The sequence below is a fragment of the Papaver somniferum genome, unplaced genomic scaffold (assembly GCF_003573695.1).
Source record: "Papaver somniferum cultivar HN1 unplaced genomic scaffold, ASM357369v1 unplaced-scaffold_81, whole genome shotgun sequence".
Taxonomy (NCBI): Eukaryota; Viridiplantae; Streptophyta; class Magnoliopsida; order Ranunculales; family Papaveraceae; genus Papaver; species Papaver somniferum.
Genome location: NW_020651082.1, coordinates 2,001,988 through 2,074,076, shown reverse-complemented (window position 1 = coordinate 2,074,076; position 72,089 = coordinate 2,001,988). Strand labels below are relative to the sequence as shown.

The window sequence follows — 72,089 nt, the reverse complement described above, 5'->3', positions numbered from 1 at the left end:
ATGTTGAAGATGCCAAGGAGATCAATCATGTGGATGAGAAACTACAATTTTTATTTATTTTGTAATCCATATGTATTGATAGTTTTGTCACTAAAATTGAAAAATGGGGAGATTATTAGAGCATTGCTCGGTCGAACTCGCATGCATTGCTATCTCAAGCATGTTTGTCAATGTTAGTGATCAAAACTATGAGTCTTTATTTCTAGCCTATTTAGAAGTCTCGGACTAGGACATAGATTGTGTAGTTGAGCTTTAGACTTCACAGAGTTCATCTCTTGAAGATGAAGAACTACTAAGGAGAGATTGTGGAACTTCATCGACAAAAGATATGCGGAGACTGAAACTTATCTATCACTTGGAAAGTATATTTCTAGTCTATCTCCTATATTGAGACATAAGTCGTGTTATGATATAGTTTTATATTATACACATTTGAGATTTCGAGCTGAGATTATTTCGCTTATATATTTCACGGAATATGTGTTGGCAAGCTTTCGATGCGGCCGAATTCATCTTACATTCGAGACGAAAGTCCGAATAAGATCATATGAAAATTGTCGAGTCACATCTTACATGGTTTGTGTGATACAATCATTTGGTGTTGTCTTGAAATGTTTCATTATTATAATTCTAATAACTTGAAAATCGCTTTGACGAAAAATAGTTTGTGAACAATGACTATATAACGTTTTCTAAGAAAGTTTCAATGATTGAAATAAAGAGTTTAGAATCATATAACCATGTTTGGATATAAGCATACTGTGTTAATCACATTAGTGTACAAGTCCAAAACCGGGAACCTGAAGTATGCGTACCCGTACGCATACTGGTGGTTACTGATGTCTGGGCAAGTATCCGTACCCATACGCATACCAGCGGAGAGTTCACGTCCGTGAAAATCTGCTGGAGTTTGGAATGTGTTGTAGTATGCGCACCCGTACGCGTACTGGCGTAACCAAACTCAAGTCCGGCTACTAAAGTATGCGTACCCGTTTGCATACTTGAGTGGGTTACTTTCTAAAATCGGTTGTGTACATGAAATTAAATATTTATGTAATAAGGAATGCAATCTTTGCAAACCGTCGCTATAATGTTCATGAATTGATCGAGTGAATCAAGCCGATTTTGTTTCGATTGTATTCTTATATACTTCTATGAGAATATAGCAATTGAACGACTCTTTAGATAGTTTCATTTGAGTCATTTGAACTAGTTATGGATAAGATTAATATGGTTGATATGAGATTTATCATATGGATAACTTCGGTTGACCATTGTTGAGCCAACATGGGTGTACACGTTTGGGTACGGTTACATAAACCTAAATGAGGGTACATTTCATTTATGTCTAACAAGCTAAGTTCGATCTAACGGTTGAAAGATATTATCTTGGTTGAATCAGATTTTTCATCTAACGGTAAATATTGAATGCTTTGTTACTTAGATAACATGGATTGCAAACCCTGATTTGAAAACTATATAAAGGAGAACTCTAGCAACTGGGAAACCTAATCCCCACACCTCCTGTGTGTTACTAGTTGCATAAACTAGAGTCGATTCTCCTTTAACATTAGGTTTTCCTAAACTAGGTTAACGACTTGAAAGACTTCATTGGGATTGTGAAGCCAGACCCAACTATTTCTCTTGTAGTTGCGTGTTCTGATCTTGCCCGATTCTATCGTTTGAGTACTATCTTCTCGAAGATTTTATCGAGATTAATTTATCTGATAGGCAAGATAAAACGTGATCACAAACGTCTTCTTCTCATCGTTTGTGATTCCACAATATCTAGTTTCGCCATCATATGATTTAGATTATTGTGAGGTGATTGATAATACAAAGCTGTTCTTCGGGAATATAAGTCTGGTTTATCAATTGGTTCCTGTTCACCTTGATTTATCAAGAGACAGAATAAAAACTCTTGGGTATTTCTGTAGGAGACAGATTTATTCAATCCTATAGACTTTTTCTTGTTAGACAGATTTGTTTATCAAGTCTTCGACTTTGGGTCGTAGCAAATCTTGGTTGTGGGTGATATCTGAATCAAATGCGTAGTATCCTGTTGGGATAAGAGACGTAAGGAGCATAACTGCACCTTGAATCAGTGTGAGATTGATTAGGGTTCAACTACAATCCAGTCCGAAATTCATTGGTATTAGGCTAGTGTCTGTATCGGCTTAATACAATGTGGTGTTCAATCTGGACTAGGTCTCGGGGTTTTTCCGCATTTGCGATTTCCTCGTTAACAAAATTCTGGTGTTTGTGTTATTTTTTTTCCGCATTATTTTTTGTTATATAATTAAAATATCACAGGTTGTGCATTAAGATCAGTCAATTAGAATATCCAACCTTTGGTTGTTGATTTACATTGATTGACACTTGAACATTGGTCTTTGGTACCATTCAAGTTAACTCATCTTATATTCAATCGGGATCACAGATTTCTATTTGTTGATTGCAGATTGAATTAAGAGTTAGAGATATTAAACTCTTTGATATACTTTTATCTAGATTGAGTCTGACTGTCTAATTGATTCTCTAGAAAGTGTATTGGAGTAAGTCCTCTCATGTTTCCAAACGAATTGTTGGGTGTGGTTGTTAGACCCCCGCATTTTCATTTAGATCTGAAGAAAACTTGTGATCATCCATTGTTAACAGAACCCGTTCTGTGCGTAATCGATCATAAGTGGAATCAAGTTTGTATTATGCAGGTACAATAAAAGGCAATTAAATATTTGGAGACAAGAAGATTTTTCTGATTGGTTTTCACATCTCGTAATTTTCCACACATCTTGATCGGTTGGGATCCAACTAAGATATAATTTATCTTTGATAGATTTGATCATATAGTTGTTTATATCGGCAACTATCATTTGGTGTTATTCTTCAATATTTGAATTTGATATTTGTGAATCTGGATCTGATTATTTCGGATTTAGATTGGTCTTACCCGATAAAAGAATTTACTACTTTAAAAGGAAGAGCCTTTGTCAAAACTCAACGAATATTTTATTAAAAGATTATTGAACTAGTTACCAAATAACTTTGTTCCTTTTCTGTTTGGAAAACGATCAAAAGGAGTTGAGTGTTTAAGACTTTACATCGGTAAAGCAACTCAATATAGTGATTTCTCTCTTGGGATCCACGTGCGTTGACCAAAAGGTTGTAGGCGCAGGGATACTGAAGGAACTAAGTAACTATGGGTAGATTACTTGGGATCAACTATACGAAATTGACTTTTTCCTTTGTATAGCGGCTTAATTATGAAAGTATCCAAAACTGGACTAGGTCCCTGGATTTTTTTATATTTGTGATTTCATTGTTAAAAAAATATTATTATGTCATTTGCTTTACTTCCGCATTATAATAGTTTATTATAATAGAGTATATAACACTTGTATGTTAATCCTAATCACTCGACATTGATCTTATAGTCAATAGGTCTTGTATCGTAACCATGAAGTTGTATCGTCTCAACTTTGTCCATAGACAATCACTCAAGGTATTAGACTTATAGGTTGAAGCGAAAAGATTGATTTGTACTTGGGTACCCTCGTCATTTCATTTGGTATCATAATAGGGAATCACGAAAAGATCTTTTGTGTGATCCAACCTATAAGGAATGAATTTGAAATCACATGAATCGATTTCAGTTAATGTACCGCCAATATTTGACCGAACTAACTATCCGTGGTGGAAATCTTATATGAAATACTTTCTTCAATCACGCGTTTTTAATACTTGGTTATTAGTCGTTGATGAATATAATCTTCTGAAAATAGAATGATCGGAAACTGAGTTTAAACACTTAGTTGATTATAAAAGTGAAGAAAAGACTCTTGCAAAGAAGAACTCATATGGTTGCTATCATACATGTTGTAAGCCGAGATCTACAACATCCCGTCTCTACATGTCAAACTTCTGAGGAAACATTAATAATCTTCAGACCGTACTCGAAGGAAATACATCATAAAAAAAATCTATACTTCAAACCCTCACTTTTGATTGGTAAAACCTTCGTATGGATGATAACGATATGTTTGAATAATTTCATGTAAATCTCTCTGAGATTGTCAATGCTTCTTTCTCTCTCGGAAAGATTATTTCTGAAAAAAGATATAGTATATAAGAGTGTATCTTTACCATCTGGATATGAGTCTAAGAAACATGCAATCATAGAAGCAAATGATATTTCAACTCTTTCACATAGCACACTTGTTGGAAAGTTAAATATCTTTGACCATGAATCCCAATCTACTCTGGCTAAGGGAATCGCTTTTAAAGTTGAAAAAATTTCAAAAGTTCTAGTTGAAAAAGATAGATTGGCAGATAATTCAAATGAATTGATTGCAAAAGACTTATATGGTGATATTGAGATAACATTGTCACTTATTACCAGAAAATTTAGAGATCTTTTAAAGAAAAGACATAATAGATTTATAAAGGATAATCATCATCCTTATAGCCCCCATGATCGAGTTCCGGCCAAAAACAGAAAATATCAAAAGAAAGATAATGAATATCATCCACAGTGCTTCAAGCGAAAAGTTTTTGGTCATTTGGCTAAATATTGTCTCAATCTAAGGAAATATACTAGAAGTAAGGCATTAGATGTAACTCTTGATAACACCTCAGACTCGTACAATTCTAAAGAAGGTGAAACATCTAATATTGGACTAATTGTTAATTTAATTTCTTTTTGTTCCATTAACGATTCAACCATTTTGAAAATGGATATATCTTCCGATGTTTAAAATTATACCACTGGTATAAGGGAAGGAATAACAAAATGCATGCGCAACTGTCATGAATTCAATAATTGCAAAGATAATATTATGCTATTCCGAGAATCATCAAGGTGATCAATATCGTCTTAACTAATCTCCAGAAACTTCGGTTTACCAAGGTAACAAGAGAAGATCTAAAAAACATACTTCACAAGATGAAAAATAATTTGTGTATTTTAAAACCCATAATGAGATAAAATCTCATGCTAATACCACTTAATAGGTATTAGATTGCATCCTTAACTGAGTGTGCCAATCATGTGTGAGGAAGCAAAAATAAGACACGTGTTATGTAGATCATGGGAATAAATCTAGTAATTGAAAATATATCTTAAAAATATACTCTTATTTTTAGGAATATTGTATTTTCAGTAGTATGATATATTCAAAATATCTTTTTCGGGATTTATAAAGGATCCGTATGACTCACTGTTCATTCATTGTTCGTACTATGAATCAGGATCCGATGTCTTCTCTTGCAAAAAAAATTCTTTTTGGATAAATCTGCATCATCACTTGATGCTAAGAAACTGAAGATAAATATCAAAAGAGAGATTGTGTTAGAAAAAAAAGAAATAAAAAATATACTGAAGAAAAATCATTGTATTGTATGTTGACACAAATTTGTGTTCAATTTAAAACAGAATTGCATGCTCTTGCAAAGTCTTTCACCAAAACTTGCCAGCTTCAAGAGATTCTTGTCAAGCAACAAGGTTATCTTCTTGAGGAAATTCACAAGCTCAAGATTGGGAAAATTCCACCTTTATTAAGTTCTGAAGATATGAAGGACTAATTTGCTCATAAAGATATATATGATTCAGTTCTTATTAGAATAGACTAATCAATTGTTAATTTATTTCAATGTTTGTTTAAAGTCTATTCAAAACTATCAATAATATGGATGATTAATCTCTTATTTAAATCTTTTGCATTATTCTTTGTGATAGTTCATATTGCATAGCATATGTGAACAAATATCCTTTATGCTTTGCTTTGGGTTTATGGGATGTTATTTTGGTTTTCAATAACCATAATTTCCGATCTCATATTGTGATGATCTCTTATGATTTGTGTGACTTTTTGATTTAGCGAGATTAAGTTCTAACCTTTTTTTAGGTAGGCTTTATCAAAGGATCATGAAGAGATACTGTTTAAAACTCATGTGTGAAAGTCACAATGATGCTATTATCGATTTATGTTTACATAAGTTGTGTATTTAGCATAAGATATGAGTTTCATTTTAAGCTTTTACCATTGGAACGTATTAACTAAAACCGGTTTCAACTTTTCTCTGGTAAAGGTTGTTTTGGTTGTTGTTCTTTGGTTTTTTACAGAGGAAAACAACTCACACGGGGAGAGTTCTTATTGAATTGGTGCTTAATGATAAATCTTTGTGGGGATAGTGGTTGTGGAAAACAAGGGAAGAATTATCCTTATAATCTTTCCTGATATGAAAACTAAGTTATTCTGATCTTAGTTTGTTATGTCGAAGCGTAAGGTACGATTTTTGTGTTAGTTAAAAAATTTCATATGAAGAAAAGCTGATTTAATTGCCCATTCTTTGCTTTTGGTTAACGAAATACGGTGTAATTGATATTTCCATTATGTTGTATGGATTGTTGTGTTTCCATTGTTTCCGGTTAACAAAAACTTTGTCAATTCTGATTTTTGTCGTTGCTTAACAAAAAAGGGATCATTTGTTTTAGTCCCTTTGATTCCTGATAAGTAAAACTGAGTTAATCCTGATCTTAGTTTAAACTTGTCGAAATTTAGGATTCGATGATTCAAATCTACACGATTCCTTGATAATAAAATAACTAGTTAACTAACCTAATTTTTGTCTTGTCTAAAAGAAGGTACAATTTTCTTAAGAATAATTGGAACCTGATAAGAGAAATGAGTTAATTATGATCTCTTTTGAGTCTTATTGTATAATGCATAATTGGTCCAGTTTTGTAACTATGTTTTCTTAGTTAACTAATCGGACTAAGGGAATATTTCTTCAAGCAATTGTTTCCTTGATGACATACTAGAACAAGACTATTTGGTAAGTTTTGGTTTTGGTATTGGTTATCTAAAATGGTATGTGAAACCTTCTTGCTTAACTCTTATAGGTTGTACAAGTTCTTATGGATTTGTAAGATCCTTTCGGTTCTCTCTTATGTTATTCGTTTCTTTGTCATTTTTGTGACAAAAAAGGAGGAGAAATATATGGAGCAAACAAGTGATTTATGATTACTAGGAAAAGATATATATGCTTAAGTCATTATATCTAACAAAAGAGTAAAGCATAGACTAAGGGGGAGAAACATATCATCATGTTATGTAGTTTTTCATATTACAAAAGGGGAATAACAAAGATGTTTGGATTTTATATATACCTGGATTTCCTTTAAGGAGAGTAAAGCTTTTTTATTCAAATGTCAACATCGGCATTTATTTTTTTAATATGTGCAAGATATTGTGTTGTTGAAATTTGGAATTAAGGGTATGGAGAATGAGTTATTTTGTAATTCGTTTATCTCCATATGTATTAGGGTCTTGTCACTAAAATTGACAAAGGAGGAGATTGTTAGAGCATGCTCAGTTGAATCCACCAAGCGCTGGTATGTCAAGTGTGGTTGTCATATTTTAGTATTAAAACTCAATTAGGCTCGCCCGTGTAAATATACTAGAGCCAACTTCGTTTAGGTTAGACTAAAAAGTCTATGAATGTTGATACTTACAAGTATTACTGTGAAAACCTGAAGGACGTGAAGATGTATCGACTACAACGAAGACATCATCCTTCCACCTGAGGTTAGTGATACTGACTTGACTTACTTTCATTCCTATCGTTTCTTTTAAGTCGTTCAAGATTGAAAACATAACATGCGAGGTTATATTTAAATAATCTAGTATTAGACTTGGTCATTTTATTATGATCAAAATGTCAAGGAAGAATATTTAGTTACGAAGTATAACGTTTATCTTTTGAACTTCGTAAATGTGACATCGACATAATCTATGTAACTTATTACTTGATTGTGTATTGGATATAGTTGTGATTTAATCCCAGGAAACTATGTTTTATTACACATTTTTAAAGGAAGTACAAATTCGGAACTTGTTTTGTAATAAAAAAGAAATCAATAGGCGTTTTGGTCCGGTTTTCTATGAAGACCTATTGGATGGCCAATTCGAACCTAAAGTGGGAATTCGGGTAGAAAGTTTTTTAACTTATGTTGAGAGTCAAGGTAGAACCCATCCCTACCTATTTTCGGATATATGGTTGAGCCGATCCTAACTTTTATTGGGATTTTTGGTAGAACCGATCCTCACTTATATTGGGATACATGGTAGAACCTATCCTAGCTTATGTTGCGAGTCATGGTAGAATCAATCCTACCTATATATGGAGAATTGGTAGAACCGATCTTAACCTATGTTAGGAGTCATGGTAGAATCGCCCCCAAGAACAAAAGCGATTTTCAACATTCACATATTACTTACGGTTTTGTGTGAGTTTTGAATTAGGGTTCTCTAAATATGAAAGTTCTAGATATCGACATAATATGAACATATACAATTCTTTTCTTTAATTGTTAAAATATATTCTGTGATACTCAAGGTGATCCAAAACCAAAATATTAAGAATCTTTTAATTGAATAATGTGTTTTTGATTTTTTAGCAATCAAAGCATTTCTCTTGAAAATATACATTAAGTGTTAAACTAATATTAGATATTATATAAAGAGAGATTTCGGAATTACATGTTGGATATTAATTGGAAATATAAAAACCAAAATTAGGTACTTATTGCATATCTTGAGAATTTATTCGGTTTTGTAATTTCCTTATTGTCCAAACAACCTTGGTCTAGAAATAGTTAAGTTTGCATTTCAAGCAAACTATCCTAAGAGCCAGGAAAACTTCATTCATGTTGTTTCTGGTGGAGCCAACTATCCGGAGAGGAAAATACCCTAATTAGGCGAAATCTCTTACGTATGCTCATTTAAAAACTTCTGTGGGATCAAGAAGCTCCACGAGTAACGTTGCTGGTAAACTAGATAATTGCATTAGTATTTTAGTTTTCATTTATTAGTTTGATTGACTAACGGTTATTGAAACTTTGATTTCACCTAGTTTGATTATTCTTGAGAGCCTTCTCTTTTGACATAAGGTCACTCAAACTAGATCAAAATATTGACGGGATCTTCAGAACATTTTTTATATCTGAAGATAACTTGTAATCATCCATTATTAACATGCTCTATTATGTAGTTTGTGTTGTATAGGTACCATAGAAGGCAATTAAAGATTTGAAGACAAGAAGATTTTTCTGATTGGTTTTCACATCTCGTGATTGTGCACACATATTGATCGGCTGAGATCCAACTAAGATCTAATTTATCTTTTATTTTGATCATATAATTGTTTAGAACGACAGCTATCATTTGGTGGTATTCTTCAATATCCGAATTTGATAGTTGTGAATCTAGATCTGATTATTTCGAATTTGGATTGATCTTACCCGGAGAAGGAGTTTATAGTTTAAATGGAAGAGCCTTTGTCAAAAATCAACGAATCATTTCTTAAAAGATAATATTAGAGTAATTACCAAACAACTTTGTTAGGGCATATCTCAGTTGAACTCACCAAGCGTTGGTATGTCAAGTTTGGTTGTCATATTTTATTATCAAAACTCATTTAGAGTCAACTTCGTTTAGGTTAGACTAGAAAGCCTATGAATATTGAGACATATAAGTATTACTCTGAATACCTAAGAATGAGAAGAAGTAACGACTACAACGACGACATCATCCTTCCACTTGAGGTTAGTAATATTGACTTGAACTTGTTTCAATTCCTGACGTAGCTTTCAAGTCGTGCTATATTATAACATGCGAAGCTGTATATACTGTATATATATTGTATATTATACTCAATTGGAAAGACATAATCATAATATCATGATCATAGTATTAAGGAATTATACTACGAAGTATAACGCTTATCTTTTGGACTTCATAGATATGATATTGACATCATCTTGTATATAGTTTTATGATTATGTGTATGGGTTTATGGTGAATATTTCATCCTAGGAAACAATATTTTACATTTTCTTAAAGGAAGTACATTTATGAACTTGTTTCATGAATCGAAAGGGAAATCAATAGGTTTATTGGTCTTGCTATTCATTGCATATTCTTTGATGACCAATATGTGTGAGTTGGTAGAAGTGATCTTAACTCAGGTTATGTATCTTGGTATAACTGATCACAATACCTAGAATTATGATTTGGTATGACCGGTGTTGGTAATTGGTGTAACCGATCCTAAGTAATCACCATGAGATGGTATTATCGATCCTTGTAATTGGTGTGACCGATTACGGTAATTGGTGTGACCGATCATAAATAGTGTGTGACCGATACGTGTAATTGGTATGAACGATCCTAGTGACTGGTATGACCGATCACAAGTAGATACCATATATAGGTAGAACCGATCTGAACCCATGTATGTGACTTGGTAGGACCGATCAAAACTAACCATTATGATTTGGTATGACCGATCACATGGTAGTCTTAGAAGTCTGGTAGAACCATTTCTAAAATTATTTAGAAGTGTGGTAGAACCGATTCCAAGATGCAAATCCATGTAAATATGAGATAAGGATTTGTAGTGTAAAGATGTCAACATACTTTGAACACGAGTTTAATCCATATCAATTTATCCAATAACTCGACAAAGGAGTTTTATTAGATTAAACAGAAAAGCCTTTGTCAAACTCAAATCACAAGTTTGAATAGAGTTGATACCAAACAGATTTTCATCCTTTACTGTTTGGAATACAATCCAAAGGAAATTGTGATTCACGTGCATGACTTTATAAGTCGAAAGCGCAGGGATACTGACGGAACTAAGTGGCTAAGGCTAGTCTGCTTGTTCTCAACTATACAAAGTTGGTATTAGATTTTGTATAGCGGCTTAATTATGAGAGTATTCAAAACTGGACTAGGTCCCAGGGTTTTTCTCCATTCGCGGTTTCCTTGTTAAAAAAAACTTGTTGTGTCTTTTACTTTGTTTTCCGCATTATAATTGTTATTTTAATTAAATAAAATACACAAGTGCGTTAACTCTATAACACTTGATATTGATCCTATAGAGTTTCATTTATTACCGAACCTATTATCAAGTGCACACTTTGTTGTTGTATTGTCTCGATATCGTATCCATAGACAATCACACAAGGTGTGGAATCGAATTGTCATATTGTCTCGACTCTGTCCATAGACGATCACGTTCGGTAGAGGACTTATAGGTTTAAAAATAAAAGATTGTGGTGTATTTGGGTACCCTCGACTTTTCAAGATTTATTCCTTTTCTGTTTGGAAAATAATCAAAATGAGTTGAGTGCTTAAGACTTTACATCGGTAAAGCAACTCAAGATAGTGATTTCTGTCTTGGGATTTACGTGCGTTGACCAGACGGTTGTAGGTGCATGGATACTTAAGGAACTAAGTAACTAGGTGTAGATTACTTGGTCTCGACTATATGAAGTTGGTTTTGTTAATTGTATAGCGTCTTAAATATGAGACTATTCAAAATTGGACTAGGTCCCTGGGTTTTTCTGTATTTACAGTTTCCTCGTTAACAAAATCTTTATGTGTCATTTACTTTACTTCTGCATCCTAATCACTTGACATTGATCCTATAGTCAATCGGTCTTGTACTATAACTATTGTCAAGTGAATATCTTGAAGTTGTACTGTCTCGACTTTGTCCATAGACAATCACTTAAGGTATCAGACTTACAGGTTGAAACAAAAAGATCGTGGCGTACTTGGGTACCCTCGTCATTTCATACATGAAATACCAAAAGAAAGTTAAATTTATCAACAAACTCTAAAGGAGTAAGGCTAGAATGTTAAATGTGTTTCAACTCTTTCAAAAGCATTCAAAAACTCAAGAGATTGATAAATCTGAGAAGAAATCAAGTGTTGATCAAATAAATACTGCTCACCTCAACACAACCTAATTGTGTTGAAAAGTGTATCCAAATCTCATGTGCCTATTATAGGAGAAAAAACAATAAGGGCTTGCGCAAACTTCTCTTGTTTTATATTTTAACTATATTACATTGATCGCTTCTGTAATAGGGTAAAATTGATTCTGCTGAAAATTGTAAATTGGGTGTGTTGATGAGAAACGAATTCAAACCCTAAACAAATATAGTGCACATGAGTACTTTAGATTCGAGAGATCAATCGGTAGGACTCTGGACTAAACCAAGAAATGGTCGTTCCAGATTCAATTCGGTTACAAAGAAAGGAGAATGCTTGATCATAGGGAGGGAAGCAGAGAAGGTGTTGAGATCAGAGTGATACTCTCTGTAAGGTGTGGTTGTTTACGACTTATATCAGAATGTGGAACCTAGTTGCAGAGTGTAAGATGTTGTTTGAGGGTGAAAACGGTTTCTGCTGATTTTGGTAATTTTGCGTATGGGTGAGAAACGAGTCTAAACCCTAAACAATGTACTGCACGGGAGTACTTTAGATTCGAGAGATCAATCTGTACAAATCCGGTCTAAACCAAGAAATGGTCGTTCCATACTTGCTTCGGTCACAAAGTGAAGGAGAAGGGTTGGTCTTGGGGAGGGAAGCGAAGAGAGTGTTGAGACCAGAATAGTTGATTCTGGAAGAGTGGTTGTTTTACGACTTGTATCAGAAAGTGAAATCCTAGCAATGTGGAAAGCTAACAGGTGGTTTCTGAGTGTTGTATTCTTCTGAACAAAAACGTTGTTTGGTGGAAATAGGTGAGACCTATTTATACAAATCGCAACAAAACGTACCCTGGCCTCGTAAGAAGTGGAAACGGTTGAGTAATGGAAGAGAATAGTAACGGGTAACGCCTGGAATTGATGTTTCCATAATGAAGGATACGTTTCACCATTATTTCATGTCATTACTAACCGCCTTACTCTTATGACACTTTCTTGTAACGGGTGTATTGCACGCCGCATGTTGTAAACCGCCAGACCAATACCCTGATGACAATCCCCCAGTTTGTTACATGTCTTGATGTATCGAATGTTTTTGTGGAAAACGTGTAACATGTTGCTATTGTTTGGCAAGTTAAAATTGAGAGGCTTGCCGGTTCGGTGGAGACCTTCGACGACCGAGATTTTGCATCTTGAGAGGAAGGGTAGTCGTTGATTGCGGCTACCTTCCGTTGGTAGCCAGTGTCGTGGCCACGGTACTTGCATGGCTTGCGCATTCTCTTGGTGTGGCCAATTAGGGTGTCGTGACCAAAGAGTTGGCAGCGTAGCCAAAGGGTTGCCATAAGTCGTGTGGTTTGGCGACAATCTTGTACGGCTGAGATCTGTGTCTCAGGAGGAGGGGTAGTCGTTGATTGTTGCAACCATCTGTTTGATAGCCAACGACATGGAGGCATGGCCGGCATGGCTCGTGCATGCTCTTGGCGCGACCAAATTAGGGTTTGGCGCAAACCGCAGAATTTTGGCATCGCAGCCAAGAGGTTGCCAAAAATCGTTTGGTTTGGTGGCAAGCTTGTACGGCTGAGATTTGCATCTCAGAAGGAGAGGTAGTCGTTGATTGTTGCAACTCTCCGTTTGGCAGACCAATACCCTGATGAGCATCCCCCATTTAGTGAAATGTCTTGATGTCTCGAGTGTTTTCATGGAAAACGTGTAGCATGTTTCTATTGTTTGGTAAGTTAAAATTGAGAGGCTTGCCGGTTCGGTGGCGACCTTCGACGGCCGAGATTTTGCATCTTGAGAGGAATGGTATCCGTTGATTGCGGCTACCCTTCCGTTGGTAGCAAGTGTCGTGGCCACGGTGCTGGCATGGCTTGCGCATGCACTTGGCGTGGCCAATTAAGGTGCCGTGACCAAAGAGTTGGCAGCGTAGCCAAAGGGTTTACACAAGTCGTGTGGTTTGGCGGCAAGCTTGTATGGCTGATATATGTGTCTCAAGAGGAGGGGTAGCCGTTGATTGTTGCAACCCTCCGTTTGACAGCCAGATGCATGGAGGCATGGCCGACATGGCTCTTGCATGCTCTTGGCACGGCCAAATTAGGGTTTGGCGCAAACCGCGGAATTTTGGCATCGCAACCAAGAGGTTGCCACAAATCGTTCGGTTTGGTGGCAAGCTTGTACGACTGAGATTTGCATCTCTGAAGGAGGGGTATCCGTTGATTGTTGCAACCTTCCGTTTGGCATCCAGCGGAAGGAGGCATGACCGGCATGGCTTTGGCATTTTTTAGGCGCGGCCAAATTAGGGTTTCGCATAAACCGTGGAATTTGGCATTGGGACAGAAGTTTCCATGCGTTTAGTGGCGAACTTGTACGGCTGAGATCTGCATCTCATAAGGAGGGGTAGCCGTTGATTGTTGCAACCCTCCGTTTGGCAGCCAGTGGCATGGAGACATGGCCGGCATGACTTTGGCATGTTTTAGGCCCGGCCAAATTAGGGTTTGGCATAAACCGTGGAATTTGGCATTGGGCCAGAAGTTGCCATGCGTCTGGTGGCGAACTTGTATGGATGAGATATGCATCTCAGAAGGAGGGGTAACCATTGATTGTTGCAACCCTCCGTTTGGCAGCCAGAGGCATGGAGGCATGGACGGCATGTCTTTGGCATGTTTTAGGCGCGGCCAAATTAGGGTTTGGCATAAACCGTGGAATTTGGCATTGGGCCAGAAGTTTCCATGCGTTTGGTGGCGAACTTGTACGGCTAAGATCTGCATCTCAGAAGGAGGGGTAGCCGTTTGATTGTTGCAACTCTCCGTTTGGCAGCCAGCGGCATGGAGTCATGGCCGGCATGGCATTGGCATGCCATTAGCAAGGAGGTGCGGCTGGCATGGTTGGGCCTTTGGCGCGTGAGGTGTGGATGGCATGGTTGGAATGTCGTTGGCACGGTGGTGCGGCTGGCATGGTTGGCATACCTTTGGCGCGGAGGTGTGGCTGGCATGGTTGGCATGCCGTTGGCACGGTGGTGCGGCTGGCATGGTTGCCATGCCTTTGGCGCGGAGGTGTGGCTGGCATGGTTGACATGCTTTTGGCGCGGAGATGTGGCTGGCATGGTTGGCATGTCATTGGTACGGTGGTGCACCTGGCATGGTTGGCATGCCTTTGGTGCGGAGATGTGGTTGGCATGTCGTTGGCACGGTGGTGCGGCTGGCATGGTTGGCATGCCGTTGGCACGGAGGTGCGGCTAACATGGTTGGAATGCCTTTGGCGCGAAGGTGTGGCTGGCATGGTTGGCATGTCGTTGGCACACTTGTCTAGCATGCGCGGCTGGCATGTGCGGATAAAATGCCAGTCGATACTTGAGGGTTCTGTCGTGGAACATAACGTATTGATATATAAAAAAGGTACCCTGGTAAATTTCTCGTAGACATATTGAAAGGCTCAATAAATGCGCTAGTGGACATATTGGTACTCATGGCTCCGTTTCCTTACAGAGCGACGTCACGCGAGACTAAGGTTTTATGATTTTAACCCTAAGCTAAAAACCACCATTAACATTAAGTCCCCTGCTTAGCTCGGAATAAGAGCGTTGTTGCGAGGTAAGCATAAGATGGTGACATACAAGGAAAAAATCGAAACGGCAAGTCATGAAAAGATGGTCAGGAAAATCCGGCTAACCTTTTTCGGCGGCAAGGAACATCTACGGTTCCCATGTTGGCGGCTTTGCGCGAATTTGGCCCGGTGGGGAGCCGCTTGCATTGCTTGGTGCGAAGTGAGCTGCTGGCGTTGCTCGGCTTGTAATGGAAACGTTAGCGTTGGTCGGCTTGGAATGGAGCCGTTAGCATTGGATTGGCTTGGAATGAGGCGTTAGCGTAGACCTGGCGGGACGTTGGCATAGAATTGGCGTGCGTGAGCTGCCGGCATGGCGTGGGCGCTGGCTTGGCGTGTGCGCTGGATTGGTGTGGCGTGAGCGCTGGCACGGCGTGGGCGCTGGCTTGGTGTGGACGTGGGAGCTGGCATGGGCTTGGCATGGCGTGGGAGCTGGCATGGGCTTGGCATGGCGTGGGAGATGGCATGGGCTTGGCATGGCGTGAGTGCTGGCTTGGCGTGACGTGGGCGTTTGGCGCTGCTCAGCTTGGACGTGGAATGTTGGCACCGTGCAGCTTGTCGTTCGGGCCCGGTTGCCTCTTTCCATGCGTGGCTCAAATAAGAAATCCTTTCCTTATTCAAATTCCAAAAATGTCATGCCTATAAAAGGGGTTAGCTCTTCTTTTCATCTCTTATTTTCGTTCTCACGTCCTGGTGTTAGCGGCAGAGTGGTAGCGATAAAGCGAGCAAGCATATTTCAGGTATGTACTCTAGCGCTTCTGTTTCACTTGTTCTCTTGTTGGTGCAAACCCTAGCCGTAGGTATACTTTCCAAAATTTGTAGAAATATTGTTCCCCTGTATTGGTGTAAACCCTAGCCATAGGTATGTCTTCCGTAAATTTATAGAAATACTTCATTATAAACGATTCCTCTTCGAATATCACAATATTGGTCACCTCATGAATAACGTTGGAAGCAATTATTGTGCAAAGTAGGCATGCACAGGTAGGAGACCGCCATTGATTCCATGAAAAACTTGGCGTTAGGGTTCCCCCCCCTCTTTTTTTTTGTGGCCGTGAGCATTGTTCCCGCGGTGGGAGGTGCGCCTTCTTGGTCGAGAGTGTACTTCCCGCTGCATCGCACGGTTTAGGCGAGGGGTGTGTCTCTTGGTAGCGTAGGGATTTTTCTTGCGTGAGTATCAGTCCCCACTCCTTTGGATATGCGTGTTATGACTTGCGGCTGAAATAGAGTGGCTTGCAACCAAAATGAATTTTCCAATGCTGATAAAGTAATCTTCATGCACCCTACTTCCGGTAGTAACTTTTCTTCATACCCCTTTCTCTTTGTTGTAGTTACTTTGAAAGTGAAAGCAGCTTAAAAAGGTTTAGTTAGGATGTCACCTGAGAAAACCCTACCGCGGCCTTGAAAAACATTGGCATCTCCAAGCCAAACATGGATGATGACTTCTTTATAACGTCCGCCACACCTAGGAGGAATCATCCCAAGTTTTTGACCGTCCTTCTGACCGGTTCATAGGATGAAGGAGACGCCCGGTCGGTTCGACCAAGTTGTGTAATACAGTTTTTCCTTCAGAGGAAAGAGTATCCTTCCTCTTCCATTGACTTCAGAATCTGTCAGAGTAAGTTGCGCTCTTTTGAAAAATGGATGCAATTCATGATAAGTCAGGATTGCGCAAGAGCCAATTTGACCAAGGTGCAAATCATTAGTGCCGTCACAGCTTCTGCGGTACTTCAAATCAGGAAAGACATCCCGAGTTTAGTTGCTTTTATCTCCCGATGGTATCCATATACTCATACGGCTATATGCAGGTGGGGTGAAATGACTATCTCTTTAGAGAGTGTGGTCGTCTTGCCGAACCTTCCCATAACAGGGAATCTTGATATCACCTTGTCTGAAGATGAAGAACAAATGTGTATCGCTCTTGTTGCGAAGTCGAAAGGCTTTTTCCGGAAGGAAAACGAGACGAGGTATTTCTACAGCTGGTGGGTGTCTCAATGGTTTGCAGATGAGTCGGAGCCGGATCAAAAGAATAGCACGCTTCATGTCGCGGCGTTCTTGGTTCTTTGGTTATCCAAGGATATTTTTGACGACGGCTTGGGTAAGAAAGAGATAAGGCAGGGGCTCATTAAGTTTGCCATCAGATAAGCGCAAGGTGTTGTTCTCCCTATTGGCGGCTTGTTTCTCGGTTCTCTTTATACACATTTGGATCATCTGGTTGCGAACATGAGTGCTTCAAATGGTTACATGAAAGTGGACTCGTACGTCCATGTCTCTTTCCTCCAAGCGTGGTTGCGGGAGCATTTCGAGAAGTACGCTCCCAAACCGCTGGCTTCACTTCCCGAGTCTTGGGGTGGTTCTAGGATACTTCGCTGCGTGAACAGGCGTCCAATTTCCTGTTCGAACCTGGTTGAATTCCTCGACAACTCCTACACAATCAACTTTCGTTCATGGGCCCCGGTGCATGCCTCCATAGTTCAAATGGATACTTTTTCCTCTGTTCTAAACACATCTTTGCTTTCTGAAAAAAATACGGGCGTTGGGGAGGTTGTGTTCATGCGAAGTTGCGTGCCTGGTTATGTATCGTCTTTCTTTCGAGGATCTTGTCAGGCAGTGTCTTACAACATTGACAGGACGGCTCGGCATATGAGATTTTACCAGGGGGTCCCTCTCTCTCGTCAGTCGGTTGTTCCAGAAAACTTGTTGCCATCTGCTCTTGATGTTAGTGCTCTTGCGGCGGGTATAAGTCTTCCCTTCTTTCTCTCAGGACGAAACCTGACAACAACATCCAAGTATAACATATTATGGCGGGACGAGTTCCTTGCCATTCATGGATTCGTGAATGACGTAGTGAAGAATACTTGTGGTAAGCCTTTTGCTGCAACTTTAGCAAAACATCCATTGTTAAGGGAACCCTCCTTTCCCAAACGGAAATCTCCTAACACAGACACAGACAGTCCCCAAGAAAAGGAGCGAAAGTCGAAAAGTCGTGCAGGTGGATTTCAGTCGGATCCGACAGCTCTCATGAGCTTCAGTTCTTCCAACGTTCGGGTATGTATTTTTTTCTTGCCCACTCAGTCAGATTGCACAATTCTTTCGTTATTGAAAATCTTTCCTTATTCCTTAATCAGGGTGTGAACGCCTTTGACCAGCTTGCACATAGTCAGAAAACGGCGACTCTCGCAGCAGAAGGTGGCAATGCCGAGCCTCAGAGAACGGTGGCTCTCGCGGCAGAGGGTGGAAATGCTGAGCCTTCTTGCGGTGAAGAAGAGCCCGAAAAGGAGGAAAGCTCGGAATCTAATGATGATGAAAATAGCTCTTCCAACAACAACGCCGAGTCTTTTTCTAGTCGGTCTGAAAGTGAATCATTGAGTCTTTCACGCATTTTTCTTCTTCCATGCTTTTTTTTTTTTGAACAACGTCTAAACCGTGATATCGCAAGGAGAATCCGCTCCTGAAGATGGCCCCGAGGTGGAAAACCGTTGAGATACATCCTTGTCTCCAACCGTGGCAGCTGCGCCTGGCGACCCGTAAATGGAGGTCGATCAAGATGAAAATGTTGTTGCGGCTCAAGTAGCGGAAAGTGCTCCAACGACTGCTGGCGCAATTGTAGTTAGAAATCCATTGTCGATTACTAGTTCAGTTACGGGTACCGCTTTCGCTCCTCCATACTTAGTCCCTTATCCAGATCATGTGCTGATCGGCGGCTTCAGCGTGCCAGCCAAATACGAGACGATATATACCAAGATATGGGAAAAGTATGGACACATCGCCACAACCAAAAAGGTCACTAGTCGGTTTGCGCTGGTCAAGCGTGTGGAGAATCTTTATCTTCTATTGACGATATGTGCAAAGTGACTGGCCACACCATTTCTGAGGACGTGGTCTCAAGATGGAAGTTCCATCGTGATATGTGCATAGACCGCGGGTTCAACGTTCCCTGGTTTGTTGAAGGTTTCTCTGAGATCGAAAAGTTGCAGACCACGGCGGTTGAAGGCCCTTCTGTGGATGAGGTCGCACAGCAGTAGGCGAAAATCAAAAGGTTTTCCATGGAGCTGAAGCTGAAACGGGTGGCTCTCGAAAGCACGAAGGAGGCTTTCTCCAAGAAGAGCAAGCCATTACTAGATGGTTTTCCTTGAATGTACTCCGGTCTTCTGAACTTCTTTATTTAGGTTTTTTTTTTGAAAGGCAAACAGAACGCCTGGTTCATGGTTTGATTTGAATTGATAGATAATCGTCACCTATGTGGGTTTTGGATTATTCTTTTGGAATGAATTTTTTTTTATAATAATGTTGTTTTTGGTTATGACTATAAGTAGCATAAATACCCATGAGAGTTATGGAATTGTGAATGTTGTGTTGTCAGTAGAGGGGGTGGGATGAAACATAGCATGGCTATCGAGTTTATCATCCCTGTGAAAACTTGAAGTAGTAAACCATGTATTTCGCCTACAAGACTTACTCGATTTTTGGATCTCCTAACAAAACATGATCTTACGGGTGCAAGTCCAAGTTTTGTGGGAAGCGTCGCCGTGATAGCGAGAAGTCCCCAGTCACTCCTTGTCGTGTGATAGCTAATAACTGAGACATCGATTCCCGAGAGGACTTTTGCTTCTACCATCTTGAGATCGGCGTTTGAAAGATGAAGTCAGGAATTGGAAATTGATATTGTAACCGAGAGATTAATCTCCCACTGTGGTCGCCAATTGTTTGAGGGTGAAAACGGTTTCTGCTGATTTTGGTAATTTTGTGTATGGGTGAGAAACAAGTCTAAACCCTAAACAATGTACTGCACGGGAGTACTTTGGATTCAAGAGATCAATCTGTACAAATCCAGCCTAAACCAAGAAATGGTCGTTCCATACTTGCTTCGGTCACAAAGTGAAGGAGAAGGGTTGGTCTTGGGGAGGGAAGCGAAGAGAGTGTTGAGACCAGAATAGTTGATTCTGGAAGAGTGGTTGTTTTACGACTTGTATCAGAAAGTGAAATCCTAGCAATGTGGAAAGCTAACAGGTGGTTTCTGAGTGTTGTATTCTCCTGAACAAAAACTTGTTGTTTGGTGGAAATAGGTGAGACCTATTTATACAAGTCGCAACAAAACGTACCCTGGCCTCGTAAGAAGTGGAAACGGTTGAGTAATGGAAGAGAATAGTAACGGGTAACGCCTGGAATTGATGTTTCCATAATGAAGGATACGTTTCACCATTATTTCATGTCATTACTAATCGCCTTACTCTTATGACACTTTCTTGTAACGGGCGTATTGCACGCCGCATGTTGTAAACCGCCAGACCAATACCCTGATGACAATCCCCCAGTTTGTTACATGTCTTGATGTATCGAGTGTTTTTGTGGAAAACGTGTAACATGTTGCTATTTTTTGGCAAGTTAAAATTGAGAGGCTTGCCGGTTCGGTGGAGACCTTCGACGGCCGAGATTTTGCATCTTGAGAGGAAGGGTAGTCGTTGATTGCGGCTACCTTCCGTTGGTAGCCAGTGTCGTGGCCACGGTGCTTGCATGGCTTGCACATTCTCTTGGTGTGGCCAATTAGGGTGTCGTGACCAAAGAGTTGGCAGCGTAGCCAAAGGGTTGCCACAAGTCGTGTGGTTTGGCGACAATCTTGTACGGCTGAGATCTGTGTCTCAGTAAGAGGGGTAGTCGTTAATTGTTGCAACCATCTGTTTGACAGCCAACGGCATGGAGGCATGGCCGGCATGGCTCGTGCATGCTCTTGGCGCGACCAAATTAGGGTTTGGCGCAAACCGCAGAATTTTGGCATCGCAGCCAAGAGGTTACCAAAAATCGTTTGGTTTGGTGGCAAGCTTGTACGGCTGAGATTTGCATCTCAGAAGGAGAGGTAGTCGTTGATTGTTGCAACCTTCCGTTTTGCATCCAGTGGCATGGATGCATGGCCGGCATGGCTTTGGCATATTTTAGGCGCGACCAAATTAGAGTTTGGCATAAACCGTGGAATTTGGCATTGTGCCAGAAGTTGCCATGTGTTCGGTGGCGAACTTGTACGGCTGAGATCTGCATCTCAGAATGAGGGGTAGCCGTTGATTGTTGCAACCCTCCGTTTGGCAGCCAGCGGCATTGAGGCATGGCCAGCATGGATTTGGCATGTTCTAGGCGCGGCCAAATTAGGGTTTGACATAAACTGTGGAATTCGGCATTGGGCCAGAAGTTTCCATGCGTTTGGTGGCGAACTTGTACGGCTGAGATTTGCATTTCAGAATGAGGGGTAGTCGTTGATTGTTGCTACCCTCCGTTTGGCAACCAGTGGCATGGAGGCATGTCCAACATGGCTTTGTCGTGTTTTAGGCGCGGCCAAATTAGGGTTTGGCATAAACCATGGAACTTGGCATTGGGCCAGAAGTTTCCATGTGTTTGGTGGCAAACTTGTACGACTGAGATCTGCATCTCAGGAGGAGGGGTAGCTGTTTGATTGTTTCAACCCTCCGTTTGGCAGCCAACGGAATGGATTTGGCATGTCGTTGGCACGGCGGTGCGGCTGGCATGGTTGGGCCTATGGCGCGTGAGGTGTGGCTGGCATGGTTGGCATGTCATTGGCTTGGTGGTGCGGCTGGCATAGTTGGCATGCCTTTGGCGCGGAGGTGTGGCTGGCATGGTTGGCATGACTTTGGCGCGGAGGTGTGGCTGGCATGGTTTGATTGTTGCAACTCTCCGTTTGGAAGCCAGCGGCATGGAGGCATGGCCGGCATGGCATTGGCATGCCGTTAGCACGGAGGTGCGGCTGGCATGGTTGGGCCTTTGGCGCGTGAGGTGTGGATGGCATGGTTGGAATGTCGTTTGCACGGTGGTGCGGCTGGCATGGTTGGCATACCTTTGGCACGGAGGTGTGGCTGGCATGCCGTTGGCACGGTGGTGCGGCTGGCATGGTTGACATGCCTTTGGCGCGGAGGTGTGGCTGGCATGGTTGACATGCCTTTGGCGCGGAGATGTGGCTGGCATGGTTGGCATGTCGTTGGTACGGTGGTGCGGCTGGCATGGTTGGCATGCCTTTGGTGCAGAGATATGGTTGGCATGCCGTTGGCACGGTGGTGCAGCTGGCATGGTTGGCATGCCTTTGGCGTGGAGGTGTGGCTGGCATGGTTGGCATGTCGTTGGCACGGAGGTGCGGCTGGCATGGTTGGAATGCCTTTGGCGCGGAGGTGTGACTGTCATGGTTGGCACACTTGGTTAGCATGCGCGACTGGCATTTGCGGAGACAATGCCAATCGATACTTGAGGGGTTCTGTCGTGGAACATAGCGTATAGATATATAAAAAAAGGTACTCTGGTAAGTTTATCGTAGACGTATTGAAAGGATCAATAAATGTGCTAGTGGAGATATTGGTACTCACGGCTCAGTTTCGTTACAGAGCGACGTCACGCCAGACTAAGGTTTTATGATTTTAACCCTAAGCTAAAAATCACCATCAACAGTTGTAAGTTCAGGATGGTTTCTGAGTACTTGTGTTTATAACACTGTTGTCGGTTGAAATAGATTGAAAACCTATTTATCCAAGTCATAGTTGAACGCACTGATCTCGTAGGAAGTGGAGGTAGTTAAGTAGTGGATAAGTGTAGATCGTGTAAAAGTGGTAAGAACCATGTCCCTGTCATGAAGGGAAGACCGATCAGCTTTACACCCACTACTCTTTTACTTCTATCAACGTCCGCCTTTGCTGACACTTTCTGATAATGGGCGTGTTGCGCGCCGCAAGCTGTAAACCGCCAGACCAATACCCTGGTGAGTATCCCCAATTTGTGACATGTTTGATGTCTCGAGTATTTTCGTGGAAAATATGGAGCAAGTTACATGAATAATGAAAAACAAGTTCTTCATAGTAGTTGCTGAGTGGGTATTGCTGGGAAGACCTGATAATTTTGACCAATCACGCGCAAGCTAAGTTGTAGGTGGTCATGTGTGATAGGTAAAATCGTGTAAACGAGACTTGGTATAAGTTAACACTCAAAAATAGCATTCGGTGCTTTTAGGTTAAATAAATAATTAAATAATCAAATTATTTATTAAATCGATATTTAAGAAATGTCGTTTAAAATCGATGCATGTAAAGCATCGCTTTTAAGCAAACAACTCAAATTAAATCGATATATATGAAGTGCCGTTGTTAGGAGCGCAACCAACCTTCTTTGGTCGAATGGTTGGCAGCCGAATATATCGACTAAAGATGGTACGACCGTCTCATAAAGATGAGCAGTAGCTGACAGCAATCATGGCGTCCCATTGGTCGTCTAAGATTGCCTCTAGGCCGGTCAATTTGGTTGACGAAGTTGGACGGTTGAGATGATTTTGCGGCAGTTGTTGATTACCGTTAAATTTTTTTAAGACTCTTATGATTAGCGTGACCAACCAACTTTGGGTAGCCCCCATGAGTCGTATGGATAGGTTGAGGATAGGCTTATCGGTCCTCATGGAAGAGGGGCTGCCGGAGATCACGACTATATCTCATTGGCTTCTCGAAATAAGATCTAGGCCGGTCAATTCGGCTGGCGAAGTTGGATAACCGAGATCACTTTGCAGCAGTTACGTATTGTTGTTGGTCGAACTTGAGGCTTTTAAATCCGTGTGGCCGACATTCTTTGGATAATAGGTTTGCGGCATTGCTGAGAGGTTTGAAGCAATGCAAATGGTCGGGGCTATAGCTGAGCCGCCGGTGAGCATGTTCGTGCCTCGCTGGTCGTTTAAAATCATATCTAGGTCGGTCGATTCGGCTGGCGAAATTGGACGACCATGATTGATTTAATACTTCCATGTGCGGTCTTAATTCGATTAACACCTTTTTTATCCGCACGACTAGACTACTTTGGCTAGCGATCCTGGACTCTTCCTACAGGCTAGGGAAATTCCGATTTGTTGGAATAGAAGTGTGCCCTCCGGCGAGTACCATGGGACTTGTCCGGTCGTTTTGCAAGACCTAGGGTTAGCTAACGGAGCTTACCAAGTTGTATGGTCATGATCAATTTGCGACCGTTTTGAACAGCCAAGTTCTAATTTCTTAAGGGTTGTAAGCACGTCGATCAACCTACTCCCATTTTTAATCAAAAGCGCTGGTTACAACTTTGGAGCGATTTGATTGGTCGATGGAAAAGAGGGACCGACAGTCAGCGGCATGGGACATGGCCGGTCGGCGAGGAGGGGCGCTAGCTAGGGAAAACCGACCGGTCAAGTTGCCCATTCGTGCCTCTTTTGTTGCTTCCCAATTTAGTCGAGATTCATTTTCTTCTTTATTTCAGTTTTTGGTAGGATTCGACTCCTACTAGCAACGTGGTAGCTTGGTTTCCTAACTTGCCTAGGTTTCGTCTCGACCAATACGAATCGAGATATTATGTAGGTTCCGTTTTAGGGAGAAAACCTAACTTTTGTAAGCTGACATAAGATTATGTCAAAATTGATTCTTTGCATGCTGCTACAAAATTAATCAATTTTAGTGAATTTTGCACGCTGGCAAAAAATTATTAATTTTTGGCTACTTTTGCAAGTAGCACGTTTCTCAGTGGCGCGACTTGCAGTGCCTCTTATGCATATCTTAATCTGATCATTAAGAGAACTCATGTTTTTAGCTAAGAACGAATACAAATTTAATGTCAGTTATTTAAGAGTTCATTCGGGAACACAGCATAAGATAGACGCTCAGCAAATCCCGCATTAAAGAATAATGCAAGCAGGAGCTCAACAAAATCTACAAAATATTTGGGATTTTGCAATTAACACTATTCTAATTAAATTTTGCATATAAATATACTGAATTGCTCAGTGCATATTGCAAGCAGAATGGCGTAAACGGTCGTCAGCTTTAAATAGCTCTCACTTCTTTGCATAACAAGAGTATATAAATTTAGATTTTTACGGTTTTAGCCCTGAACTAAAAATCACCATCAACAACTTCGTTCCTTTTGTTATTTGACTGAATTGGCAGGGCTCTAATATCTTTTGAGAATTTATTTTTTTCAAATGATAGTTGAATTTTCAAAAAGAGATAATCATTTTCATCTGTTAATAAAAAAAAAACTATCTTGACTACGAAATTCATTTTGTGGTTGTCACATTGTCTGTAAATACCTCAATTAAGTTATTCTGGCTCAACGCAGTACACCAAGTCATTAAGGAGAAAAAGCGGGTGGCGTAAGAGCATATGTATTGATGCTTGTATAGCTTTAAGATGAGCCAATAAAGTTACAAGTGCAATTCAGTTGGCATAAGGTTAAGCCAAATGAAGTTTCCAAGTTCAGTTTGGTTTTGGCATAAAGCTAAGCCAATAAAATTTTTTCTGTACAATGAAATGTTTTACTTGGGAATAATTGGCCTTCTATTTTTCTGATTGTAGAAATGGCTTGCACCTTTTGAATACAAGGGGCGAATCTCTATAGTCGATGATTAGCGTACTATTTGACTCGAGTGTGCGGTTAACATAAAAAGTTTTAAAAAGGTTTTGTTGCTTAAACAAGTGGGAGATGTTAGACTTTTTGTGTTTTGCGCAACAATTTCCATATGGTTAAAGTAATACTTGTTTAGATTAAGTTAAGTCGGATTAGTCTTAGTCCACATTAAGGCATGTGTTATGGTATTAATCATGCATTAAAGACTAGATTAAGGCTAATGCTAGATATGGTTGATTCTAAGCATGACATGTCCTTTAGCTTGACATGTCATATGAGTTGTCCATTGTATCTATGAGGTGTCCTCCAACTCATGATGGAAAGGTTGGAGTGAGATGTGGCAAGCATGACTAGGACTCTCTTCTGGCCTCACAAGTTTTACTTAAAGGCAAATCTGTTTTCATTCCATCATGAAGTAATGTGAGGAAATAGAAGTTGATAATAAGTCATGAAAGATCAAATGTCTTTTGTGTGTTTCTATTTCCTCGTACTCAATATGTTTTAAATATGAATAATATGTCGTGTCAGTGCTATGCATGGTATTGTTTTCATGTGTTGTTGAGTGTATTAATACTAGGTTCAAGTCTGTCTTAATCATAAGGTTAGTTACTACAATGTTTAGGTCTTAATTGTTACATATTCAGTAGCAAAAGTGATTGTAAGATTGAGTTTTTGGATTGTTTACTTTCTAAAGCTATAGTTCTTCTTATATGCGGTGATTTACTACTTCATGCTTGATGTGGTGGGATTGAAAAATCAGTAAAGCAAGTATTGAAGCAGTTGTAGAAGACTATTGTGTCACAATCAAGTTTTGTTCTCATCTGCGATGGATTTGGGATTCTCAAATGGTGTTTTTGGTACAAGTATAAGGTCTGAATTTTCTGTTTTTGAAAAAAAAATGTGACTTGTATAATCTGTAGATTTCATTACTCGACTAAGTGTTGCCAAAGTGATGCTTTGAGAGTAGGTGGAAGTGTTTTAATGAGAATTATGTGATTGTGGTGGTTTGTTTTGATTCATTCAGAAATTGTAAACACGAATCTTGCACAAAGGTGTTTTTTATTTATGAAATTTGATGTGAATCAAGTCTCATATGAGTGAAAGCTTATTATATGAGAGTTTATTCTTAAACTTATTAGGGCTCATTGTATGTCGTATTTTCTGTCCAAAGATGATTTGCGATGATACCGAGTCTTGTTTTTGAGTTTAAGATGTTATTGTTTTGCTTATTGATGTGCTATCTATATGGTTTGTTTTGTATAACAATATAAGGTGATAATAAGCATGTGTGTGTTGTGTGAATATGAATTTCAGTGGACTTGTGATTGTAGTTTATCATCAAGTTTATTCCATGTTTTGTTTGAATCTGAAATTCAGTATGAGTGGTGTTTGTAGCTTGTTTATCATCATTCTCTTGTTCTTATAAGGTTTATATGCTTATAAAGTAATCTCTGGTTTGACACAAAGTATGTTTGTTATGTATATTGCGGTAACATCTGAAATTCAATGGGAATATGACGTTTATGGTTTTTTTTGTCATATTTTGTCATGGACCTGAGCTAGGACATGTGTGGTAGTTTATTGTACCTGAAGGGTGGTTTAGGCAGCCCGAATATTGAGAGTAGTAATCCGGATATTTTAGCCAGGAGAATTGTTATGAGAGTCAGCTAATAATAATGTAAAACTTATCTTCTTCTCTAATTTCTTCTGCAACTTCTCTGTGTAACAATGTCTTCTTCTTTTTATTCCCCTAATTCATCTAATTCTTCTCCTAATCCTCTATTTTCCTCTATCTATCCCAAATCATCTCTATACTTAGAGACTCAAACTTTTCCTCATAATCCAATTTGTAGTGAGTTCACTACAAGTGGTATCAGAGCAGTCGATTCTACGGCTGCAAACATGAAAACCCTAACAAAAAGTGAAGAGCTATCTATCAGAGTTGAGTTATTAGAACTATCTCTAGATGAGATATCAAGAGTATTGGGTGATTACAAAACTAAACCATCTCCTGAGTTTTTAGCAAGATGGAAGGATTATTTAGCTACAGAAGTAATGAACCTTCTATTATTGGAGCATTGGATGAGTGAATCTGTTGCTCAGAACGAGAACTCTAAGTCGGAATAAAGCTTTGAATTAGTTGGATCGGTGCTGAAGAAAGCGACGCTGATTAAGAAAGTAATTGATCAAAAACTTGAAGAAACTCCAATTGATTCAAGTTCAGAAATAAATTTCTTTCAAAAATCTTCAACTCCTGGTGCAACAGATGAAGGTAATTTTCAATCTAGTTTTAAAGTTGTTCTCTCTGTAAACGATGGATCTAGTGCTACTAATGAAGTTCAGGAACACAAGGAGAAATTGAATTTTCTAGATTATAAAGAGGGTAAACCCTTCTTTTTTGAACATAATTCTCTTAATAATTTTTTCAATTCTCAAGTTAGAAAGGTTACAAATGCTGAGGTCAAGGATTTCAAACCCATTAAGAGGTTTTCTTATTTGGTTGGTGTTTATGAATTCGGGTTTGATACAGCTACTTCCTTCTCGTTTTCACTATATGTATGTTCAATTTTAATGGCCAAATACAATGGAAATTGTGTTCATGAGCTAATTAGCAAATATGGGTGTCATCCAGATGTGTTAAATAGTGAAACAGTTGCTTGTATGTCATCTAATGGTGGTTTTACTAATATTGCTTGGGTGTTATTTGGTAAAATTTCTGAAAGAGAAGCTTGTTGTCTGTGGTGGTGGAGCTGATTTAGGGTCAGGTCTTAATTGTGCAAGTATTGGAGAATGTTATTATTGTAGCTTAGGTTTTGTTAAAAGAGTATTTGATCGTGGTAAAGAATTTTACGTACTTAGAAGTGGGTATTCAGTATATGATATAGATCTGGAACTTGGGTTCTGTTTTGAATTCTTATTCAAGTATATGAATGTATTCTTGTTTGTTAAAAATGGTAATTGTCATGATACTAGCAAGCTGTTTTATGAAAGGCCGCAACAAGGCAGTATTATCTTGACTGTTTTGAATCGTCCAATGCTTCAAGTGACAAGGGTACATGAGTACGGAAATGCACCAGAAAAGTTCAGTCAAGTGCTTATTAAGGATGATAGTCTTTCTTCACAAATGGAAGAGGCTTGTAAAGAGTTCATGGGGAAGGAAATACTCTCAGCTAACAACATTATGCTACTAGTGAAGACGTTAAACTTTGTACAGATGAATCTCTGGGTTTTCCTATCAGATATTGAACTATCCTTACTTTGGAGACTTGCAAATGGGTTACCTACTGGGATTAAGCTCTTCGATTTTAGTTCAGTGAAGACTAATATTAACACCGGAGAGAAAAGTGATGTATCGAAGATTATTATGTTGAGTTTAGGTAGCAAATTTGGATTTCTTTCACTGAATACTGTAGCTACAATCTGTGATGAGTTTTATACATGGCAGCCTAGAAGTATTCTTCAGTGGGTAATGTTATTTACTGCGTCAAACGTTCCAGCTGGTAAATTGTTCTCACGAAAGTGGCTGGGGGCGTTGCTTTCAGAAGATGATTGTGTTAGACTCCATGAATATTCTCTTATAGTGGCCATGTTAGTTGTTGGGAGTTATTGTCAGCTCTTGAGGGTGAGTTTCTTTCCCAGTCTCCATCATACAATTACCATTATTGAAAGCAATAATATTCAAAATAAATCTAGGAAGGAAACCATTATTCCAGGCTGGTTTGTTTTCAACACCGTTGAGGATGCTAGGAGAATTGTTTGTATCAAGAGGGGTTTTAGAGGAGTGCAATGCTGTGAAAGAAGAAGGGAAATCAAGGGAACACTCGCAAAGGCTAGCGCCGGTGAAATCAGTGGACATGAATGGTTAGAAGAAATGATTATTGGAGTTAATTGTTCTTGTACTCAGCTAGGAGTTGTAGTTTTGAAGTTGACTATCATGGTAACTTAAATATGCAGTTTTTTAGAAGATAATGAAGTCGTTTGCGGTGTTCTACTTAATGTGAACAAATTAGAAGACAAGATTCAACTAAATGATATTGAGGATGAAATTGCAAGGGTTATATCTGCTGTGTTATTAATATGACCAGTCTTTTTCTCTTGTATTCTCAAATCCATATGGGAATTTTAAATTGATTCATGGGAGCTATCCCTGCATATTGCACTTTCAACTCCTGAATCAACTAAGTTTCGCATCACCTAAGCTATTATGCACAATTTTAAACGGGTAAGTCCACTTCTTGTGATGGCATTATATAGCTTGATAATATACAGTTTCTACATCCAAGAGTATACAATTCTTGGAAGGCTTTGGCATGAGATTTTCACCATACTAGCTACTTCTCTACGAGTTAGAACAAGTCACCACAACTGTACAGCTAGTCCAAGGGAAGAAATGATTTTATTCACCTCACACAATGACCTGGTGGAATGCTTCTTAGTCAAGATTTTGCCAGCCGCCTACAAGAGTGATTATGGGAAGTTGATTTTGAAGCCAAAGTCCTCATCAATTCAATTAATTGGCACCAACATGGAACTGGCTTACTACACCACTTCTGAAATTGAGGTTGTCACTGCAGAGAGGAAGAAGTACGTTACATCTCAAGACAGCCTAATATTGGTTGAGTAGTTGTCCCATGGATTTTTCGAGGTCTCGTCTGTACTTACACAAGTACTAACAACACCAGCTTTACAAGATGGTCTCTGCGAGTACAGTACCTTCTTGTTAGAGCATTGCTCAGTCGAACTCGCATGCGTTGCTATCTCAAGCATGTTTATCAATGTTTGTGATCAAAAATATAAGTCTTGATTTCTACTCTAATATAGCTAAGTCTCAGACTAGGATAGAAAGTGTAGTTGAGCTCAATAACTCCATGTCGGATCATCATACAAGGCGAAGAACTACTCAAGGAACTGATGGAACTTCACTGACAAAAATGTATGTGGAGACTTGAACTTATCTATCACTCAAAAGTCTATCTACTCTATCTCCTATCTTGAGACAAAAGTCGTTTTGCTATATAGACTTTGATTATACACATTTGCTATTTAGAGCCGAGTTTATCTCGCCTATCTATTTCTCTAAATATGTGTTGGTAAGCTTTTGCTTTGGCCAAGTTCATCTTTACCTAGTGACGAAAGTCATGTTATGTTTCAATCACTTTGAAAATTGCTTTGACGAAAAATGGTTTGTGAATAACAACTATATAACGTCATCTAAGAATGTTTCAATGATTGAAATGAGAGTTTAGATTATATAACCATTGTTGGATATAAGAATTGTTGTGAAAACACATATATGTATAATTACTTATCCTTGAACCGAAGTTTGCGAACTTTGTTGATCAAGAGAACCTGAACAAGAGCCATGAACTAGGTCCGCGAGCTGGCGGAAGTTCTCGACCCGAGAAAATCTGCTGGAGTTTGAGAACTCCTTCCGGAAACTTAAGTCCGCGAACCCAGTACGCGAACTTGAGTTGGTTATATCTAAAGACGATTGTTTGTGAACTCATGTTTATATAAACTAAGGAATGTTAATTGAAAACCGTGGCTATAAAGTTCATGAATCGATTCGAGTGAATCAAATCGTTTTTGATTAAATTGTGTCTTGTGTAGTTACATAAGATTTCCTTGCAATTGAACAACTCTCTAACTAGTTCATTTGAGTCATTTGAACTAGTTATGGTGAAGAAGAATGTGGTTGATAAGAAAGTGCTCATATGGCTAACCATTTGGTTAAATATTGTTGAACCAACAAATGTACATGTTTGGGTACGGTTACACAAACCTAGAGACGTGCATTTCATTTGTGTGTAACAAGCTAGGTTCTCGATCTAACGGTTGAAAGATATTAGCTTGAATATAATCAGGTTTTCATCTAATGGTGAATTTTGAATGCTTTGTTACCAAGCTAACATTGATTGCAAACCCTGATTTGAAAGACTATATAAGGGAGAACTCTAGCAACTGGGAAACCTAATCCCCACACCTTAAGTGTGATACTAGTTGTGTAAGCTAGAGTCGATTCTCCTTTAAACTTTGGTTTCTTCTCTAAACCCAGGTTAACGACTTAAAGACTTCATTGGGATTGTGAAGCCAGGCCGATACTACTTTCTCGTAGTTGTGTGATCTGATCTTGCTGTTTCTATCGTACGAGTACAATCACAAATATTGGATTGAGATTGATATCTCCGATAGGCAAGATATAAAAGTATTCATAAACATCTTCGTCCCATCGTTTGTGATTCCGCAATATCTTCTTTCGCCGCGTCGATTAAGATTATTGTGAGGTGATTAATAATACTAGGTTGTTCTTCGGGAATATAAATCCGGGTTATCAATTGGTTCCTGTTCTCCTTGATTTATCAAAAGACGGAACAAAACTCATAGGTATTTCTGTGGGAGACGGATTTATCTATTACCGTAGACTTTTCTGTGTGATGCAGATTTATTTATTAAAGTATTCGACTTTGGGTCGTAGCAACTCTTAGTTGTGGGTGAGATCAGCTAAGGGAATCAAGTGCGTAGTATCCTGCTGGGATCAGAGACGTAAGGAGCGCAACTGTACCTTGAATCAGTGTGAGATTGGTTGGGGTTCAACTACAGTCCAGACCGAAGTTAGTTTGTAGTAGGCTAGTGTCTGTCGCGGCTTAATACAACGTGTGTTCAATCTGGACTAGGTCCCGGGGTTTTTCTGCATTTGCGGTTTCCTCGTTAACAAAATTCTGGTGTCTGTGTTATTTCTATTCCGCATTATATTTTGTTATATAATTGAAATATCACAAGTTGTGCGTTAGAATCAATCAATTGGAGATCCGACCTTTGATTGTTGATTGAGATTGATTGATACTTGAACATTGGTCTTTGGTAACATTAAAATGTATTTTGATATTAAATACAAGTTTAAAATGTAATAAATATCACTTAATCTAAAGTGGAAATCTATTTTAAAATCTAAATATTTTCATTCATTGATATTACTACCAATTTTTTTTACAAGATATAAATTTAGACAATAATAAACAGTACTAAACAACTTCAGAAAAAAATCAAGTACAAGCTTTGGCCTTCTGTTTATCTTCATTTGACGTATCTTCCATTCAACGCGCTCTTTAACAGTTTCACCTTTATTTTTGAATTTTCCGTTGTTAACTTTCAAAACTGGAGCTCTTCTCTGACTTTTAGGGGAGCATTTTCTTGGAGCAACTTCAAAAACTTGCACTTCCCTCTTACAATTTTCAATCTTTTTAAAACTTCCACATATTTTAGAAACAACAGCTTCAAGTTTTGCATCGCAAAAAAGTGTGATCGCCTTTTCACAAACAAAAAATTGAAATAGATGTAAAAGAGAAAATTCAAGAGAAGTGAATGTTGGTGTGAGTAAATTGTTTGAAAATGATGGTAATTTATAGAGGGGGAAAATACTCGTTTTTTACATTTGAAAACTAGCCGTTGGCGGTTGTATATCACACGCCAGCGTGTTAAGATTGTCCGCCAGTTTTTTCTTCAGACGCCAGCATGTTAAGTTGACACGCGCATTTGATGAGCCCCTACAACTTTTATCATAGTGCAAAATGCAGTTTGACCATCCACCTGGCTCAACAGATTTTGTGATTTGTACACTGCCATAGGAAACGCCCTTGGCGATCATGCCATTTTGTCCAAATTCCCTGATATTTATGTGCAGTTTACGATAAATACGCATAAGGCGCATTTTAGAAAGAGCCCCACCTTGTTTTGATTAATAATTTCATGGTTCTTCTCTTTTCCCTTTCTTTACCCTCCTCTCCACTCTTAGAACAAGGTTCTCTCTGTTTCTAGCCTTGTTTGATACCAATTAAAATTACAAAACTCCAATTGAACCCAATTCAGAGCTTAAAGCTTCAATCTTTATAACTGAGATCGCATTCTTGGTTTGTTTCTGCAAACCCTAGTAGTGATGAAGCTTGTTCTGTAGGAGGAAATTTCTGTTGTTTTTTTCTTTTTGAGATAATAATGACGGTACCATGGGGCGGATTAAGTTGTTGCTTAAGTGCTGCAGCTCTTTATCTTCTTGGAAAGAGCAGTGGAAAGGATGCCGAAGTTCTGAGATCAGTGACGAAAGTTAGTCAATTAAAGGATTTAGGTAAGTGAATGAATTTCTATTTGTTCACTGTTTTTTTTATTGCCCCGAGTATCCGTTAGCTCTGCATTGTTGATTGGGTCATTGATAAAACCAAAAAAGAAAAATCGATCTTTATAATTTTATATTATATGGCATTTGCAGCTCAACTGCTTGAGACTGCTTGTAAAGTGTTGCCCTTGGTTGTTACTATATCCGGACGAGTGAGTTCGGATACACCGATTACTTGCGAGTATAGTGGTTTGAGAGGTGTTATTGTTGAGGAAACGGTAAGAGATATTACGTTGTTGAATAGATGTTGGTGGTGTTTGTTTTTTCAGTTAATTTCCTTTGGTGAGGTGAATGTTTTTGTATATGTTTTCTTTACAGGCAGAACAACATTTTCTGAAGCATAATGATGCTGGTTCGTGGATACAGGATTCGGCTTTGATGTTATCCATGAGTAAAGAGGTCCCTTGGTACGTGGTGAGTAAAGCTCTTTCTGCTCCCTACTTATCCAGATAACTTAGCTCATATCTATGTCTAATTTGTTTGATTCTTGGTTTTGGTTGGAATATCGTGGCTATATGTCCAACCTTAGCTAGCAGATATATGTTGTTTTAAGATGAGTTTTTCACATTATCAGTCATGGAACCTTAGATTTTAATGATAGGAATTTCTCAATTTGGGCTAATCTGTTTTAAAATCTTTCAATTTGAAATCGTATACGTTTTACCAGGATGATGGGACCGGTAGAGTTTTTGTTGTGGGAGCGCGAGGTGCTACAGGTCTGACGTTAACTGTGGCAAGTGAAGTCTTCGAGGAGTCGGGGCGTTCTCTTGCACGAGGAACACTGGATTATCTTCAAGGTCTCAAGGTTTGTCCTTATTTGTGTATTTACCGTCATTTGTGGGTATTTAAGTTAGATGATGTCCTTATGTAACAGCTTTGTGGTTTACAGATGCTTGGAGTCAAGAGGATTGAAAGAGTTCTTCCTACTGGGACTTCCTTAACTGTGGTTGGCGAGGTAAGTTTCACTTGTGTTGTTAGGCAGTCACTTGGGTGGCAACTGGAACTAATTAAGTGTCTCGTGAGTTCCCAACGTTGGTGAGATTGGTATGGAATGATGCATATTCTGAAGGGTCTTACCAGCAAGTGGTGCACCGTGCTAGTTTAACTGAAGTGTACTATACAAATTAATTCACCATTTCGTTGTGGTTTCCTTATACTTGCGTAGGCTGTCAAAGACGATATTGGAGCCATCCGGATACAGCGGCCGAGCAAGGGTCCATTTTACGTGTCACCAAAAAGTATCGACCAGCTTATCGCAAATCTTGGGAATTGGGCAAGGTAGGTTTTTAGATGTAAAGTGCACAAGTTTTCTCCTTCACCTTTCCGTAGAATCTGCATGTAGCTAAGAGAGTTATTTCCTGCAGGGTGTATAAGTATGCGTCTATGGGATTCACTGTCTTTGGAGTTTATCTACTGGCTAAGCATGCTATTCAGTATATCATGCAAAGAAGACGTCGCTGGGATTTGCAGAAACGGTAAAGTTTTTCTTTTTTTTTAACTAATTATACTTGTAAGGCTACTTAAACCTTAATTTTGGAAGCTTGGTTTAATTTCTCTAATTAAACATGCAAGCATATATCTTTGGGTAACCATATTAAAATTCATTATATATTTATATTGGAAAACTCAAAGGGCAGTTCATTTCAAGTCATCCCTTGGGATTTGCTCAAACATGAATTGATTTCCGTGTTTTACTAATATTTTATTGACTGAGCTGCATAAGTTGAGCATTATGGTTTAGTTACTCAATGTTGAAACCTTTTTCTTATGAAACACGGCTGTTCTGCTTTCAGGGTTCTTGCTGCCGCTGCTGCGCAAAGGTTACAGCAGGATAATGAAGGTAAACTTTGAACTTGTCCTGTAATCATAGTTTGCTTATGATGGTTATGGAACTATCAAATTAAATACACAGACTCAAATGGAAAGACAGAAACTGAAACTTCAAAGAAGGATCGTCTCATGCCAGATCTATGTGTCATATGCTTGGAGCAGGAGTACAATGCTGTTTTTGTTCCGTAAGCACCTTATCATGCTTTTCCACTATCTAGCTACTGGTTTGCTTAATCTGTATCTCATGTTACGTTACCTCTTATTGCTGGTCAATATGTTTCTGGTCGGAATATATCCGTTGGTGAGATGCAAGGTTCTTATGCATCTATGAGTTACCGTGGCAATGTAATTAGTTGTTAACACCACTCAGCTTTCTCCATTGGCGGAGTGTGAACTTGTTTACCCTCTTGGGTGACTTAAACCATGCTAGCCAAGTTGTGGCATCTCTTTTGAGAAAGACTTTAACTTAGCATTATTCACCTGATAACACACCATGGATTAGATCGCCTCTTTAGTATTTGGTCCCTTACAATTTGCGGATTTAAGTCTTCTAACAGGGGTCTCTTAGGTGACTCCATATTTCCATGGCTGCTAATAAGGGGTACCAATTTTGCTTGGGGGTGTACCATTCCAAAGTTTTTTCTTATATAAAATTTGGTACACCCCCAGATAAACTGGTACCCCCTATTAGCAATCTTGCATATTTCGGCTGATACTTGAATGAGTTTCCTGATGCACTAGTAGATGCCACTATAGGTCAGTTCTCCGCTTATTCTTACAAGTTCTTAGACTGCTATTCAGAAAGAAATATTTCATTTTAGAATGTCAAAAATATGATCTTATTCATGGATTTGTATTCATAAAATTTCAGGTGTGGTCATATGTGCTGCTGTACAACATGCTCATCTCACCTAACCAGTTGCCCCCTTTGTCGGCGGCGTATCGAACAAGTGGTAAAAACTTTCCGCCATTGATAGAAGCTTGGAGGATTTAGACCAACCAGGCCACATGGCAAGGGACAACAAGTTGAGGTCCTTGATGTTGTATAACTTTTACAAGTTTCGGAGTATTCTCCAAAATAGTTTCCTTCTTCATTGATCCAAAGCAAAAATTGATATAGAGTTAAATTTGGTTCTTCAGTTGTAAATACCGCAGTACATGTTTTCCTTGTAAAATCGGAATTGCTCAATTAGGGGTGATTACTGGTGCCAAACCATCTATCTATATCATATTAAAAGTTGTTATTCCCGTTGTCTGTGCGTTTTCTATGCTGCGTTGATTTTATTTTTGGCACATCATTGACCTTCGCCCACTTAATTCTGACCCTCTATGAATCGTCATTTTTACTGTTTCTTGTTTTGTCATCTCCTTCAATTTTTTAAAGTTGCTTTACAGTGATCATTATAGAGCTGGGATCTTATAGTTGTTTTGCGCCAACCTCTGCCGTATAGCAAAGACAGTGCTAGCACCTAAAGATGTTCCAACTTGTTTTTGAGCATTCTATCAAATCACGTTTGCATCTGCATCAAAAAGATACTCTGGTGTAGTATATTACAGTAATGTTACTGGGTTCATTCCGGTGCAGTACATCTCTCTCTCAAATCAAAAGATTTGCGGTTTAATAACAGGAACATGCTAGGTTCTATCTTTTGATTGAAAAAGAGTTTTGAAAATTGAAATGAGAATATGATGCTTAAAAACACTAGCTGAGCAACCTGACAAAGTACAATTATCTTATCTAAGCCTTCAGGAATCTGTAGAAGAACCTTCTTCCTTTCTCACTTAGTTTCCACGCAACCCTTATTAGTTTCACACACAAATTAAGAACTGCCTAGAGTCCAAAACCATATTAAAGACCTCATTTAGCACCTAAATCATTGTCGATTTTAAACAATCACATTGAGAAAGGAAACACAAGTCTCAACTGGTCCTTCTGATTGGGACTATCACTATCTTCATTCTCTGATTATCACTTGTTCACCTTTCCTAATCTTGCTTGCAAATGGATCGGAAAGCACCAGCCTCAACTCACACAGGTGTTTGTGAAAAGCTTTTCAATGCTCTCTCTGGTAGTCCTACTTTTCGATCATTCCGAAGGATTTCACATCACCCACAAACACCCACTACTTCGCCAAGTCTACCACCATCAACACCTTTACCACCTCCGGCCAGTCTAGAGTACAACTCCAGTACCTTAGGAGAACAAACAAAACCACATTCTCGTGGAAAAAATGACCAGGGTATGCATTTGGGGCACACTCACGGTGCCCAAAACAATCCACATACTCTTGCCAAAAATGAAGGGCAGATCCACAAGCCTGAAAAGAGCAAATTAGCTGAAGCAGAACTTCCTACCAAGGGTCATCCTTCACTACCATTGCCAAAACCCAAAACTGAGAGAGTGAGATTCACAGCGACACCTGAATCTAATCGGGAGAGAGTGAAGAGCCAAGCATTTAAGGTCAATTCAAAGATTGAACCAGAAACACCATCTAATGTTTCAGCAAAGGAGAAAGCTAAAACAAATCCTGAGGTATCCTTGGCTCCACCACCTGTTGCAGACTCTGGGAGGGGGACACCGAAGGTCGAGCCACCACCTCTGCAACCAGCACCAGAATTGGGGCCGACAAAAGCAGAAGACGCAAAAAAGATAAGATCCAGTACTATAAATGAAAAAGCTTCAGACTACATAACTCGAGCAAGAGCCAAAATTAGGACTACTACAATGGCTGGAGGGAGGTTTTCTTCCTCCAAGTGAGGACTATAAAATATGCTACAGGTTAAAAGAATCAGATAACAACGATCGGCAGAAGGCAGTAATGATTTGGGAGTTGCTAAAGATTTTTCACCTTCAGGTGTATTATTTGATACTATCTTCATTTATGTATGTGTTTCAGTGTGTGGTTGTCTTAGCGAGCTTAAGTTAAAGCTTGTTTTTTATATTTTTGTGGTGGGTATGTGAGATTATATTGAAAGAGAAGTGGAACCAATCTGGGACTTGATGAAAATTTCAACTCAAATTAACTACAGACAGTGCAATTATGAACAAAAGGAAATATTGCCACGGCAGTCCAGCTGATCTAACCAGGAATCAAATTCAATCAATGAAGATATAACAAACCATTGTACTCAGATCTACAATTATCCCGCAAAAGAAGAAAGGAAAAAAGAAATTTCTGTTGTATGCTACACTTAATCGCATGTTCAACGTTGTTATATAGGCTACTATTTCAAAATTGAAACAGTGTTGAGTAATGTTCCTAACACCCAAAGAAAAAGGGAAAAAAAGAAATTTCTGTTGTAGGCTACACTTAATCGCATGTGCAATGTTGTTATATAGGCTACCCTTTCAAAATAGAAACAGTCTCAAGTAATGTTCCTAACATGGATTATTCAGAGTGCTAAATGAATTGAGCATTGATAATAAAATAAAGCAAAGACTTGCACCAGTTGTATTGATCTGCTTAAATTTATACCAATCTGGGCCACAACTGAAAGCATTGAGGCTATGGTTTGATCCGTCCACATAGGCGCCAATATGCTCCTTGATGAAACATAGACTTCTCGAATACCCATATATCACGTACTAGTACCTAAGAAAGACAGAAGATATGGACCCATAATTATTATAATATTTGATACTAGTATTTTTTTAAAATGGTTAGTTTCCATATACAAAGTACATTGGATGAGCATGCATATGATCTGAATTTAATTGAAGGCATATAGAAGATAATGTGGGGTGACAACATTTTGGAGAAAATGCTTTGTACTGTTTGTCGACATAAACCAAGAAAACAATGTAATCCATCTGAACCGGCACAAAACTTGCAGAACTAGTTACCTCTTTCGATTTATCACCAGCAACAACTGCACCTTTTGAATCACATGCCTCAAACTTCTGCAGAAATATAAAGCATAAGATTATTATTTTTAGCAAATCAAGGAAACATAGATTTCACCTGGATCAAGTCCTTACATGCTTAGCAAGGAATTCGAGTGTAAGCTGTACGAACACTTTGTTAAGATCATTTCTGTCAATTGCAATCTGCAAGATAAAGATTAAAAAAAAACAAAACAGAAACAGATTCTGGTTATCAGTGAGATAACTGGGGGGAGTTTTATAATTAAATATTTAAGTGGCCATCTTTCGTAGAGTAGTGTTTCATTACATTCTATTTCTTTTATGGATTCGTTTAAAATGCTTTTTTTTTTCCCAGGCCATCTAGTAAAACATTTTTTCGTAAGACAGAAGAAGGGAAAGAAGTCCCAACCTGGTCCGGATTTCAACGAGGTGCACACAAACTACAGTCACTATTTCTCTATTGCTAAAAACTTGACCTAATTCATTCCAGGATGTGTACTGTCATTTTTATTAAATAAACTACATAATAACTGCCACCTTTGACGTTCAGGACGTGGTAGTCAAGTAAGTTACTATAGATAGAGAATATAAGCAATTTGAATGATTGCCTCATCACAGTAGTCAAATCAAAATTTTGTTTTCTAGTTGTATTGTGCTATTATTTGGATACAAAAAGTAATGCAAATCAGAAAACAGATGATACGCACCAGTCTAGCTCTCAGGGTACGTATTTTAACGACTGGCTCAACCAGCTCCCAATAAACACTGCTCCACATGGATTGCCTGGTCTTGATCTCATTCTTCAGGGCCTAAAGTGCCAAACAGAACAACACTTAGACAAAAATGAAAACCAAGGGTCATTATACTCCTGGATATTAATCAATGAATGAATCATTAGAAGCAGCAAATGACAAGAAAGTGTAATTGCTCACAGAATACATCTTCTCTGTAACTGCTTTCCGTAAAGGTGTTTTATCGCCATTTGCCATTAGAGTGTTTATCTGAGCAAATGAAATTACAAAATCACATCAGCAGTATAAATTAACATTCCTACAAAATAAATTTAAATACAGAATCCTTTCATTTAAAGAGTTCTACATGAGATAAATAGTTAAGTACTGAAGCAAGAAGCTCTGGGGTTAAGAGTCCGATTGTCATTTGTCATATAGATACAGCAAACCGAGCAGGTCACGTTATAATACTATCTAATGTTTATGGATGGAAAATTAGTGCCCTCTGTGGCACTCATGATGCTCAGACTCATACAATAACATCATGAATAAGGAATAACAAAATAACAGTTACTTGTTAGTAGCAAATCAAAGAACACAAAAATACTCATAGGGAGATCACCTCCTTGTAAAGCTGTACAGCCTCCTGGTAGAATTCCTTCTTAGAATATCCAGATTTCCTCAACTTGGCAATTGCATAAGCACTCCTCATCTGTAAACATGAAAGCAAACCAACAAAGGTGATATGGTTTGTGCACTACGCAGACTCGGTTCTCAAGCTAAGTGACGTGAACATATTTAGGTCTCCAAGAGCAAAAATAGTAACGTGAATCATGCTTTCAGTTGTTCACAGAAAATCAAAAAACCTCATGTGTTATCTTCGATTTCAAGTGAGATATTAGTAACTGTGAATGACAATCAATATTACAGACCAGTATACACATTTGATTTTGCTCTAACATGCCATTCACCGTTTTAAGTTCTATTCAAGTGACATTAGAGAAAAAGCCTTCCGCGGATTTCAATTTAGTATATCTGCAGCAGGGAGAGATATAGATGCACTAGAAACCAACAGCTAGCAGACAATAGATTAATACCTCAATTTTGATATCATCTTTTGTTCTTCTCCAACCATCTCTGGTAAACCATCTGACAAATAAGAAGTCAAATGTCAGTACAAATAACAAAGATTAATTACAAAAAATAAAAGATGTACAATGTCATTTGCCACAGATGTTTCATCCTTGTTAGGGCCCATTTGTTTCATTAACTATTATCGGGTAACAGTGAACTCCACGTAGTGAATTCTAACTGACATATCTGAGGGCCTGACCACAGATTATTTTCTCCTTCAACGTTACAACTACTAGAAATGAGGCCTCATATACAATATGATTTATCGCGCGACATCTAGATACAAGTATCTAAATTCTAACACAATAGCTTATTTAAGTCATGTAAAAGAATATCGTAAAAGAATATCCATGTTTGCTGTCTAAAGTTCACATGAGGTTTCTTCTTCATGCCAAATTCTTAAAGAACTCCGAGTATATGAAGCTAAAACAATGTAAAAGGATAAAACCAAATCGAATTCCACCCTCGCATCCTATTATTACATAACTTCAAATTTTACGCAAAACAAAAAGAAACCCTTAGAATTTAACCAACCTTCGCCAAAATGGAATCTTTGTACGAGGTTCATATGGTTCATAGACAAATCCTGGGCTCGTCATGGATATTTGCATAGCCCCCTAGATACATATGATAACCAGATATCAATGCTGTAACACGGAGATAGATGTGCATGGAATTTAAGGTTGCAATGGAAGCAAAAACCAGTTACAATAAGCAGAAAAAACAATACAGGAGAGCTTGAAGCTGAGCTAGACATAATGCACTCAATGTGTGGCCAAGCGGTTCAGCTAACCCTACAGTTGCAGTAAATTAAGGTATTTGAAATGCAATCTCGAGAATCATTTTTGGAAGGGGTCAGATCATAAGAAAAACAGTCTCTCTAATGGCAACGGTCATCATTAGACGTTATCGTTCTCCAGGTCACTAAAATCTCCTTCTTCAACCTAATTAGGCAATGAAGTTTTTCAGACATATATCCAACAATTAGAACAAATCTCTGACTTAAGTGTGACAAATGGAGCAAAACCAGTAAACCCGTGACAAGAAGTGTAATAAAAGGTTATCAATGCGGTTATATACTAGGTCTTCAGGTATACTTGATTTTTGGTTTGTGTTCAGAACTAACAAAGATACCAAGAAGGGCGAAAACAAATACCATTTGTCGTGCTTGAGGAGGTGCTTTCACTTGTGTGCTCATCAGCCTATTTCCATTCATGAGTGTAGACAGATAATCAGCAGCCTAAGAACACAACAAAACCACTTACCCAATTAGAAAGAAATCAAAAACATCAAATTGAAACTACAGACAATCATTGAAGTATTTTTGAATTACCATTGTGGAATTCAGTGACCCTGCACTTGATTTCACCAAAGGAAAACTCCCATAATCCTTGCATGATGAGATAATGGAGAATCTCTGATTCTGAAACCCTACAACTAATCACATTATCACACAAAAAAAAGAACCCCAAATCAAAACAAACTCTTTTACAAGCTAATAAGACAGAACAAGTCATTTCTTAATTATTATTTACCTTTCTCATCAGGATTAAAGTAGTAGTTTTTTGAGCTTCCAAACCTAGAAATTTCAAGATTTAAACTCAGAATAAATTAAAAAAAAAAACATTTTGGAAGGAAATCTAAAATGGAGAAGAAAATAATTACTTACAGAGATGAAATTTCACGAGTTTGAAGAGAGTGATAGAGATATCTGATGTTTCTTGATCTTGCTAAAGCCATCGCATGAAATTAGGGTTTAGAATAATGCTGAATGATCAAATTGGTACAGATCCTTTCTCATAACTGCGCAAATGGAAAAGTGAAAGGAATGGTTTTTTTGTTGTTGTTTAAGGGTTTAAGAGCAACTGCAGTGGACCATTAAACCCAAATTTTTAGTCGAGTGGGCTGGCGTAGTGGGACGGACCATCCATCAAATTTGATCAAAGAGTAAAACCCAGACCAAATTTGGTCGGCGATCAAGACCAAACCCAAATATAATCGGGCGTTTATATAATGTCCGCCTATCCGACGGGCGTTAATGTCCGTTTGTAGCCGCGCGTTCGTAAAGTTAACGCCTGGTGCAGGGGCGTTGGTTAAATGTACGCCTGGATGGGGTGTTGGTATAATGTCCGCCTGGATGGGGCGTACGTAAAATGTACGCCTGGATGGGGCGTACGTAAAGTTAACACTGGGCACCCAGGCGGACATAATGTTAACGCCTCTCTTGGGGCGTTGATATAGTCATGGCCTAACCTCACAAAGTTTTCAAAACTTTGCTTGGGGCGTTAACTTTATCAACGCCCCATTTTTTTTTATTTTTTTTTTTGAATATGTCGGGCGGAATCTTTACAAACGCCCAATGTCAGGCGTTATCTTTATCAACGCCTGATTCCAGGCGTAAGCTTTATCAACGCGCGACCAAATATACTCTTTTCCCACTACTCCACATGACGGACTAAACCCAAATTTGGTCTTTTTTTTAGTCTTTGGTCTTTTGTTATACTCGCACCACTGTGGACGCTCTAAGGAGTAATATTTCTATGCTTCGCCTCGTAGTAGGAAGGGTCGGGCCTGGTGGTGCTTGGCCTCCGACTACCACATGCACGGGCCACATATTAAAAAGTAATATAAATTAACGGTTAGTCCCAAACTTGTTGGGATTTAGACTGTCTAGTCCTGTCCTGTCAAGCCTGGTACGGGAAGGTCCAAATCTGTCAGATCTGAAACGGGTTAGTCCTAATATGAACGATTTAGTCCAAAGCATAATTTTTTCATGGCAAAAATGTCCATAAATTAAATTATTACTTTCATAGATCTATCAGTTCCCGTTTCTTCATTTTCATTCAACGGAAACAACTCTCCGTGTTTTCTCGTCGTCTCAGTGAAAATTCAATCACTAAATATAAATATGGTGATCAAAGAAACACTTGATTCAGCTTGATAAACCGAAACCCTTGGTTGTCGATTCATTCTTTTTGAAGATTAACTCGAAGTTTAAATGAAAAGTTGAGGAGATTCGAGAACATCAAATTAATTTGACGGTTTCATCATAGTAGAAAGCGGTTTGAAGATAAGTTAAATATTCTTATCATTTTATTTGACTTCCATTGTTAATTTATTGATTTAAAAATTGATTTTAGGATTTTTTAACGGTTTTTGGAACCTAATTACTTTGATTTCAGTCAGACTTTTATTCGACTGATAAAAGATTTTAGATTATAATCACGTCATCTAAATTTTCTTACTCTAAAACTTTATATGTTCCTGAACCAGCTCCCCAAAAATGGAAACCATTTGAATATGTTTTCCGTTTTGGATATGAATAGGTAGTCACAATTCATATATACCTAACCTTATTGCTTGTGTTTCAATTTTTCATTTGATCTTGATTGGTGCATGTGCTTTATTTTCATTTCTAGATTCCTTTATCATCTAATTCGTCTATTTATTGGTATTATGCATTTGGTGATTATTGTTGGGCAATCGTAGTTTTATTAGTGTATTATTCTCGTTTAAAGTTTATGTGTCTATTGCTTTTGGTGGGGAAAAATGTTCATGTCTCTCAATGTTACCTATTTCTTGAATACTTGTCACTTAGTGTATAATCTTATGGTGTGCTTAACAGTTGTTTCTTGGGATTTCACTTGCTCGAGATGGAACTTAAGATGCTTTTACTAGTGATGATATTTCTCATGTGGTCATTTAAATTGCACTTCAATCTCCGATTTTTTTTTATTTATTTTCTTGTGTACTTCGGGGTAATTATGGCAAACAATTTTTAATAATACTGGTATAGTTTACGCATATCGTCAGGACTTCAAAATCTCATTTAGGTAAGGATATTTACATCGGTTGTCTTTCTTTTGGTAAATTTTGCGGAAAAGCCTGAGTTTATGTTTAATTTGTACTTAGGTTCGTTAAATCTTTTCCCTGCCAAACTATAAGTTCAATTAATGGTGTGCACTGATTAAAAAGAATGAAATTTAATAAGTATCATCCCAGGATTATGTAGTTCCAGTCCTCAAGAGCAATAAAATGTTATATCAGATGTTGCATCAAGTGGTTAACTTGGCTACTTATAGAATGGTAGGATTAGACATGTGTTGGGAGGATTAGGTGGTCCATAACCATGATTATATGAAAATGATATGCTATTGAATTACTAATTATCCTAATATCACCATGACCGTGTACATTAAGTGGTCCATAACCAATGGTTTAAGTGGACATGAAATTTTACGAGGTTCACTTCCCAATCTAACTATTATGCTTAATCATAAAAATAAGAATTGACTGGTGTATTTTCTTGTACACCCGTTATATGGGTGCACATATGAGTGCACCTTTTATTGTGCTTGATATACGATGTGTATATGCTTGTACACCAACTATATGTAGTGCACTTTTGTTGTGGTGGCGGATTAGGTATGGCAATCAAAAGACTTTTGGTGAGAACACTATTGAACAAGCTGCAGTTAGAGATATTCAAAAAGCTTGTATATGTGATGATAAATTCTTACTTTTATTTGTGCATTTTTATCTAAGATTGATTGTGGTCAATAGTTTTATAGGTGTTTTATGTGTAGGGTAATCTTTACCTAAATTATATGCATGCCAAGATGCTTTACTGTGTCTCCCGTGCATTTTCATGTTGCAAAAGTTAGTTCTGGAGAGAAGATAACGAACCATGGCCCACCTCAACATTTCAGGCGTCGAACATGTGCCCTGCCCTTGCTTGAAAAGTAGCTCAAGGTGTGCTTTTTTAAATGTTATCGTATTATAAGTAGATCAAATGAAGAATATAAATCCTTTGAATTCCAATGTGTACATAGTTGTACACATATTGATTCTTAATGTGTACATAATTGTACACATGTTGATATTGGCCATGGAGAAGTTAAATCTTGGGAAAGCTGAGATAATGAGTTTGTTTGTATCTAAGATGATGCCGTCATGGTTCCTGCCTTCCCGTTGAAAGAAGATCGATATGGGGTTTGCTTGGCTGTTGGAATTGGATCCTAAATCAGTGACATCTTGTTTTTGCTAGGAAATATTAACAAAAAGATTCCCAGGTATGTCCGCTCTTTCTGAACCAAGATTGAATTTCATTTACGCTGTCCTCGATCATATGTAAACCCATTCCATTTTGTCCCTCCTAATATGAAAATTTATAGGTACTTTACTTACCTTATGTTTCATTGTCGTCCATTTTTCTAACTGTTGCTACATTATTTTGATCTGAGACACCATTACAAACTGGTAGGACCAATAGTCACTTGTATTTGCTCAATGTGACATTCATGCTTCATACTTTATACGAATATTTCTTTTTTTCTTTATTATTCCCTTTTAATTTAGTGACAGAAAATTACATGTGTACATATTGGTACACCTGTAATACAAGTTTACATTGTTATGCACATGTGACAGAGATTACTTGTGTACATAATCTGAAAAATTTCAAGCTGGTCGATATATATCGCATAAGCTTACGTAAGTGTAAATTTCCACTTATTATTATGGTTTTCAGATTGCATTTTATTCAATTTCCAGTTTATCTCTCTGGCGAATTCTTTTCTTTTTTGTACTGGCTATATGAGGTGTATTTTCTTGTACACCAGCCACTAGTTGTACGCGGTGTACATAAAAGTTTATCTCTATGGCGATTTCTTTTCTTTTTTATCTGGCAATATGAGGTGTATTTTCTTGTACACCAGTCACTAGTTTTACGAGGTGTATTTGACCGCATAAACATATACATGCATACATAATGGTGTGTACAAGCTGGCAAACAAGTGGGAAGAAAATGATACCATAAGCTTATGCGCACGTTAATAACTATGTACAAGCTGGTGCAGTACGGAAAAAAAATGAGAGTATATGCTTATGCTTGCATAAATAACTATGTGTACATGTTAGTGCACCCTGAAAAAATGAGGGGATAAGATTATGTTTGCGTACAAATAAGGACACAAGCTTATGATGGCTAGACTAGTTTTTTTTCGTTTCATTTGATATTAACATTATTGATAGCTTGATTTTGCTAGATTGGTTGGTTATGGATGTGGATGATCTAGCGCTCATGCAACTTTCTGGTACTATGTGTAAGAAAGAAGACTTTATAAATTTAAGGTTCCACGTGTTCAATGTTTCATTTTCTTTAAAAGAGTTTCGGAAAATTTCGACTATTTAACAGTCATGAACAAGAAATATGGAACCGTTGAAGGCGTCACTTAGTGCAGTTGAATGAATTTCCTCACTGTTTAACTCAGAGGATGAGTTGAAGATGATAAAGGAGGTTGTGAGCACATCTGCCTTTGGAAGTGACCTCACCTTATGCTCTATGCTTGCAGCCCAAGATGCTGCAACACGGTACAAGGTATACTTGGTTCCTTTTATGATTCTTATCTTGATGTTGGTCTAAGCTGATAACATGATTGTGTTCGTTAAGTTTCTTAGTTGAATTTGACTAACACAACCTTTATTTTACAAATATATTTTATTGGAGGATTAGCCTTTGTGTTCACCAACACAACCAGTGTAGCTTGCTTGTTTGTCCTTCCCTATGCATACAGTGGTTTTTTACATATTAAATTTAAGGACTCATAAACACCAAATGACTTAGTTATGTATTGCGTGAGGGTCCTAATGAAAGATTTACTAGGTATTTTTTAGGGGTGTACATATTGGTGCACTTGTGTAATTCCCATGAAAAAATAGGTTTGTGTTTGGTTATGAATGGTCTCTCTTATGCATGATTTGCAGGGGTGTATAGCTTGCTTGTTTGTCCTTCCCAATACATACAGTGGTTTTTTACATATTAAATTTAAGGACTCATAAACACCAAATGGCTTAATTATGTATTGTGTGAGGGTCCTAATAAAAGCTTTACTAGGTGTTTTTTTTTTCTTTCTTTCTTTTTGTTGTAGACTTTTTATGCGTAGAAGATTCAAGTTGTATATGTGTATAAACTTCGGAATTTTGTTCAGTCTTATGAATATACGACTTGTTTTCTGTATGCGGATGTTAGATTTTCTAGATTTTGTACATCTGTACATGGTGTACACTACTGTCATGTCTCATTGGTATATGACTTGTTTTATGGGTATGGATGCTGGATTTTCATGATTTTTGTAGATGTGTACATGGTGGTACACCACCATGTGTACACATTTGTGTTTATGCCTGCTAGCTCGAGTCTGTAGTGAAGGAAAGATGTGTTTGGTTTGTGATGTGATTTCAAGTTGTTGTTGTAGTAAGAAGTTCGTTGAGACTTGTGAAAGCGAAAGATTTTAGATTTAATTTTAAAGTAAAGAAAAGAAGCAAATAAATGTTGATAGGTTGTGAAAATTATGGAGAGGCTGGAGCTAGTATTTCACCATTCATCAATACTTATGTGGTTCTAAATTAATTTATATCATGCAATTTAAACAATTGATTCGATTCTAAAGTATTGCCAAAATCAAATTTCCAAAATATCAAATGTTTGTCGCAAGTATAACGCATCAAGAGTCTAAAAACTAAGCATGCATCATCAATAGAAAACACATTTGATTAATAAGAATCATTTAATTTATTTTTTATCAATGCAATTAATCATAAAAAAATATTGCATAAATTTATTAAATTAATATTACCACATAATTCTTGAGAGAATGGCTTCTTCCGTCGCCCCAAAGATTGGGTTTACCTCATCATTAGGAAAACACGCTCAAAGGTGGTGTACAAATGATGAAATGGAAGAAACAATGATAACCGGGTTTGCAACAGTTATAAGTGTTACAAACTGAAAAGAACGATACAGAGGATGTATCACTGTTGCTGTAGCTCTAAGACTGTCGTTGAGCAGTCGCAAATACTGTAGAAAAAACGACTGCTTCTGTGGGTCAATGTTCTTCGTGTTCTTCAATGGCAGCAGCAGCAACAGTTTTCTCTGGTGATCGTGTTTCTCCTCTGTGATGTTCCAAAGCCTTCCCAAACTCTCTGTCCCCTTCTCTGCTACCCCAGGGTGATATTTATACTCAACATGCGAAGAAAAATCTCCATAATAACTCACAGTAATCTCTCTTTATTCGGCAGTGAATGAAAATATTCTTGAGAAATTTTCTTTCCATTCTTTTCTTGTCATGTTGTTTTCTCTAGATAATATGTTCCAACACGTTCCTTATTCTTCTATGTCAGCAACAAACACGTTGTATCAACGAAAAAACTTCCCAAAATTACCCGGAAATTAAAACAAAATATAAGAGAAAATATTTCTTTCATTATTTACGTGCATGAATCAATTACCTTCCCTGTTTAAGTGAAACAGGTTATTTGCAAACCAATCCCGTGAAAAAATCACATAAAATCACGTCCAATTCTGCTCCACAAAATATCGCAGGTGCAAAGGCAATTTAGAAGAAGAAGAAGATTACTAGATTTATGAATTATAATATGTTTGATTTTAGGTTTTAGGTTTTTATTTTAGATGGAGGATAATTTACACATTTTACTATTGCAATAAGACACCCCCTAACCAACTTTTCAGTCACTAGAAATCCAAGTGAAACCCCTCTATTGGAATGTGACTCCTCAATAATAGGCTTCTTCATTTACGTAGATTGGAACGACACTTCAGTTTATCAAGTATCATAGGGTACCATCAGTCATATTATTGTCCCTTCTTAAAAACTATTTTACCTTACCAACTTTGGCTTCTTTATCTGCCATGAATCCATTTTTCTTTTTCAATTGAAATCATTTATCATCTTCTGAAAACCTACGGTTGTTAAGCACAAGTTCTCTTCCTCCTCGAATTATTTTAGATTCGAAAAACCTAATCTTTTTTGTGTTTGAGATGGTTAAATTGATTGAAATCAGGGAAACAAATTAGTATTGCAGTTTTACTTACGGTTAGGTATTCTTAGTTTCCTAACCGTAAACTTGTTTCCTGAAACTGTCACGGTTAGGTAACTAACAACTACCAACCGTACATCAATTTAACCCATTTACCTGAACGTAAAATATTTCCGAGTTTTTTAAGTATATGTACGGCTGGGTTTGATCCTAAACAAACCAACCGTAATATGTTTACGGTTGGGTTCGATTAAGAGCAAACCCAACAGTAAGTTTTCCTGTCAATCAATTTTATTTTTGTTGCTATCAGCTCTCTAACTCATCATTGTTGACTCAACGTGTTGATTCAAGCATTTTTAACCTTGGTCTTCTAAACTGTGCTTTCCTAGATATTTTTTGAGGAAAAGGCAAATCCGAATTAAAACTGACTCTCACTAAATCAGTGAGAAATCAGGAAGGAAAAGCTATCAGGGCTAGCTTGTACCCATTACAGTTTCCCAATTACATATAAGAGTAGAAAGAGAAAAACCCTCAAACAACTTAGTTTGTAAATCCCAATTATAAAGGGTGCATTTAACAGCCACAATCAATTGGTTTAGGTGTCTTTTCTTAACTGAATACAACCTATTGTTCCTCTCGTTCCAAATGATCCACCAGATAGCGAAAGGAAGTAAGCCCCAAATTTTCTTAATAATCTTTCTTCCTTTCTTGTTTTTCCACTCCCAAATTGTCGACTTCACATCTTGTGTGAAGGTCCAGCACAATCCAAACTATCAAGGAAATAACTCCATAACTTGGCAGCCTCTCTACAATGTAAAAACAAGTGATCACTAGTCTCTACAGCTGTTGCACAAAACAAACAATCTGGATTCTGAACCTTACCAGCTCTATATAAATAGTCCAAAGTTGGTGCACCTTTATGACAAAGAGTCCACACCAAGAAAGAAACCTTTAAAGGAACTCTGGCATTCCAAATTTGTTTATACGAAAAAGAGAAATAACCATCTAAATCAAGAGTAGAATAACAATTAGCAACAGAAAAATCTTTGTGCTTCCATTGCCACTGATCATTATCAGCAGACAAAAGTGGCTTACCAATTACTTGCAGTAAGAGTGCTACCTCTCCCACTTCTTCCTCTTTCAAATTTCTTCTAAAATCCAAATCCCATGCTCCATATTCATTAATCATTTGAGAAACAGTAGCATCTTTTTTCCTAGATAATTTAAAAAGTGATGGAAATCACATTTGAAAGGTTTGGTTACCGCTCCATGGATCTTTCCAAAAAAGAATATTGTGCCCATTCTTGATAATGAAATTAGTGTGCAGCTTAACATGATCTCTAGCTTTTAAAATTACAATCCATAAACTAAAACCTATTGTTTTATAGAAAGAGTTAGGAAGGAAAGATTCAAGGTTACCTCCAAATTTTTCATGAATTATTTTCCTCCAAAGAGCCCTCTTTTCGTTCCAATATCTCCAAATCCATTTATAATGAAGAGCATGATTCACCAATTTCAGCTTCTTAATACCAATTCCCCCTCTATTCTGTGGCAAATTCGCTTTAAACCACGATACCCAACTTATTTTATTTTTAGTTCTAGAAGAACCCCAAAGAAAATTTCTCATTAGTCTTTCCAACTCTTTAATTACCGAAACCGGCATCTGAAACATAGCCAAATAATACACCGGCAAACTTTCCAGCACACTATTTATCATGATAAGTCTTCCTCCTTTAGATAGATACTTCCTTTTCCAAGTTGAAAGTTTCTGCTACACTCTCTGAATAATAATGTCCCAAACTGATTTACACTTGGATTTACTGCTGAATGGGATTCCAAGATAGTTGATAGGAAGAGTGGCCAGACTACATCCAAAAATGTCCGCACAACTAGCACCATTATGATCAACACCAATACCTGCTATTGCACTCTTCCTAAAATTAACTTTAAGTCCAGAAATAATCTCAAAAGCAAGAAAAATATTCTTGAGATTAGCCACTTGTTCTTCAGAATCATCAAGGAATACAATCAGATCATCCACGAACTGCAAATGATTTACCACAGTTCCATGTTGTGCGACTTTAAAACCAGATAAGAGACCTGATGCAGCCGCTTTCTTGATCATTAAGGATAACACTTCAGTTATCAAAATAAAAAGAAAAGGTGAAATTGGGTCACCTTGTCTTATACCCTTCTGACTTTTGAACAACTCAGTAGCTTCACCATTTATAAGCACCGCAAACCTAGCATACAAAATGCACCATTTAGTCCAGCTTCTCCAAATGTGGCCAAAACCAAACTTTGCAAGAGTAAGATCAACGCAGTTCCAATTAATGTTGTCAAAATATTTCTCAAAATCAACTTTACAAACCAGACCTGGCCTGCCCTCCTTTTGCCTCTATAGATGGGGAAAAACGATTTGCTGGTTTTACGGAATTGAGGAGACGTCCGTGTGGAGACTCCTTGAACCGATCGAAATGTTGAACCTCATACAGATGTACTGCAATAAGGGAGTGCTTTAAGTTCGAGAGATCAATCTGTAGGACTCTGGCCTAAACCAAGAACAATGGCCGTTCCAGAGTCAATTCGGTCACAATAGAGGATGGGTTGATCTATAGGAGGGAAGCTGAGAAATGTGCGGGATCAATGGTGATCTGAAATTATATGTGTATTGTGAATTCAGCGTAAGAACGCTATAAATGATTGAATTTTACTCAATTGAGAGTGATTGCTCAGACGATGAGTTCGTGTAGACGAAAGATTGTATGTATGAACTTGCCGAGAAATTCCTTGTTTAGACGAATGTTCGAGTATTCGAATCTTGTCCTTTCAATCATGATTCAGAGGTATTTTATATTGATGGAATTAAAAACACCATGATCCCATGAAGTATGACAGTTGCTGAAGTCAATGAGTGGGGAAGTGGGAAATCGTGTTAAAACCAGTTGTTCATCGTCCGGAGACTTGGTTAATTTTCCACCCACTACTTTGCTGACTGTTCCAGCTGATTGCACGACTTGCTCACATTCTCTTCATGTGTTTAGACACACGTGTCGTAGACCGCCAGACCAAAACCCTAGTTAATATCCCCCCATGTGACACGATTGATGTCTCGTGATTGTGGAGTCAATTGTTGACTTTATGGGACGATGAGTCCTTGTATTTCTGAGTTGAACATAATTTGCAAATGTTCTGAGACTCATGAATTAAACGGATGTCTGCTGAGACGAGGTATCATTATTGAATAAATGTTGATAACCTAAGATGAGCAAACTGTGTTGCTGAATTGATGAATATTGATAGTTGAACCAATATCTTTAATCTGAGCAAATATTGCTAGTTCGAAAAAATATTGCCAGTTTGAGCAAATATTGCTCGTTTAATGAATTGTTGGTAGCAGGACCAAATAAAATATTAATTTAACTGACTGCTGGGTCGAGTATAAAGTTGATCAGGGGATCAACATAAAATTATCAGTATTTGAATCTGCTCATAATTATGTTCTTGGAGAGCTCTGGATTCAAAACCCTAATTTTATGAATCGATGATTTATTGAAAATCTACCGCAGAGTGAAGCTGGGACCGGCTACATGGGATGATGAGTCCACCATGTAACGCCCAGATGCTCGAATGAGCAAAATACCAAATTCTCTTGAGGACCAGTTGGTGAAAGAATGATTAAATGTTGGTTTAATCGTTTATTGAAATAATGCCCGTGTGAGCGACAGGTAGTAAAACCTAGTTATGGAGAGATGAGAGACCGACCAAGAGGGCATGAAACCGGCCCTTGGTGGTCATGGGACCAGCTGATGGTCATCTGAGCAAACTCCTAATTGTTTGAAAAGAGTTTGAACCTAATATGAGCAATTGAGCAAATTAGGTTAAAATCATTAAAACATGTGGAACCGACTATTTGCAAGCTTTAGAGACACCCTCGGTTGGTCAAGGGGATGCGCCCATGTCACCATCGTGTCCGTGTCTCAGTCCTGAGAGTTTCAATATTTTCCGGTGTGCGTTTGAGCAACATTTTGAGAAAATATGAAGAAATCAGGGATTTCGCTGAAACCGTGAAACTTCATGAGATGAAGGAATGAATAATAAAATAATGAAAGAATCTTGAATTGTGGGACCGGCTATGGCCGAGGCATGCGTCCGGTCCCAAGACACTTTTCCTAATTCATAATATTTTTCATGATTTTAGAGAAATATCATAAAATCCAAGAGTTTGTTGAAATCAAGGAATTTATTGAGATCAAGGACTTTCCATGAGATGAGGGAAACATAAAAAATAATAATAAAAAAATAAGGGACGTGTAGGACCGGCTAGGGCATGAACGGCTGGCTAGGGCACGGTCCCACGAGATTCCCTAATTTTATATTATTTTCATGACTTGAGGGAGATTTCATGAATTCAAGGAGTTTGCTGAAACTAGGGAATTTCCTTGAAGTGAAGGAGTTTCCATGGGATGAGGAAACAAATAATATTAAAATAATAAGACACGGGCGTGTGGGACCGTCCACGGCTAGGGCATGGCCGGCCAAGATCTCGGGTCTCGTGCGTTTTCTCCCTAATTTATAATATTTCATGAATTAAGGGAAATATCATGAAATCAAGGAATTTTCATGGGATGAGGGAAATAGTAAAATGATAAGGAGTTATGAGGTGTGGGACCGTCCATGGCTCGGGCATGGCCGGCCGGCTAGTGGACCCGGTCCCCCGATACCTTTCCTAAATTTTATTATTTCTTTGGTACGAGGAAACACCATGAGACTGGGAGTTTCCTTGAGACAAAAGATATTTGTTCAAATGAAGGGATTTTCATGAGATCGGAGAAAAACAATAAAATATGATAAAATATAAATCTGGACGTGGGGCTAGTCACGGCGTGACTGGCCAGCCGGTGAGCCCAGTCCCCTAGCACCTTTGCTAATATTTTATTATTATTATTTTTATTCCTATTTTGCATAGGTTCATCGTTCCTTCGTGTTTTGGAATGCTCGTTTGCGCATTCAGGTGCTCGTTTGTGCATTATTGCTGAGTACACTTGCACCATTTTGGTAGGGGCTTACTCGAGAGCTGCTCAGATGCCCGTAAGTTGAATATTTATCACTAACCCGTGGAATTCTACTGAGAAGAACCACGAATTGAAGTGACGAAATATTACAAAGAATCGCAGAATATTGTTGAATATTCAGTTAACGATTACAGATAATTAACTGACGGCTCTATACTAGCAGGCATGCTGTCTAGGAGCATTAATTATCTGAGAATTGAGAAATATGATCTTGTTGAAAACGTCATATTTCCTTTACATAGTCAGGGAACACCTTGTTGTATCCTGAAGACGTTATTTCTCTATACTAGCAGGCATGATGTCTAGGAGCCGTCCAATCTTTCGATTCTATATAGAAATAATTACTGAAATTGCTCACTATTCATGAAATGTGTCATTCCCTCAGCTGAGAGACTATACATCTACATATACTCTGAGAGACAGCATTCTCAGTCAGAGATTTTTCGGCCTGAGCTTTCACGCTTTCCACGAGAGACACGAGCCTCAATACTCAGCTGATTGCTGGATCAGGAGCATTACGATTATGGTTTTACGATTTTAACCCTTGTTGAAAATCCACCATCTACATCAAGTCCCTTGCTTAGTGAGGGACATTCATGTTCCTCAGTCAGCACTGTATGGTGATTTTCCAGTGACAAAATAAGTAATTGAACTTAGTCGTAAGATAAGACGTTACCGGATTTTTGACTGAATGAGCAATCCATGGATTGAATAAAACCCAGTGACATAATAGAGTGTCATCTAACAAGCATAAATTGGTGTAGAACCGATGATTTGATGGTGGAACCTTGGTTGGTTTGGGATTCATGGGTCGGGCCCAAATAAGAAAATCCTTGTGGAATTAGGTTTTGGAAATAAAGTTGATATAAAAGGGAATTAATCCCCTTTTTTTTTTATTTCACCTTGGCCGAACATCACCTTTACCTCTCCATCGTCTTCACGCCAGCATAAAGGAGGAGCAGGGAAAATCGCCGGAGCTCAGCGCCGTCCGTCCGCCGCCGTTCACCGTCCGGCCAATTTCCAGCCGGCATATAGGTGCGATTTTTTTTTTACATGAGTTTTTCTCATGTGAAATATATTTTTCATGAAAAATATATATGAATAGTTTGCGTCGCATATATATATATATATAATGCATATATATATATATATATTTATGTTGACAAATAAAATATGATTTTGAGCAATCATTAAAGTAAACAGTTATTCATGATGAAATATTGTTTTCATGTAAATTTTCATAACATCGTGACTGTTCACATGATGAAAATTTATATTCATGATTTTATGAAAAATAGGGTACTAAAGTTTTGTTCGCCTTTTGTAGATTTGAAGAGACGAGCAAGGTTTTGAAGTGCTAGCTCTCGTATCACAATCACTACTGTTAGTGGAATTGTAAAAAGGTAAGAGTTAAGGATTACCATTTTGTAGATGTTTGCATGAGCACTTTCCCAATTACTTCATTCCGTTGATGTTTTCATCTTGTCTAAATGGTAGACTGAAGTAAAAAATTGTGTGCATGTTACAGCCACTTCACAAGGATGTCTGATCCTCAAGAAAATGGTGCCTCCAGGGATGATGTACACATAGATGATGACGCATCCATGGATGATACATGCATGGATGAGACTTCCATTGATGAATAAGAAGAAACTCCTGGGATCAAGAATGTTCCAAACGTGGATGATGCGTTTTTTGAGGTTCAGTAGGAGACCGAAAAACATCTTAAGTCCCCAGCATATCATCTTCTGATAAATCCCAGGAGTGTTACTCAAAAGAAATTAGTGACTCCCAAAACAGTAATTCGATTTTTCCTTGAACGAGGAATTTTTCTTGCATCAATCATAGAGTTTAAGCTTTCTCGATGACCTTTGGAGAAATTCTTTGGATGGGTGAGGCACATGCTGGATTTTCCTCATGTCAGATCTATGTTGAACCAAGCACAAGTAACAAGGGACATTCAGGCATCCGAAGACTAATTAATTTTTCATGATGCGCGAGGCATAGTGGCTCTTCTTGCTCGTTGGTGCATTCCAACCCATACCTTCATATGCAGATAGGGAGAGTTTACTGTTATCTTAGAGGATGTGGCGGCTTTGTTGCATCTCCCAATCACAGGTAATCTTCCTGAAGGTCTTTTTGCTGAAGAGACAGCAATTTATGACATCTTGACAGTGGAAATGGAGGGAATCAACAAGGTGTCTGTCAAATATTGTTATGCTTACCGGTTAACGCGTTGGTGGCCAAGAGATGAAGTTCTTGATTATCCTGTTGACGGTACGTTGTCTATTGCTGCTTTCTTATGCTTATGGCTATACAGAGATGTGTTCGAAGATAGTGGAACTTTGTTGAAGCCATTTGTGATTCCCTTTGCTATCAAGATGGCTCAAGGTGAGCAACTCCCGATTGGTAGTCTATTCTTGGGTTCTTTGTATTCTAATTTGGATTCCCTGATTATAGACTCCAGTGTATCGAATGGCTTTATGAAGATCGAATGCTATGCCAATACGATGTTTCTCCAAGATTTGTTGTGGGAACATTTCAAGAATTATGCTCATATCGTATCCTGCCAGAACCGTGTGCCGATACTCGTCATGTATTCTCTGAGAAAGATAATGCCAGGATTATGCGCTGGTCTACAAAGAAGCCTCGGTTTAAGACACGTCTCATTGATGTTTTAGACAATGAATCTGAATTCACATTTCTCCCATGGGTGTCAGTTCCTTCTTGTATTTCCCATCCGTCAACCTTCAATATCGAAGAAAGTAGGATTTTAGCATCTGGTGCAGGCCTGAGTGATGGCGAGAGATCTTTCATGTTGAGTTGCACTCCTGGTCACTTGATATCAGAAATATATGGAGAGCTTTCAGTGGAGGATTATAACATCGACAGGGCAGCTCGGAAAATGGGTATGGATCAGTGTGTTCCGACTTTTCGAATGAGAAATCCATCGGTTGAGCAACTTAGGACCCATTTGGACCGCACACATGTGGAAGGAAGTGCTTACTGGTTTCCTTGCTCCGATACGATTACTTATGTAACTCCAGGTTATGTAGACTTCTGGGATCAGCAGCTTGATCGTCTACATAATTTTGCAACGACTGGTCAACCTCCGGTGAAAAACGCCCCTTCTGCTGAGATGCTTTCAACTCGACCAAGATTGAAGTATCTTTCTGGTGATAAACGAAAGACATCTCCGGGATGTTTACAGGTATGAACCCTTTTAATAATCTTCATAAAGTTATGATAATTATATTTTGATCATTGTATCAAAATTTTCCACAGGACGGTCGCAATGTAAGACCTCGAATACGTGTAGACTTCTCAGAAACTGAAGCAATTATTCATTGCGGAGAAGGAAGGAGCAAGAATTATAAGCTTTTACCTAACACCATAAAATCTCCAGTTGTTTCTTTGGTGAGCTATCCATACTCTTTTGTTATGACTTCTTCTTCTTCCGTGTAATTAGGATCGTGAAACCAGTATTTGTTATTCAGTTGCAGAACTTTGCTCCATCCAGTATTGACGGTCTTCAATTCTCTGCTGCTGGGCAGACGGTTTCTGACTCGAGTGTTGAAGAAGAGGCCGAAGTAAGTATTTCTTCGCATGACACATTATGATGCTTTGTAGGCAAAATACTAATTGTTGAAAAATATCCAGGAGGATGTCGTCATGGAAGTGGAGAGTTCTGATGCTCGTTCACCTTCGAATGATGGAGATAAAGAAAATTCCCAGGGTTCAGAACCGAATGGAAGCAATGATACTCTTGATGCTTTCACGGGCAATTCTGATTCTTTAAACGTTTCAGAAACCATTCAAGTAAGTATTTCCCTTGTATTTTATCTGTGGATGCATTAAATCGTTGATTTATGAACAAGTGAATGAGAATCCACATGCATATACGAAAAACTTTGTCGAAATTCGTCGTCAGAAAATTCAGAACCAAGCCTCTTAGCAAAAATACCATAAAACCTTCATCTGAAGTCGGATTTTTATGGTCTGCATATGTATCTTTAAGCCCGGAAAATTTCTAAGCTTTAACATAGAAGCTTTTTAAGTTTTGATCACGTTTAGAGGTCGAAATAGTAAACTTCCAGGAGACTTTCAGAATTTTTTCAGACTGCATGTTGTCCAATGTTTTGACCATATCTCCTTGCTTGTTCATCGGATTGTTATGAAATTTTGATATGTTGTAGAGGACATCCATAAGAAGAGAATGGTATATAACTCAACCTTAAATTCCTTGTAGATTGCTCCCAGTTCATCGTCTTGTACAGGTCAGAGTAAAATCTCTTCAGACGAGTTTGCCGTAAAAAGTGTTTCAGGACTTTTATGTTGTTTTTTCACGCCTTGTATGCATGATGATGAATTTTGATGATATTGGTCCGCTTATGTGTTTTAGTTTATTATCCCATTTGGTTTCCATGTTTAGATTGCTCTAACCTCATGTAATCTTTGTATTAGGTGTTGAATACCGAAGTTGAGGAAACTGAAAACAATAAGGATAATTCAAGAAGCCGAGTTATTGATGAAGAGACAACCATCCCTTCACTTCAAGGTCATGAGAGAGTTGTCACTGAAGTCATGGAAACTTCAATTATTGCCACTCTAGTAATAGAAGAAACTGAGCCACAAGCAGAGGAGACTGAAGAAATTGTTGCCATGACCATAGAAGTTTCTCCAGTAATTGAGAACCATATAGTAGTGCATGAATATCCAAGTGAAGGAGTTTCTTTCGATCCTCCATTCGATGCATCACTCCCTTATCATGAACTAGTTGGTGGATTCAGCGTTCCCATTGGATATGCAGGCTTGTATGAGAAAATATGGAAGAATTTTGGTCACATCATTGTTAACATGGATCCCGGACGCGCTTATTCTTTAACAGTGCAAGTAAGTGTTATCTTGCGTGTTGTAAGTGATATATGCGCTAGGGCCAGAAATATTGTGACTCCAGGTGTACTCTTTGATTGGGAGTTCAACTTGGAGAATTCTAAAAGACTTGGTTTCAATGTGAAGTGGCTTCGTAAGAAAATAAATGCTATTAAGGACTCATGTGAGAATAACATACCCTTACCGAACAGTACTGTGATGGAGAAGGAGGAAAAGATTTCTAAGCTGACGGAGGCGCTGAACCTGGAGAGGTGGCTTTGCAAATATTGAAGGATGCAGAGGAGCAAAAGTCTTTCTTTGCTGACTTCCTTTGATTTCTTTTCATAATCTCTTGAACTTCTGAACTTTTGAGAGATGTGAGGTTTTATTTTGGTTTTGATATTGATTGGTTTTGGATTGGTAGATGATTAAGGATTTTTTTTTGGATTTGATAAAAAATTTCTTTGAGTAAAATGAACTGAATTTTGATAAATTGCTGAAAGGGTAATATTGAATGCAAGTATTGCAAATGTTTTGGATAAATTGAAATACAATTAAAGAAAATCCTAAATGCCAAATCCCAGGCGTCATGAATGCTCAAACCCCAGTACTTCAAATACCCAATAATTTCAAGCGTCAAATGCCTTAAGCTAATTCTCGTGAATTACTGGTTGGGTCCTGCCATCCGTGTTGACCAATATGTAGTATCCTCCAGTCATGTACTTAGAAACTACAAATGGCCCTTCCCAGTTGGATCTTCTTGCAGAGTGAAGGTTGCGCTGAGTTGCCTTGAGAACTAGGTCTCCTTCACAAAATTTGTTAGGTTTGGTTATCCGCGCCTTGAATATCTTCTGCTGATTCAGAATTCCTTGTGAGGAGTGACTCCAAGGATGTGGTACATATGGACACTCATGCAAAGGGGAGTATCCAGAGTACTGTCTGTCATGCTTAGCCATATCTTCAACGATGAACCTTTTGATAGAATTATCAATTTGAAGGGGATCTGTTCTCAACCATGTGGTGTAATATTGTTGAGGTGAAGATATCCACTCGTAGATTTTTGTGATTGCTAAGTTGTTAGTGGGAAGAAGTCCTCGAACCATAGCAACATAATTAAACAATGGTAGTATAGGCGCATGAAGAGGAATTAGACTTGCCTGAGTACAGAACCTTTTGATGAAAGAGTGTGCACTTTCTCCAGGTTTTTGTGCTAATTCCACCAAATCTTTAACCTCCTCTAGGTGTTCGAATGATGGAATATTTCTATTTCTTCTGAGTTAGAGCTTTCTTCAATTGAAGGCATTAGAGTCACTTTTCCAGCGTGAATCCAAGGTCTTCCAAGAATCATGTCGTATCCTGGATCTTCCCGGATTATGTAAAATTTTTCCTCAGTGCAAACTGAGTTTTCTAGGACCTTAAGGGTGATGTGGCCATATGCATCTTTGAATGCCCCTTCGTGATCCCTGATTGACATGGGGGCATGAGTAGCTTCTTGTCGAGTGATGCCAGCAGCTCTGTGAGTTTTCAAAGGAATGATGTTGATGGCAGTACCAACATCAATGAACGCTCTTTTGAATTCATTTCCCTTGACATATACTGTGGTGAGTTGTCCCTAGTTATACATTTCTTTGTCGATGGCTGGAGGCTCAGGAGATACTTCTAGAAATAGTAAACGTTTCTCGGATACTATATGGTTCAAAGCCATGAACATGTCTCCCCTTTGCGCTTTCTATATATAGAGCAATTCACAGACATACTCGACTAATGACTGAACTGCTTCTTTAACTGGTTGTTCAGAGATGGAGAAAGTCCTGACTGGGAGAGGGTCTCTCTGCACTCCTTCAGTCCCCAAGTTGAGCTCTCCTGACTCGACCTTTTCCCTAAATATGCGTTTCAAGACTCTACAGTCACTGGTGGTATGATTGACGAACCTGTGGAAGCGACAGTAACGAGGACTTTCCATGTCTTCTTCAGTTGGTTCCTTCTTGACATATGGCAACTTGATTGCACCATATTGGATCCAAGCATCCAGGAGCTCGATCACTTCTTCAATGGAAAGGGAAAAGTCAGGTGCGCCTTGATCAGGAGTCCATGTGCGCTGGTCATGGGCTTGTGCATCTTTCTTATCCTTCCTTTGTGCTTTTGAAGGAGTTGAGGTATGCTTGCGAGGTGGTTCGGCTTTCCGTTTGCTCCCTTCTGCGACAGCGTTTGTGGAAGGTTGGAGATTGTACTGCTTGTTGCTCAGACGTCTTCTACCTCGAGCATCCCGTGGTTTCTCAGTCTTTGTAACTTTTGTTCTTTCCAGTAAAGTAGGTGCATTAGTTGTCGATCTCTTCGCCGCTTCATGGAGCTCTGAGGGTGTGGAAACGAGGATTTTCCAATAAAGCTCTATAGACCGGAATCATGTCGTTGATACACAAGTCTACCAGTTGTTGCTCCGTGACGTTTGGATCATGACATTCCAGGGCCTGAACTCTGAATCTCTTCACGTTGTCATTGGGATGTTCACTGTTCTTCTGAAACATTCTTCCAAGATCAGGGAAAGTAACTTTCTCTGGCACAAAGAAGTACTTTCTGTAGAAGGCGTTAACCATTTCTCCCCAATTGTTGATAGTTCCTGGTGCAATGTTGTTGTACCAGGTGTATGCCTTGCCTTTCAAGGACTTTGAAAATTCTTTGAGGAGAACAACATGGTTATGCTCATGTTCACCCAAGGCTTCTAGGAACCGAGAAACATGCTCCCGAGCATTGCCTGTCCCGTCATACAAAGTGAAGGTTGGAGAGAGATAACCTTTTGGAAGAGGAATCCTTTGTGTAGCAGCAGGGTATGGAGGCTGGTGACGATGGACATGTGATGTATTGTATTTTCCATGGTTATCCAAGAGGTGTTCCAAATCTAACCAAGTAATGAAATTTGATGATTCCTTCGATGATGAATCGTTTGCAGCTTTTCGGACTTCGATGTCATCTACTATATGAATTGGAACAACTTCAGGATCGGCATCTGAGGATGTTTTCTTTTCTTTTCCTTTTTCTTGAGTCTTCTCTGAAATCTTGTCAGTGAGAGTCTTGATATAATTGAATAACTCCTTATGTGTTGTAGCCATGTCAGTTTGATTCTTTGCAAGAGTCTCTTGCACCTTGATGAGATCAGCCATGGTAGGTGTTGGATTCCCCCTGACTTCCTCAGGGTGTCGGCCGAACAGGGAATGACCTTCCATGTTAGCGTGAGGAGGAATAATGTAACCACCATCAGTGTTAGAGGCCGGAATGGTTTCCGGGATATCATCTTTGTTATTGTTGCTAGTGCTAGCGCCATCTGTGTTGGAACCTGTAACTAACGCAGACCTAAGACCAGACATCTTTGTGAATTGTGAGATTGCAACCGAGAGAATGATCTCCCACTGTGGTCGCCAATCTGTAGATGGGGAAAAACGATTTGCTGGTTTTTAAGGAATTGAGGAGACGTCCGTGTGGAGACTCCTTGAACCGAGCGAAATGTTGAACCTCACACAGATGCACTGCAAGAAAGGAATGCTTTACGTTCGAGAGATCAATCTGTAGGACTCCGGCCTAAACCAAGAACAATGGCCATTCCAGAGTCATTTCGGTCACAAGAGAGGATGGGTTGATCTGTAGGAGGGAAGCTGAGAAATGTGCGGGATCAATGGTGATCTGAAATTGTATGTGTGTTGTGAATTCAGCGTAAGAACGCTCTGAATGATTGAATTTTACTCAACTGAGAGTGATTGCTCAGACGATGAGTTCGTGTAGACGAAAGATTGTCTGTATGAACTTGCCGAGAAATTCCTTGTTTAGACGAATGTTCGAGTATTCGAATCTTTTCCTTTCAATCATGATTCAGAGGTCTTTTATATTGCTGGAATTGAAAACACCATGATCCCATGAAGTGTGACAATTTATGAAGTCAAAGAGTGGGGAAGTGGGAAATCGTGTTAAAACCAGTTGCTCATCGTGCGGAGACTTGGTTAATTTTCCACCCACTACTTTGCTGACTGTTCCCACTGATTGCACAACTTGCTCACATTCTCGTCATGTGTTTAGACACACGTGTCGTAGACCGCCAGACCAAAACCCTAATTAATATCCCCCCATGTGACATGATTGACGTCTCGTGATTGTGGAGTCAATTGCTGACTTTATGGGACGATGAGTCCTTGTATTGTTGAGTTTAACATAATTTGCAAATGTTCTGAGACTCATGAATTAAACGCATGTCTGCTGAGACGAGGTATCATTATTGAATAAATGTTGATAACTTAAGACGAGCAAACTGTGTTGCTGAATTGATGAATATTGATAGTTGAACCAATATCTTTAATCTGAGCAAATATTGCTAGTTTGAAAAAATATTTCCAGTTTGAGCAAATATTGCTCGTTTAATGAATTGTTGGTAGCAGGACCAAATAAAATATTAATTTAAGATACTGACTGCTAGGTCGAGTATAAAAGTGTTGATCACGGGATCAACATAAAATTATCAGTATTTGAATCTGCTCAGAATTATGTTCTTGCAAAGCTCTGGATTCAAAACCCTAATTTTATGAATCGATGATTTATTGAAAATCAACCGTAGAGTGAAGCAGGGACCGACTACATGAGATGATGAGTCCACCATGTAACGCCCAGATGCTCCAATGAGCAAAATACCAAAGTCTCTTGAGGACCAGTTAGTGAAAGAATGATTAAATGTTGGTTTAATCGTTTATTGAAATAATGCTCGTGTGAGCGACATGTAGTAAAACCTAGTTATGGAGACATGAGGGACCGACCAAGAGGGCATGAAACCGGCCCTTGGTGGTCATGGGACCGGCTGATGGTCATCTGAGCAAACTCCTAATTGTTTGAAAAGAGTTTGAACCTAATATGACCAATTGAGAAAATTAGGTTAAAATCATTAAAACATGTGGGACCGACTATTTGAAAGATTTAGAGACACCCTCGGTCGGTCAAGGGGATGCGCCCGTGTCACCATAGTGTCTCAGTCCTGAGAGTTTCAATATTTTCCGGTGCGCGTTTGAGCAACATTTTGAGAAAATATGAAGAAATCAGGGATTTCGCTGAAACCGTGAAACTTCATGAGATGAAGGAATAAATAATAAAATAATGAAGGAATCGTGAAGTGTCGGACCGGCTATGTCCGAGGCATGGCCGGCCGGCCAGGGCTCCCGGTCCCAAGACACTTTTCCTAATTTATAATATTTTTCATGATTTTAGAGAAATATCATAAAATTCAAGAGTTTGTTGAAACCAAGGAATTTGTTGAGATCAAGGAGTTTCCATGAGATGAGGGAAAAATAAATAATAATAATAATAAAATAAGGGACGTGTGGGACCGTCTAGGGCATGACCGGCTGGCTAGGGCCCGGTCCCACGAGATTCCCTAATTTTATATTTTTTCATGACTTGAGGGAGATTTCATGAATTCAAGGAGTTTGCTGAAACTAGGGAATTTCCTTGAAGTGAAGGAGTTTCCATGGGATGAGGAAACAAATAATATTAAAATAATAAGACACGGGCGTGTGGGACCGTCCACGGCTAGGGCATGGCCGGCCAAGAGCCCGGGTCCCGTGCGTTTTCTCCCTAATTTATAATATTTCATGAATTAAGGGAAATATCATGAAATCAAGGAATTTTCATGGGATGGGGGAAATAATAAAATGATAAGGAGTTATGAGGTGTGGACCGTCCACGCTCGGGCATGGCCGGCCGGCTAGTGGACCCGGTCCCCTAACACCTTTCCTAAATTTGATTATTTCTTTGGTACGAGGAAACACCATGAGACTGGGGAGTTTCCTTGAGACAAAAGAGATTTGCTCAAATGAAGGTATTTTCATGAGATCAGAGAAAAACAATAAAATGTGATAAAATATAAATTTGGGCATGGGACTAGTCATGGCGTAACTGGCCAGCCAGTGAGCCCAGTCCCCTAGCACCTTTGCTAATATTTTATTATTATTATTTTTCTTCCTATTTTGCATAGGTTCATCGTTCCTTCGTGTTTTGGAATGCTCGTTTGCGCACTCAGGTGCTCGTTTGTGCATTATTGTTGAGTACACTTGCACCATTTTGGTAGGGGCTTACTCGAGAGCTGCTCAGATGCCCGTAAGTTGAATATTTATCACTAACCCGTGGAATTCTGCTGAGAAGAACCACGAAATGAAGTGACGAAATATTACAAAGAATCGCATAATATTGTTGAATATTCAGTTAACGATTATAGATAATTAACTTACGGCTCTATACTAGAAGGCATGCTGTCTAGGAGCATTAATTATCTGAGAATTGAGAAATATGAGCTTGTTGAAACGTCATATTTCCTTTATATAGTCAGGGAACACCTTGTTGTATCATGAAGACGTTATTGCTCTATACTAGCAGGCATGCTGTCTAGGAGCCGTCCAATCTTTCGATTCTATATAGAAATAATTACTGAAATTGCTCAGTATTCATGAGATGTGTCGTTCCCTCAGCTGAGAGACTATACATCTACATATACTCTGAGAGACATCATTCTCAGTCAGAGATTTTTCGGCCTGAGCTTTCACGCTTTCCACGAGAGACACGAGCCTCAATACTCAGCTGATTGCTGGATCAGGAGCATTACGATTATGGTTTTACGATTTTAACCCTTGTTGAAAATCCACCATCTACATCAAGTCCCCTGCTTAGTGAGGGACATTCATGTTCCTCAGTCAGCACTGTATGGTGATTTTCCAGTGACAAAATAAGTAATTGAACTTAGTCGTAAGATAAGACGTTACCGGATTTTTGACTGAATGAGCAATCCATGGATTGAATAAAACCCAGTGACATAATAGAGTGTCATCTAACAAGCATAAATTGGTGTAAAACCGCTGATTTGATGGTGGAACCTTGGTTGGTTTGGGATTCACGGGTCGGGGCCAAATAAGGAAATCCTTGTGGAATTAGGTTTTGGAAATAAAGTTGATATAAAAGGGAATTAATTCCCTTTTTTTTTTCACCTTGGCCGAACATCACCTTCACCTCTCCATCGTCTTCACGCCAGCATCAAGGAGGAGCAGGAAAAATCGCCGGAGATCAGCGCCGTTCGTCCGATGCCGTTCACCGTCCGGCCAACTTCCAGCCGGCATACAGGTGCGATTTGTTTTTACATGAGTTTTGCTCACGTGAAATATATTTTTCATGAAAAATATATATGAATAGTTCGCGTCGCATATATATATATATATAAAATGCATATATATATATATATATTTATGTTGACAAATAAAATATGATTTGGAGCAATCATTAAAGTAAACAATTATTTATGATGAAATATTGTTTTCATGTAAATTTTCATAACGTCGTGACTGTTTGATGTATTTTCAAAGTTGTTGTAGTAATAAGATTCGTTCAAGACTTGTGAAAGCAGATTTTAGACTTAATTTTAAATAAAAATATAGGAAACTTAAATAAAAGTGATATGAAAAATATGGAGAAGACTGGGGCTATGGATTCCACTAATTACCAATATCAAAGTGATTTATATTCTCTAATTATGATTATGCAAATCCTTCATTCAAATTGATTCTAAATATTGCAAAAGTTGATTTTTAGAAATAACAATCGTAAATCGAACGTACGGGACATCAAAACCCTAGGCTAGCATGCTCCATCAATTGAAATAACAATTGTTTAACAAAAACCATTTTTTTCAATTTATTTATCAAGGCAAATAATCATATAATAATTGCATAAATTAAATAAAATAGATATTACCACATTTTATTGGCGAAATAGCTTCCTCCGTCGCCCCAGAGGATGGGTTTAGCTCATCATTGTATAAACTTGCTCAAAGTATTGATTCATGCTCAAAATTTGTTTACAAAGATGAAATGGAGAGAAAATAATGAAAATCGGGTGTTTGCAACGTTTATAATTGTTGCAAAACACTGTTACAAAGAACGATAAAAAAGAACTGCTGTTGTTGTATCTCCGCGACCCTCGTGTGGCTGTCGTTGTCACTGTTGATAAACGACTGCCTCTGGTGGTCTTTTGTTCTTCGTGTTCTTCCTAGCAGCAGCAGAAATTTTTTATCTACAACACGATCAATCTCCTCTGTTGTTACTCTAAACTCTCCCAAACTCTCCGACCTCTTTCTATGTGATCCTAGGAACCTATTTATACCCAGTAGAACCAAGAAATCTCGCTATAACTCAAGATAATTCTCTCTTAACTCGGCCTTGATGAAGAATATTCTGGGAATATTTTCTTCCCTGATTTAGCTTCTCACGTTGTTTCCCACGCCAAATTACTCTCAATGCATCCAGTCATTGTCCAGAAGTGTTCTAACATGCAGCAGCCACGCGAAAATCTCTTGGTCACTCAATCAGGACTCGGAATGGAAAACCAACCCGTGATGCTCTGATTTCATATCTTGGGTTATCTAACCAAATTTGATCGAGACAAACACCCATACCAGCTCTGTTAGGACATATCACAACTACCCATAAAGTTTCAGCGATTGAATCGCACAAAAACTCCTCCAAAATCCGATCGAAAAATATGCCAGTGAAGTGAATATTTTTCCCGCCATTTTTTATTTTTGAAATGTTGAATATGAAGTGCCCCTATCATTTTCTGGGATGCGAATAGAAGATGGGTGCTGAGGACAAATTTGGGTGCTGAGGATGAATTTGCGCTACGCATAACCTTGGGTGTCCCTTAGCCAAATCTGGGGTCCGTATAGCAAATGTCCTCCAGGGTTCCAAATAGCACTTTTTGAGCAAATTTTTCCACACAAGTGTATTTCTCCAAAAACACCTACACAAACATAAAACACCATAATAAGTACAAAATCAAGCACTAGCAATAGAGACACTCAGGAAAATTCAGACACAAAAATGTGTCTATCAAATACCCCCAAACTTATTATTTGCTAGTCCTCGAGCAAATCTAATCTAGAAAATAAAAATGACTACACTTAGCATGTGCAGCAAGCCGTTAAACCACTAGGTGGCCCTAGTGGCGGAGTGTTGTCTCCGGAGGGTTTACCAGAGGTGTACCCACAAAACCTTTACTCCAGACCCTAGTTATCTACGCAGAACCTTGGAAAGCACTAAAGAATATCCTTGGTTGGCATACTCTCATTGACTACGGGAGGAAGTACCCTGATGCGAAATTCCAATTGATGTACACGAGTTTGCACTCAGCATACTAAAATTCATATATAAGTGTCAGAGCTCTACTCAGATAGTTTTTGTACATCATAACCGGAGTCAACCAATCACATGGAAAGATTAAGAAGATGGATAAAGAGATGGTTAAAAGTGAACGGTGTTTCTCATATCTGTCTGAAGGCCTCTGCCAAGGTGAACCTATCCTACTGGACTGAGATACCGGTCTGACTAATATCAACACAACTGGCATATACAAGGGGACCAGTGGTCGATAAACCTAACTCTAGGTCAACACAACTGGCATATACAAGGGCACCAGTGGTCGAATTTATTGAATTTATTCCGGTTGGTCTAATGGTCTGGTCTCTTTTTCTTTTTTTTTTTGTGTGGTATCTCAATCACTCTATTCCACCCTAACAAAGGTAACAACTTGAATCGTGTGCCCCACCAAATCACTTAAAAAAAATAAAAATAGAAGGATTAGGATTCAACGAGATATGGCGAAACTACCATGTTTTTTTTTTTTTAATTCTAACACCTGAGCTCTGTGCTTTTATGAATAGACTCTTTAGATGTTCCCATCTAATCAGATTGGTTCCTCAACTCCTACAACCAATATGTTCCCATCCACTTAGATTGATTAGTGCCAACCTTAATAAGAATAAATTTCTAGGCTCTGGAGTTTATTTATTGTAACTAAAAGCTAACAAAAAGTTTCTTCCCCACCCCCAAACTTAAATCTAACATTGTCCTCAATGTTTCTAATGAAAGAGCAATACCAAACAGTAAAGTAACATGAGGAATTAGTAAAGAGAGAAGTCGGAAAGATAGTACCTGGGTGAAGAGAGAAATCAAAAACTAATATACAACAACATACAATCGCCTCGATGGTCAATCAAGGGTAAACAGGGTCCTCCAGAGGGACCTCCTCAATATCACCTGTAGGAAAGGGCTCTAAAAAGGGTTTCAATCTCTGAACATTAACCTTCTAAGAACTACTACCATCCGGTGTCTCGATCTTAACATCTCCATGAGGAAAGACAGTGCAAACAATAAAAGGACCCGTCCACCGAGAACGTAACTTCCCAGGGAAAATATGCAAGCGGGTATCATACAGAAGAACTTTTTGACCTGGAGAAAATGACTTTCTTAAGATATTTCTATCATGCACAAGTTTCATTTTGTTCTTATACTTCTTAGCACTATCGTATGCATCTCTACGAATCTCTTCCGACTCATTGAGCTGGAGTTTCCTATGGGCTCCTGCCTTGTCAAGTGAAAAATTTAGCTGCTTAACATCCCAATAAGCTCTATGTTCTAACTCAACAGGTAAGTGACATTCCTTTCCATACACAATTAGATAAGATGACATTCCAATGGGGGTCTTAAACGCAGTACGGTAAGACAATAAGGCATCAGTAAGCCTAGACGACCAGTCTTTCCGATTAGGATTAACTGTTTTCTCTAATATACGTTTTATCTCCCTATTGGAAACTTCTACCTGACAACTAGTCTATGGATGATATGGGGTATCTACCTTATGTGTAATACCATATTTCTTCATTAAAATCCTAAAAGGTCCATTACAAAAGTGCGACCCTCCATCACTAATTATAGCTCGCGGTGTACCAAAACGTGGAAGTATGTTATTTTTCAAGAACTCAATCACAACCCTATGGTCATTGGTTTTACACGCAGCCTCCTCAATCCACTTAGAGATATAATCTACAACGACAAAGATGTATAAGTTACCAGAAGTATTAGGAAATGGACCCATAAAGTCAATACCCCACACGTCAAAGACCTCTACAACTAATATAGGGTTCAAGGGCATCATGTTCCTACGGGAAATGGTTCCTAATTTCTGGCAATGTTCACAAGTCACACAGTAACCGTGGGAGTCTTTAAACGACGAAGGCCAATAGAATCCACACTGCAATATCTTAACGGCAGTTTTCTTAGCACTAAAGTGACCCCCACAAGCATGATCATGACAAAAGGAAATAATACTGGACTGGTCACTCTCAGGTATACATCTCCTAATAATCTGGTCTGGACAATACTTAAACAAATAAGGATCATCCCAAAAGAAGTGCTTAACCTCAGCTAAAAACCTAGAACGATCTTGTTTACCCCAATGTTGGGGCATTCGACCAGTAAAAAGATAGTTCACTATATTCGCATACCAAGGTAATTGGGTAACAAAGAACAATTGTTCATCAGGAAAGTTATCCCTTATAGGAAGGGAATCATCAGGGGAACTAACAACTAGCCTAGACAATTGGTCTGCTACAACATTTTCGGCACCTTTTTTGTCTCTAATGTCTGGAGAAAACTCTTGCAACAAAAGGATCCACCTAATCAATCTAGGTTTTGTATCCTTCTTAGACAAAAGATATTTCAAAGCAGCATGATCAGTATATATGATGATCTTAGAACCTAAGAGACAGGGTCTAAACTTGTCTAAGGCAAACACAATGGCTAACAGTTCCTTCTCGGTAGTGGTATAGTTCAACTGGGAATCATTCATAGTTTTGCTAGCATAGTAAATCACATGAAGTAATTTGTTTTCTCGCTGACCTAGCACAACACCAATAGCATAATCTGAAGCATCACACATGATCTCAGAGGGT

At 38.6% G+C, this 72,089-nt stretch overlaps 3 protein-coding genes across 5 annotated transcripts; 1 reads left to right on the top strand and 2 right to left on the bottom strand.

The window, feature by feature from the left end:
- Positions 1 to 33,536: 33,536 nt before the first annotated feature.
- On the top strand, positions 33,537 to 37,027 carry LOC113345531 (E3 ubiquitin-protein ligase SP1-like). Of its 2 annotated transcripts, none has more exons than XM_026589294.1 (10): positions 33,537 to 33,896; positions 34,038 to 34,162; positions 34,263 to 34,358; positions 34,612 to 34,749; positions 34,834 to 34,899; positions 35,110 to 35,222; positions 35,309 to 35,419; positions 35,738 to 35,784; positions 35,875 to 35,959; positions 36,646 to 37,027. In XM_026589294.1, the coding sequence occupies exons 1-10, from the start codon at positions 33,767 to 33,769 to the stop codon at positions 36,746 to 36,748; spliced, it is 1,014 nt and encodes a 337-aa protein (XP_026445079.1). In that variant the 5' UTR covers positions 33,537 to 33,766; the 3' UTR covers positions 36,749 to 37,027. The 2 variants fall into 2 exon arrangements, with proteins under 2 accessions (XP_026445079.1, XP_026445078.1); XM_026589293.1 differs by having other exon boundaries at positions 35,857 to 35,959.
- A 1,883-nt stretch (positions 37,028 to 38,910) lies between these two features.
- LOC113345431 lies at positions 38,911 to 43,344 on the bottom strand. 2 transcript variants are annotated; one of them, XM_026589204.1, is made up of 12 exons: positions 43,174 to 43,344; positions 43,040 to 43,083; positions 42,838 to 42,935; positions 42,661 to 42,744; positions 42,039 to 42,121; positions 41,468 to 41,519; positions 40,993 to 41,082; positions 40,572 to 40,640; positions 40,347 to 40,448; positions 39,754 to 39,822; positions 39,619 to 39,675; positions 38,911 to 39,367 (listed from the first exon to the last, which is right to left on the bottom strand). In XM_026589204.1, the coding sequence occupies exons 1-12, from the start codon at positions 43,242 to 43,244 to the stop codon at positions 39,281 to 39,283; spliced, it is 906 nt and encodes a 301-aa protein (XP_026444989.1). In that variant the 5' UTR covers positions 43,245 to 43,344; the 3' UTR covers positions 38,911 to 39,280. The 2 variants fall into 2 exon arrangements, with proteins under 2 accessions (XP_026444989.1, XP_026444988.1); XM_026589203.1 differs by having other exon boundaries at positions 42,838 to 42,941; positions 43,174 to 43,343.
- A 7,734-nt stretch (positions 43,345 to 51,078) lies between these two features.
- Positions 51,079 to 58,234, bottom strand: LOC113345474. The gene is made up of 4 exons (XM_026589250.1): positions 58,118 to 58,234; positions 52,118 to 52,740; positions 51,994 to 52,005; positions 51,079 to 51,556 (listed from the first exon to the last, which is right to left on the bottom strand). Exons 1-4 carry the CDS (start codon positions 58,232 to 58,234, stop codon positions 51,079 to 51,081), a joined length of 1,230 nt encoding a protein of 409 aa, XP_026445035.1.
- Between the last annotated feature and the right edge of the window lie 13,855 nt (positions 58,235 to 72,089).

Bases quoted from the DNA above. Each gene is read 5' to 3' on its own strand.
- LOC113345531 (XM_026589293.1), top strand. From the start codon at position 33,767: ATGACGGTACCATGGGGCGGATTAAGTTGTTGCTTAAGTGCTGCAGCT. The intron at 33,897-34,037 runs GTAAGTGAATGA...TGGCATTTGCAG, and splicing joins TAGTCAATTAAAGGATTTAG to CTCAACTGCTTGAGACTGCT. The intron at 34,163-34,262 runs GTAAGAGATATT...TTTTCTTTACAG, and splicing joins GTGTTATTGTTGAGGAAACG to GCAGAACAACATTTTCTGAA.
- LOC113345474 (XM_026589250.1), bottom strand. From the start codon at position 58,234: ATGAAAGATCTCTCGCCATCACTCAGGCCTGCACCAGATGCTAAAATC. The intron at 52,741-58,117 runs GTGAATTCAGAT...CCCCATCTATAG, and splicing joins CTGACACCCATGGGAGAAAT to AGGCAAAAGGAGGGCAGGCC.
- LOC113345431 (XM_026589203.1), bottom strand. From the start codon at position 43,244: ATGGCTTTAGCAAGATCAAGAAACATCAGATATCTCTATCACTCTCTT. The intron at 42,942-43,039 runs GTAAATAATAAT...TAATGTGATTAG, and splicing joins CTTTAATCCTGATGAGAAAG to TTGTAGGGTTTCAGAATCAG. The intron at 39,823-40,346 runs GTGCGTATCATC...TTTATCTTGCAG, and splicing joins GTACCCTGAGAGCTAGACTG to ATTGCAATTGACAGAAATGA.